The sequence below is a fragment of the Quercus lobata genome, chromosome 3 (genome assembly GCF_001633185.2).
Source record: "Quercus lobata isolate SW786 chromosome 3, ValleyOak3.0 Primary Assembly, whole genome shotgun sequence".
In the NCBI taxonomy this organism is placed as follows: domain Eukaryota; kingdom Viridiplantae; phylum Streptophyta; class Magnoliopsida; order Fagales; family Fagaceae; genus Quercus; species Quercus lobata.
The window spans coordinates 62,697,592-62,769,680 of record NC_044906.1 but is presented as its reverse complement, the minus strand read 5'-3'; the positions used below and the strand labels follow the sequence as shown (position 1 = coordinate 62,769,680).

General features: G+C 36.2%; 4 protein-coding genes and 1 long non-coding RNA gene across 7 annotated transcripts in view; 2 read left to right on the top strand and 3 right to left on the bottom strand.

Annotated features, from left to right (window-relative positions):
- The window catches only part of LOC115981233 (UDP-glycosyltransferase 74B1-like), a 4,841-nt gene extending 3,231 nt beyond the window's left edge, over nucleotides 1-1,610 (top strand). The window contains exons 2-3 of the mRNA XM_031103396.1: nucleotides 1-575; nucleotides 879-1,610. The exon at nucleotides 1-575 is cut by the window's left edge and continues 63 nt beyond it. Of these exons, the coding sequence (XP_030959256.1) occupies nucleotides 1-575; nucleotides 879-1,610 (1,307 nt within the window). The remainder of the gene's footprint in view (nucleotides 576-878) is intronic.
- An 18,073-nt stretch (nucleotides 1,611-19,683) lies between these two features.
- LOC115982105 (septin and tuftelin-interacting protein 1 homolog 1-like) lies at nucleotides 19,684-21,998 on the bottom strand. Its single transcript, XM_031104620.1, has one exon. It carries the CDS (start codon nucleotides 21,905-21,907, stop codon nucleotides 19,895-19,897), a length of 2,013 nt encoding a protein of 670 aa, XP_030960480.1. The 5' UTR covers nucleotides 21,908-21,998; the 3' UTR covers nucleotides 19,684-19,894.
- Nucleotides 21,999-26,757: 4,759 nt separating this feature from the next.
- LOC115981231 lies at nucleotides 26,758-27,402 on the bottom strand. The gene has a single exon (XM_031103394.1). It carries the CDS (start codon nucleotides 27,400-27,402, stop codon nucleotides 26,758-26,760), a length of 645 nt encoding a protein of 214 aa, XP_030959254.1.
- A 5,060-nt stretch (nucleotides 27,403-32,462) lies between these two features.
- On the bottom strand, nucleotides 32,463-38,090 carry LOC115982744 (DEAD-box ATP-dependent RNA helicase 22). Its single transcript, XM_031105447.1, has 8 exons — nucleotides 37,613-38,090; nucleotides 36,756-37,043; nucleotides 36,486-36,599; nucleotides 35,903-36,345; nucleotides 34,272-34,584; nucleotides 33,281-33,433; nucleotides 32,897-32,948; nucleotides 32,463-32,676 (listed from the first exon to the last, which is right to left on the bottom strand). Exons 1-8 carry the CDS (start codon nucleotides 37,979-37,981, stop codon nucleotides 32,627-32,629), a joined length of 1,782 nt encoding a protein of 593 aa, XP_030961307.1. The 5' UTR covers nucleotides 37,982-38,090; the 3' UTR covers nucleotides 32,463-32,626.
- A 26,661-nt stretch (nucleotides 38,091-64,751) lies between these two features.
- LOC115979633 lies at nucleotides 64,752-70,448 on the top strand. Of its 3 annotated transcripts, XR_004089126.1 has the most exons (6): nucleotides 64,752-64,874; nucleotides 64,905-65,121; nucleotides 66,285-66,496; nucleotides 66,588-66,674; nucleotides 67,150-67,204; nucleotides 69,986-70,448. It is a non-coding gene; the product is annotated as an uncharacterized LOC115979633 (long non-coding RNA). The 3 variants fall into 3 exon arrangements; XR_004089124.1 differs by having other exon boundaries at nucleotides 64,752-65,121; XR_004089125.1 differs by having other exon boundaries at nucleotides 64,752-65,121; nucleotides 66,588-66,744.
- Nucleotides 70,449-72,089: the final 1,641 nt, after the last annotated feature.

Below are 72,089 nucleotides of genomic sequence, written 5' to 3'. Positions count from 1 at the left end.
CTCTCCTCCAATTCGCAAAACGTTTATCCTCAAAAGGGGTCAAGGCCACAATAGCTACAACTCGTTATACTCTCAAGTCCATTTGTACAGCAAACGTTGGTGTCGAGCCCATCTCCGATGGGTTTGATGAGAGTGGCTTTGCACAAGCAAAAAACGTGGACTTGTTCCTTAAGTCATTCAAGGCCAATGGCTCAAGAACTCTATCTGAACTCATCCAAAAGTTTCAAGACTCTGGTTCTCCTGTGAGTTGTGTTGTGTATGATTCATTTTTCCCATGGGCTCTTGATGTTGCTAAGCAACATGGCATTTATGGAGCCCCATTCTTTACCAATTCAGCCACTGTATCCCACATATTCTGTCTCATACACCATGGTAAACTTTCGTTCCCATTGAAGCTTGAAACTACACCACTACTCATTCCTGGCCTACCTCCATTGAACTTTCCTGACCTACCAAGTTTTCTTAAGTTGCCAGAAAGTTATCCAGCATACTTGGCAATGAAATTAAGTCAATTTTCCAACTTGGATATGGCTGATTGGATATTTAGTAACACTTTCGAAGAATTAGAAGCCGAGGTATGTGACCAACATCACCATTATCATCTAATTATCATGTTAACTTATAGATATTTTATCATCAATTCATTGTACTTAATCTTCTCACTAGCATAGAAGCAGCATGAAAGAATTTCGTAGCATTCAATAGAATTCTACGGTATATACTTTTTTTTTAATGTACAGAAGTTACTATTGAATATTGTCTAATTTAATTTATATTTTATATTTACCTACCAAAAAAAAATGTGTACCATAAAATGACCACCTTTCTTATTATATACTTACCGTAACAAAAATATTTCGTGTTTTATGTTTGAGTAGGAAGCGAGAAGCATATCAAAGCTCTGGCCAGCAAAGTTGATCGGACCAATGGTCCCAGCGGCTTACTTGGATGGTCGGATTGAAGATGACAAAGGATATGGAGCAAGTCTATGGGAACCTCTTGTTGAGGATTGCATCAAATGGCTAGAAACAAAGCCACCTAAGTCAGTAGTGTATGTCTCTTTTGGAAGCATGGTCTCCTTGACATTAGAACAAATGGAAGAAATTGCATGGGGCTTGAAGGAGAGTGGCTTGCATTTCCTGTGGATTGTAAAAGAATCTGACCAAGATAAATTGCCTGATGGGTTTGTGGACTCGACAAAAGAAATTGGTTTGATTGTGACATGGTGCAACCAACTAGAAATGCTGGAAAACCAAGCCATTGGTTGCTTTGTAACACATTGTGGGTGGAACTCAACACTTGAAGGGTTGAGCCTTGGGGTACCTATGGTGGGAGTGCCAAAGTGGGCTGACCAATTGACCGATGCAAAGTTTGTGGAGGAGATTTGGGGTGTGGGGCTAAGAGCCAAGGAGGATGATAAGGGAGTTGTGAGAAAAGAAGAACTTGTAATGTGTTTGAAGGAAGTGATGGAGGGAAAGAGGAGCCAACAGATTAAGAAGAATGCTAGTAAATGGATGGAGTTGGCTAAGAAAGCAGTCAGTGAAGGAGGGAGCTCTGACAAGCGTATCAATGAATTTGTTCAGCATTTGGTACAAAAGGATAGGCAATGAACTTTTCTAACAGTGTGTTAGTATATATGAGTGAGGAGAATGTGTTTCATACATTTGATAAATGTATCGTCTCTCACAATATGAGAACTCTCATAATATGTAAGGTTCACATACTATAAGAAAACTAATACATATATCAAATGCATAAGATAAATTATTAGTGTTTTGTAGAATATGGCTTGAATTAGGAGTTCGACTCCTTGTTGGATTTGGATAATAAAGGAATTTTATTACTTTTGGGTTACTGTTGCTAAAAATTATTAAGCTTTATTAAAAGTCTTGTCTATCACTTGATTTTAAGTTTTATTTGGAATAGAAGTGATTCTTCTTTTATGCATGGAAAAGAAGTCTAATCTTTCTTGATTTTGGATATGCTAGCTGACTCAAGTCTCCTATATAAGCATAAAGCTATGCGACATATTTGAGAGTGTGTGTGGTGTGAGAAAAAGTGTCTCTCTCTTGTTTGGTTATTTGATATTTGTGAGTTGCAATTTGGAATAGTGAGAGGTGTTTGTAGCCGCTTGGTTTTGGTTCTGCGATTTGGTGATTTACTCTCTCTTGGTGTGTTACAACTTTTGGATTTGATTTGTGGCTTTCTCTTTGGTTTGTGCGAAATTCATATTGGTATTTGGTATTTGTATTTAGTATTTGTGAACCTTTGAATCTTTGGTTTGTATTTGTGAGAGAGTTATTTGGGTGTATTTGGGATTTTGGTTTGTGAGAGTACCTCTACACCAATTTGTATTATCTTAAATTTGTTATAGTGAAATTTGTTTATCGTCACCTATGGATATAAACTATTGCCAAACCACAAAATTCCTGTCTTGATAATTTGAGCTTCCGCTATTTTACAACATTTTTGTCTGAATGGCCATGCGGATTTGTTTTGTTAGGTTCGTTCTATTGGAATGTATTTAAATGGGAATTCTTTTATAAAGTCCTTACTGTTTTAGCTTATGATGAATTACCAATGCCACTCTTTTTTCCTCGTACATATGCTTTAACATTTTCATTTTTGCATAAATGGTTCTCTTTTCTATTTCTGAAAGCATCCAGCCCAGCCACTAATTTTGTTCCCCGGGTGAACATGTCATTTATCATCACTAATCCCTCAAAGAAAGTCACTTAAAAAGTAATTTGAAACAATAAACCATGGTCAAATTTTCCGGTAGTTAGTGACAGCTAATGAGACTAGGAGACAAATTTTCCGGGTAGTTAGTGACAGCTAATGAGACTAGAAGTGTAGAACGTGATACACAACAAGGGGCCGCAACCTATATCTTTCCAAGACTAATCAATCAGCACCAATAAAGGGATATGAGTTTACATTCAGAACTTAGAAAGTGTGTAAATAAGTTTATTTTTACCGACATATTTTGTTTAAAAGATTAGCCGTTTAAATGTACAATTGTACATAATTTTTTTTATTTTTTTATTATTTATTTTTAAGAATCAAAGTTGTTAACTTGGTAGCAAAAATAAATTGATATCCATGAGATCTTAAGTTCGAAACCTCTTGTCAACATCTTGGAGCCTCACCATAGGATTCCTCTCTGTAATAACCTGATGCATGTGGGATGGGGGGACTGCACACACTCGAGAGAATAGTCAGATACGCGAAGAGATTTAGACACCCTCGTTTGTCAAAAAAAAAAAAAAAAAAGATAACTTGACATTTTAAAGTTAAAACTAGAGTATGCATGAGTTGGGTTGGGTCACATTGAGGGGTTTTTTTAATGGAAAAAGTTTAGCCACAAAATTGGTTGTAGTCCAAGGCTACAACCTTATTTAATAAAATAAACATTATTATATATTTTGAAAATCTAACCGTCAAATTGCATGTTCTTTACGCTTCTAATACACATGTCAAATTTTGTATTAATCGGATATTATTTACTATATGATCTATAAGCTTATATTTTATGTTAAATTTTAAACTACAGAAACTTGTAATTTAAACAATTTATTGATTGATGAAGTGCAAATCGTCAGTCTTGTAGGTTCATCCAGATGGAGTCGTATCTTCGTCGGGGTCACTGTGAAACTGGTAAGGTAGCTCCCTTAAGGTGGTCACCAGTGTGGTGCCTGCCACAACGTCTCCGATGCCAAAGTCAGTATAAGAGAACTTTGAAGAAATAACAAAGTATCAGAATAACTAGAAATGTTTTAAGGTGTCTCTGTGTACCTTCTATTGGCTGTATGAGGGCTTTATACCTGCGGCCTTGGTAGCTAGCCATTGTGATTGTTAATGCTTTCTCAAGTAACGCCTCTAGTCCAATAATAGGGCTTTTAAGAGGTTCCCAACGGTCTGTCTGGTGGATTTTGTAACTGCCCTAGTCATTGACTGACTGCATTGAATGACTCCCCTGCCTTCGTCATTGTTGACTGCTTTCCTTGTTGTTCCGGATGGCCTCGTCGAGGGTGCCTCCTTCGTCACTAATGTCATCTTCGTCTATGTGGTGTAATCTCGTCAATCCCATCATTGATGATATAGCTATTGATTTTAAATTTTCTAGAAATTTTGCAAGAATAGGAGATATAATAAAAACATGTAATCCAATAGTGGATTTGTCAAAATTCACATTCAATAAAAAAATATTAAGTAAGGTTGTAGCTTAAGGTTACAGCCAATTTTGTAGCTAAACTTTATCATTTTTTAATCTAATCCACCATGGACACAGTGTAAAAAACACAATCCAACCTAGCCCAACTCACGCAGATCGGGTTGGACTCATGGGTTGATTTTTTTTATAAAAAAAAAATCAAAAGAAATGTATTAGAAATTTAGAATAGAAAATTTATAAGATTACCAACACAAATAACAAATTTACTAATCAAACTTGATCATAGTACCAAATTAACACAAAGTATTTTATTAATACATCAAACCAACACACACACACACACACACACACACACACACACAAAAGCAGATTTATAATCTTATAAATTTTTTGATAGTCACCAAACCAAAAGAGTAAATAATACTAAATATAGGTAGGTCGGGTTAGATTAGGCGTATATTTGAATCTGCTAGCCTGCACCAAACCCAATCCACCATCTCCTAAAAACCAACCCAACCCAGTAGATTAGGTTAGGTCAATTTTGGCAGATCAGCGGATTGATTGCACACCCCTAGTTAAAACTTGGAAATTGTATAGTTTGTCTGATATAAGTAAAAGAACCTGTCTTGCCACAACTAGTGACAAAGAAAATTTTATAAAAATTGTTGAAATGATATGTATAATAAGACTAGTGATTGATCCATGTAAGAGTTATGTTGTACCAATTACAACTTGTTATCTCAACAATAACAATACTTTAGCCCCAAATTTTTTGAGGTCAGCTATAAATCCTCAATAATTTAGTTAGGAACGGTCATATGTATTTTTTCCCTTTATTCTATTCTATTTGAAGTCATTGTCTTTGTTACTTTATTAATTAGGCATGTCCTTTCAACCACTTATGTTAATATTATCTTTAGTCTTCTTCTATCTTTTTTCTTACTGATGTATTAACCATTCTCTTCTAATTGTGACCAAATCATTTTAACCAATTCTCTTTCGTCTTTTCATTAATAAGGGTCACCCCTATCTTCAAGGTGCTTTACTCATCTTGAGTTCTATATTTTCATGTATTTCCATTTATTTATATTAGCATTCTAATTTCAGCTATACTCATTTTATGAATTTTTTGCTTCTTAACAACCCGACATTTAGGACCATAGAGCATAGTTGGTCTTATAGCAATTTAATAAAATTTTACCCTTCACTTGATAGGTATTCTATGATCATGCAATATTCTTGATACGCTTCTCCACTTCATCCACCCTGCTCTTATTCTATGATTCACATTCTCTTTGATCTCTCAATCTTTATGAATTATTAATCCAAGATATTCAAAGCTATCATTCTTATGTATCTCTTGATTATTCAGTAACATGGCCCTTTCATCTTTGTTTCAACATTTACCAAACTTTCATTTCATGTACTCTATTCTAGTCCTAACATAATCAAAAGCCTTTAGATTCTAGAGTATCTCTCCAAATTTCTAACTTAGCATTAACTCTACTTTTAAATTCATCTACTAAAACTATATTATTAGTAAAAAGCATAAACCAAAGTACTTTCTCTTAAATTGAGCCCATCCATCAAAAAGATATAGACATAATGATGATCCTTGATGAGAAGTAATGTCTCCACTAGTTCTCATATTAGTTACAGCTCCATAATACATTTCTTTAATCATTTTAATATAATTTAGATGAACTTCTTTCTTGACATTGACCTCTTTACAGACCTCGATCTTTATATTTTTCCAATAAATGTAAGTAAGAAAACAACTAGCATAGTAGATTATCCTGGCATAAAACCAAATTGATTATTTGATATTGTTGTTTCATGCCTTAATCTATGTTCAATCACTTTCTCAAAGTTTCATAGTGTGGCTCATAAGTTTAATTTCATGGTAATTTATACAGTTTTGAATATCTTTTTTGTTCTTGTAAACAGATATTAAAGTACTTCTCCACCACTTACTAAAATTTTTGTTAATAGTTAAGATCTTATTGAAAAAGCTTGTGAACCAGTGTACATCCTACATCACCTAAGCACTTCCAAACTTCAATGGGGATTTCATTTGGTCCCCAGCTTTTCCCATTTTCATCCTCTTTAATTGTATCCCTTACATCATTCATCCTAATTCTTCAAACAAATTTATAGTTTCTATCCTTCATTGGGTTACCCAAATCACTCCAATCTTTCATATTGCTTTCATAAAAATGTTTGTAAGAAAAACTTTTCCATCTCTTTCACTCTTTGATCTTCATTTTTTTATGCACTGGACACCATTTAAGTTTCTTGCTTTCATTTCCATTGTTTAGCAAGTTTATAAATATTCTTTTCTCCCTCTTTATCTTCAAATTGCAATATAATTTATCATAAGCCTTACATTTAGCCTCTTATTGGACAACATTTTTAAACTCCCTCTTCACCACTTTAATCTAATTGTTGTTTGAACCTCCATATTCCATCACCAAGCCTCCTTAGTCGGCCACCCTCATCCTTCAAATTCTCTAAGTACATCTTTAGCCACTTTTTAAAAACAATTAGCCATTTCATTTCACATGCATTCTCATCCGGGATTCCAAAAAAGTTCTATTTTACAACCTCAAAACTTACTTTATCTATTTTACCATCTCATTTTACAACTCACCCAACATTCATGTTTCTATTTTTATATACAACTCATTAAAATAATATAAACTACAACAACAAATAATATAAAAAAATCATGTTTCTCTCTCTTCTCTTTCATTTCTTTTTCCTCTCTTCACCTTTTTCAATTAAAGTAATAGTATTTTTTTTGTTTTACATCCAAGTGAACAGTTGGTTCTATATATAAGAACCAACTGTTCACAGGTTCTAAAATTTTTTAAGAACTCATACCCGGATGGAGCAACATTTTTGAAATTTTGGATATAAAATAGCAACTGGTGGGTGTTTACACCCCTCCAATACTAGTGCTCATGTTTGTTTAAATTCCACTTTCCATCTTTGATCATTTCATCTTTAAATACATCTTCTTTCTCCCCTTAACCCCACCACTCATTAATCCTTGGGTTTCTTTCTCTTTTTTTGGATGAACTTGGGGTTTCTTTCTCTATTACCTCTCCTTTCCCATCTTTTAATAAAAAATATTGTACCACTCAATATTGAGTGGTTACACCCTCTCCTGGCCATGCCATCTTGGCAAGTAATGAAAAACAATTGTAACTTTTCTGAGTTTAACATTAATTTAATTGAAACATAGCTTTCAGCTTTCTCCTAGTGCTGGAATCCCACTCTTAAATATGATTACAATTTCAATGAATAGATGGATTAGGGAAATTTCAAATCCGTTGACTGAACCCATTTTCCATTATATGGAGTCAGCTACCTAACAAGGCCTAATTTCTTCTAGATGGGCATGCTTGCCAAGTAAATTAACCAATCATGTCCATGAACATCAAAGATTCAAAGGCATATCTAAAAAGCCTCAACCACTCAACCTATAAAAAAGGATCCATCAACACTGAACACTCTATCATGTCTGAAACAGCAAAAGTCCACCACGTGCTGCCCGTGGAACTTGGAATCCTATTCTACAATTGGAAAACTTGAGGTCGACCCATCGAGTGAGCCAAAGCCACAGAGCCCAATTCTGGCATCCCATATTTTGTCCCAATTCCTCGCTCTTAGGGTGAGTTTGGTGGGAGGGGTAGAAAAGTGAGAGAATAGAAAATGATGAGAGGATAGAAAAGATTTCAATTTTTCTCTTTTTTGTTTGATTGGAAGTAAAAAAAGTGAAAGAATGGAAAAAAATGAATTTGTATAAATTTACTTATATACTCTTGTTAAAAAATGATGCCTAATTAAAACAAAAAGATACTAAGCAAGCCCAGGATTTCAAAATATAAAATAATATAAAAAAATAGTAATAAAAAAAGAGGAGTCAACGTTGCCCAGAAAACCATAAGAAAAAATAAAAAGGGCAACTGGACTTTGCTCATTTTACCATCAAACTCTCCCCACTCAGTATTCTCTCCATTTTAGAGAGACAAATTTTGTGTGGACCCGAGTGGAAAATGCCAGGGCCCCACATAAAAGTTTTTTTCCCATTCCAACTAAACAACACACAAATTCATTTTCTCTATTATTTTCTCTCCACAGTTTTCCATCTACTTTATTTCACCTCCAAACAAACACATTCTTAAGAAATCTCACACAATTCCTCAATCTACTTGTGTGAGGAAAAAAATATTCAATAAAAGACTAGCCTAATAAATTCACAAATGAACGATATTAAATGTGGTGTGGTGTGGCTCATATCCATACAATATGATGTTTGTATCAATCACTTTGGCACCTCAATAAATCATAAATTTTGTCTTTTGCATTACCGAGACATTGTGTGCTGTTTCATACACACTGTGTGGGTGTTGTTAAACTACCATATGTGTGTCATTTGATGGTTATTAGTGTGTGTTGTTTCATAACATGACAGCTAATTTTTTCGTAGTTTTACATGAATTAAAGTGTTTCCTAGCCTAGGCATGTCACACCCATCAGTTTCGAATTTGGAGAGTGAAGAAGGCAGATACATACATGAACAAAACATGTCCCATGTTTTATATTGATACCATCTTGCATATGTAAATACAATATAGGAGTGAGAGCCAACAAGACCTTCCATCTCATTCAATATAGCAACTCTGTCGAAGAATTTGTATTGCTAAGCTATGAATGAATGCAAATAACAGAAATATATCTATTTGGGGTTTTCATATATCACTTCTAAATCTACTTTTCTCACACCCAAAATGGCCTCAAAGCTGTGCTCTGTAATTCTCAACATGTTACTTTTCTAAACAATTATCTCCTGACTTAACTTTCATTTAAGCTATCCAACTTCGATGTTCTTACAGAATAAAATTTATAGAATTGCTTTAGTAAACTGATCTTCCAAACTTAGCTTAAAACAATAAATCACACAAGAAAGAGATAGGGAGCTTTCAAGATCAAAGTGATGCAATGTGATGAACTCTCAAAAGAGAGGTAATTTGCAAAGTAGCATGAGTTTGCCGCACTGTATCGTTAGTTAGCAAGAATTGGAAAGAATTTTGGAGAATAACATCTCGAGCCTTTGAGGCTCGAGTTCAGTGAAGAAATCGAGCCTCAAAGTCTCGAGTTATGATTGCTGACATGGAGATATTTTTGCCACATGGAACTCGAGTTCCATAGAAGAAGAAGATGAATTTGAAGAACACGATGAACATCTGAGATTCTAAAGAAATTGAAGACAAAGAGAAGAACCCGCAGAGGAAGAAGAACAGTCCACACAAGAATAGAAAGAATACGATGAAGATTTGAAGAAATTGAAGAAAGAACACAACCCACGGAAGAACACGAAGAGGAAAGGATTCCACGGAAGAAGAACCAAGAAGAACAAAGGAGAAGAAAGGACTAGGTGAACACAGGAAATCAAGTTTTAAATACTCGATTTCTACGTAGATTTTTTTCCATATCAGATTGCCATCACATACATGATACAACTCGAGTTTTAGAAACTCAAATTCCACCATTGAACTTGAGTTTTAGAGTCTCAAGATACTAGTTTGCTACATAGTTTTGTGAACATGACAACTAACTAAAATATTTCAAAAATAATGTTAAATGAAAAAAAAAAAAAAAAAAAAAAAAAAACTCTCAAAAGATAATGTGTTTGAGAGGGGGGGGGGGGACATAGGCTAGGAGTACTCAATTTGAGTTGCTTACAGTTGGCATCAACCAGTGAAACAAAACAAAAAATGTAGGCTTCAGTACCTTGGTTTGCTTGGAGTAGACACCAAGCATTGGAAGAGAATTTAAAAATAAAATTTTATTAATCCATGGTCAAGCGTCTATAAAAGTGAAATTCAATTAGCATAACTACAAAGTATTCCAAGAACCAAGTGTACCACACAGTAAATTAGTTTTCACTAAATTATCAGTCTATGCAAAAGAAATCATCACTTAACAGTTAACAGGCCAGGCCTATGGAAAGGGGTTGGAGTCAGATCTTAACTTCTAGATTCCACTAGACCAACGAATTGGAGATGCATTTACATATCTACTCATGTAACTATGGAAAGACAAGAGGACCTCCATCATTAATCACTGACATAAGAGTTAATGGGTGGTTGCTTGAAGAGATTAAAATGCTACCAAAGATAAAATGACTGGGCAAGTAAAATGGGAACATTTAGCAACAAGAGCGAAGGGAACATTTTTAAATGGGAGTCTGCCTGAAGATGTAGAATGCAACTCTAAGAGCATCCACAGCAGTGGAGTTAAAAATTTAGCTATTTAGCTCGACCAAAAGTTACTTTATCTATTTTACCTACACACATGCTGCAACAGTGGATCTATTTTAGCTTTAAACACAATAAAATAATATAAACATTACAATAAAATAATATATCTACTACAATAGAATAAAATAATATATTCACTACATACAACCATCACAGCCACACACGCAACCACAACCACAACCACCACCACCACCACCATAGCCCACAACAAAGAAAAAAAAAATCAGCCATTCAAATTGACCCAAGGACTGTATAGTGTGAACATTTTTGGACCAAAAATGTAAGGAACACATTCAAATTTAGAGAGAGAGAGAGGTCACTTTGTGATCTGTGTATTAATTAGATATATAAATTCAAAGAGATAAATATTATACCATTTACACTGCTAGGATTCCTTTGTATATATAAAGACAGGCCATGTTTATTTACATACCAAGTTCCTCAAAATCTAGTCATTTTATCCTAGAACACATTCTCTTCAACAATTGACACATCCCTGACTTTGGCCAGATCCGCTAAATCATAAGCTTAAGCTTAAATTTAGTATCATAACAAAACTGTACTTCTCTAGTTATTGGAAATTTCAGAGTATTTGTACCCCAAAAAAAAATGCAAATTTTATTTATGTTTATGCAGATATGATAATTTCCCAGACCAAAGTTAAAGTGTTACCTCTCTTCTTAAGCTTGTTTTGGAAGCTTCTTTTCCTACTAAATGCTGCCTCCCGCAGACATAAGAAAATAACTACTTGCCATTCAAGAAGGTGCAAATATTGGCAACAAATAGATAGGGAACAACATATGGAATTTGCAATCCATCAGTAGCAAACTAAGACTTGCATTCTTGTATGATAAAAAAATCAATGAGAATTGTAATTTTGACTAAGTTGTACATTACTAAGTATCCAACATCACATTAAACACCACTACTTAGGGGGAATAAATAGAATTGCTGGATCATTGTTAGTTGTTTAAAATCCGGGCCTTAGGAGCATAAAATCTGCCTAGTCATCTGAAACACATCTTTGAGTATCAAATTACAAGTTTCAAGAATTACCATACGCTGACCAAGTTCCTCTGCTTGACGAACTGCAGCAACAAGATCCCGTTTGGATTCAATGTATTCAATGTACAGGTTAGTGACACATCCAAACTGACCACTCTAGCAGTGCGTCCACCCTATGAATCTGGGCCTAAGTAGCAAAGTCTGCCTGGAATAGGTAGATAAATTTCAATAGTTCTAAGTCCTCTATCTATTCATAAACCCCCGCAGAAAATGTTGAACAAATAGAAAACACAATTGTAAAAACAACTTGAAGGAAGCATGTTACTTTAAATAGTATAAGAGGTCACATGACGGAAGAGCATGCCAGAGAAAAACGAAAGATCATCTGGAGCTTCCAACTGTAGGATCCCATACTAAGTCTAATCTCACTAATACTAAGAATGTTTTTCATAGTTTCCTCTGGCTACAAAGCGCTCATGGTGATATATTCATTTTTTTTTTTTTTTGTGAGGGGGGGGGTTCAAAAATTTTCTGACATTGAGAAACTTCTAATTTTATTTTCTTGTATTAGTTTTAGAAATCTGTCCATCATATTATTTAATTTTGGATAAGTGTGTCCATTATATTACATCATTTTGTTTTCCTATATAGATTTACTTTAATGGCATGGAGTTAGTAAAGTGACTAGTTGTTTACTCACCACTCCAAGGAGACATCCTTATGGTAACAGTAACAGTGGATCCCAGCTTTCAACAATATATTTGTCACTGCTTCCACAGCCTCAACAGTGTTCGCAAACACCATGGTTTGGAATTCAAGAGTTCTAGATTTAAAACCTTGATTTTCAGCATTAGGTGTTATCGAGAATAGCTATATTCTAAAAGGGGCTATATTCTAAGCAAAGGGGCTGCCATGTTTTCCAAACCAGTTCTTCCACCCAAAAACTACATCCATGACTCCCCCCGAGATCACCCAATGTGCCTCAAACATCGAAGATAATGGGGAAATAGCATAGTGCACTAATAAAGGGGTCCACTGTTTCACCACTGCATTTGTAGATGCAGCTTCACTTAAACCAGTATTATTCCTTTCCTTAAAGAATTATAATGTAGGAATTTTTCCTCATGCTGCAGTCCACACAAAGAAAGCCACGTTTTTTGGAGCCTTAGTACGCCATACACTTTTCCATGGAAAAACCACCCCATTGGAACCTCTTAATGCCTCATTTTTTGACAAATAATCAATTTTATTAGAATATAATGGAATGCACCAAGTACAGAGAACATATACTAGATGTACATCACAACTAAGCTCTAACATTACAGTGACCAATAAAAGCTAATAAGTTTAAAAAATAAAAGAATCCGGATGCTGTCATCCATTCAAACAAGGTTCTGAAAAACTGCAATTTCAGGTCTATAGTAGTCCATTCACACCACTCAAATTTTCTAGCATTTCTTTCTGGCCAAAGGCACCAAACCTCTTAATGCTTCATGGTAAGACCAAACATCAAATTCACCATTGCTTTTATAGTTTTATTATTAAAATAACAGAACAAAATATACCGAAACTCCACAAAGGTAATATTGTGCAAAGCTTAAAAGGATTACTAATTCAAAAAGAACGTGCAGAAGAATATCAAGAGAAATCACATAAAAAAATCTGAGACTGGAGTCTAGAAAAGTACTTGCCATGAGTGGTAGAGCACTGAAAATAGCTGTTTACATTCATTTTACAATCATATACACTCAGGTTACAGTTTCATGAACCAATGTACAAAGTTCATAAAGAGATCAACTTACCTTACAAGGGGGGTCACAGGGGGAGGCTCATTAGGACATGTGAAAGGTTCCCCTGTGACAAAAGGGTGCTTTGAAGCCTGCATACATATAGATTACAAATCATTTGATAAGTAAATAATATATATATAGATTACAAATTATTCTAATTTCACTGCTTGAACTTTATATAAGAGATGACAAAATTCTCACAGTTGAAGCAAACTCAACAAGCCCATCAAGAAATCAATCAAAGCTAATTGTATTTGACTTTCTGTTACGAGTTCATGATAAAAACAGCCGTTGAGGACATCATCTAGAGATGGTAGGAACATCTAGTGAAAATATCGGTGTCTGCCACTTCAGACAGAATAACAGAAGATAACCTTTTATAACATCTTCCTTAGGCAAGTTCTTTCTGTACGGGTAGTTTGTGACATTTGCTTCAAGATTCTTAGGATTGAAATCCTCTTTTCCAATCAATAGCTTTTTCATCTCTCTGAAAAGATATAAGCAACCACAACAATCTGTTGGAACATTTTAATATTAAATAATTAAAATGAGTAAATGTTATAAAATAAATGTAAAGATGTGGAGTGAATATGGAAGATGAAGAGTTGTGAAAAATGTTTAATCCCACATTGAAAAGGAGAGAGACTTTTTTATTCTTTTTAATTGTGGTGATTAATGGGCTAACATGAATTGTCTCAGATATTGGGCTAGATACGTGCGCAAGGGGGAGGTGAAGAGTGGAGGTATCAAAAGCTTTAAGGGAGCCCATTTTAAGAGGTAGAAAGGAAAGGTCCTCTTCTACTTAAGTCTTCTCAAAGTCTCCTACATCCTCACTGACAAGAATCCGTCAAAAGTTCCTACCGATGAGATGAGTGAGGAAGAATATATTCTCCATCAAGAAAAAATAGATAAGTATACAAAAGATGAATATAATTGTCGCTCTTATCTATTGAATTGTCTTGCCGATCATTTCTATGATTATTATGATACAACTTACAATTCTGCTAAGAAAATTTGGAAGGCTTTACAAAGCAAGTATGATACCGAGGAGGCAGGTGCAAAGAAGTATGCTGCTAGTAGATTTTTCCGTTACCAAATGGTGGATGGAAAATCGGTGGTGGATCAAGCACAAGACTTCCAAATGATTGTGGCAGAATTGAGATCCGAAGGCATAAAGATTGGAGACAATTTGGTGGTAGCTGGCATAATTGATAAACTACCACAATCTTGGAGGGAGTTCCAAAAAACTTTGCGGCACAAACAGAAGGAGACATCCTTGGAGACTTTGATCACACGCATCCGTGTGGAGGAGGAGGCTAGAGGACAAGATGCACTCATGACACAAGAGAGCAATGGTAATTCCACCACAAAGGTAAACCTTATTTCATCCAATAATAATATGCCCAAAAATCATTTTCCTAGAAATGTTCAATTGAAGCCTAAAAAAAGAGCCTTTAAAAATAATAATAGACCTCAAGGAAGGGGAAACCCAAATAAAAATTACAATAAGAACCAAGGACCCCCTTCACAAGATCAATTTAATAGATCCTGTTTTGTCTGTGGCAAGAGTGGGCATATTGCTCGATTTTGCAAATTTCGGAAACGTGAATCTGTCCCGCAGGCTAACGTAACCGAAGAGCCTTTAGTGGCTATGATTACAGACATCAATATGGTGCAATATGTTGAAGGGTGGTGGGCAGATTCCGGTGCTAATAGGCACGTCTGCTATGACAAGAATTGGTTCAAATTGTACACTCCTTTTGAAGAAGAAAAAACTGTTATGCTTGGTGACTCTAGTAAAACCAAGGTTCTTGGGAGTGGTGAGGTTGAATTGAAATTCACTTCTGGACGTGTGCTAACATTGAAAGATGTACTTTACACTCCGTCCATGAGGAAGAATTTGATGTCAAGTTTTTTGCTTAACAAGGCTGGCTTCAAGCAAACTATGGAATCTGATAATTATGTAATCACAAGAAAGGGATTATTTGTGGGCAAGGGTTATGCTTGTGATGGAATGTTTAAATTGAATGTTGAGAATAATAAAGCATCTACCAGTTCAGTTTATATGCTTTCTTCTATTAATTTTTGGCATGCTCGTTTGTGTCATATAAATAGTAGATATGTGGGAATCATGAGTAGTTTAGGATCAATTCCAAGACTGTCAAAAGATTTTGAAAAATGTGAAACTTGTAGTCAAGCTAAGATTACAAAAAGGCCTCATAAAAATGTTGTAAGAAATACCGAATTGCTTGAGTTAATTCATTCCGATTTATGTGAATTTGAGGGAATTTTAACTCGTGGAGGAAATAGATATATTATCACTTTTATTGATGATTTCTCAAAATATACAACTATTTATTTGTTGAAAAATAAAAGTGATGCTTTTGAAAAATTTCAAGATTTTTTACAAGAAGTTGAAAATCAATTCGGTAGAAAAATAAAAAGAATAAGAAGTGATAGAGGCCGTGAGTATGAATCAAGTGCATTCAACTCATTTGCTCAGTCTTTGGGAATTATCCATGAAACTACTGCACCATATTCACCTGCTTCTAATGGTGTGGCTGAAAGAAAAAATAGAACTTTAATTGAGTTAACAAATGCCATGTTAATTGAATCTGGTGCACCTTTACATTTTTGGGGTGAAGCTATTTTAACTGCATGTCATGTTTTGAATAGGGTGCCACATAAAAAGTCACACACCACACCTTTTGAGATGTGGAAAGGACATAAGCCAAATTTGGGATATTTGAGAGTATGGGGTTGTCTTGCTTATGTAAGGCTTACTGACCCTAAAATGCCTAAATTAGGTATAAGAGCTACTACCTGTGCTTTTCTTGGTTATGCGATTAATAGTGCAGCCTATAGATTTTTTGATCTTGAAAACAAAATAATTTTTGAATCTGGTGATGCAATTTTTCATGAAGAAAAATTTCCTTTTAAATTGAAAAATAGTGGGGGTGAAGAAAATATTTTGTCACAACCTAGTTCTTCTACTTCACATTTTCAAAATCAAGAAAATTTTGAAATGGAACCTAGAAGGAGTAAAAGAGCTAGAGTTGAAAAGGATTTTGGTCCTGATTATTATGTTTTTAACATTGAGGAAAATCCCAAAAATTTAAAAGAGGCTTTAACATCACCTGATGCCATATTTTGGAAAGAGGCTGTAAATGATGAGATGGAATCTCTAATTTCTAATAGAACTTGGAAATTAGTAGATCTTCCACCGGGTTGTAAGACCATAGGTTGTAAATGGGTCCTTAGAAAAAAGTTGAAACCGGATGGGTCAATAGATAAGTTTAAAGCTAGACTTGTTGCAAAAGGCTTTAAACAAAAAGCTGATCTTGATTTCTTTGATACATTTTCTCCGGTAACAAGAATTACATCTATTAGATTGTTAATTGCCATTGCTGCAATTTTTGATTTGAAAATTCATCAAATGGATGTAAAAACTGCTTTTCTTAATGGGGACCTAGAGGAAGAGATTTATATGGACCAACCCGAAGGCTTTGTAGAGCCTGGCCAAGAAAGCAAGGTATGTAAGCTAACTAAATCCCTATATGGCTTGAAACAAGCACCTAAGCAGTGGCATGAAAAGTTTGATTCCTGCATGATTGAGAATGGTTATAAATCAAATGAATGTGATAAATGTATTTATTCTAAATCATGGAATAATTTACATGTTATTATTAGCCTCTATGTGGATGATATGTTAATTTTTGGCTCAAATATGCATGTTATAAATGAAACAAAAAATATGCTTAAAAGCCATTTTGATATGAAAGATCTTGGTGAGGCTAATTTTATTTTGGGCATGAAAATTACAAAAACATGTGATGGAATATATCTTGATCAATCACATTACGTTGAGAAAATATTGAGAAAATATAATTTTCATGATCACAAAAGTGTAGCTACTCCTTTTGATTCTAGTGTTCATTTATTTCCTGTGAATAATGATAATGAGATTTTTAATCAAAAGGATTATGCTAGTATCATTGGTAGTTTGCGTTATGCTACAGATTGTACTAGACCTGACATTGCATATGCAGTAGGAGTGCTTAGCAGATTTACTAGCAAACCTAGTAAAGATCATTGGCTAGCTATTGAGCGAGTTATGAAATATTTAATTGGTACCAAAAACTATGGCTTATTTTATAAAAAGTACCCTGCTGTGATTGAAGCTTTTAGTGATGCCGATTGGAATACTTTGTCAGGTGATTCTCTCTCTACCACTGGTTATATTTTTACCTTAGGTAGTGGTGCTATTTGTTGGAAATCTAAAAAGCAAACAATAATTGCTAATTCAACAATGGAAGCTGAATTAATAGCATTAGCTTCAGCTAGTGAAGAGGCAAATTGGCTTAGAGATTTGTTATATGAAATTCCCCTTTGGGAAAAGCCAATTCCACCTATATTAATTCATTGTGATAGCACTGCCACAATTGGTAGAGTTAAAAACCGTTACTACAACGGTAAATCCAGACCTATAAGAAGAAAGCACAGTACCGTGCGATCTTATTTGAGTAGTGGCATCATAACTGTGGATTATATTAAATCTAATGATAATCTTGCAGATCCATTTACCAAGGCCTTGGCAAAAGATAGAGTCTGGAATACATCGAGGGGGATGGGACTAAAGTCCATAGAATCATGAGCCATGTATGAGGATACCCAACCCAAGGACCAGAGATCCTGAGAATTGGGTTCAATGGGAAAAACGAATCATATGATGGTCGTAAGAAATGCACTATTTATTTTTTTTTAAATTATTTATTCTGTAAATAATTTTTTAATTGTTCATCCCTATGATGTAAGTGCATTTATCCTGTAATGTGGAGAGGTTGAGTAAAAAACTCTTAATGAAATTTGTAGCTCGTATGAGTGGGGTGTCAGAATTGCAGGAGCACCCTTGACAAATTTCACCTATGTGAGTGTGGGGGTGGGGCCGCTCCCTATGAGATTTGGACTTAATCTCAAATACACCCATGAAACTGGGATCAGCACATGGCCGTAAAGTGCTAGCTATAAAAGTTCATGTCAACACCTGGGTTGTTATGTGTAAGCAGTGATGTTTAATTTCCCTAAAGCAGTCCTAGTTCAAGTCGGAGACCACTACGACTCTGGAGTTGAGATCGCTGTTTTACTAAGTGAAGGTTCAATGCAGAGCACACCTTCATGATGCATAGTGACCCATCTTTGCCTGGTAATCTCTCTTTAACTAAAATTTAATATTAAAATGAGTGGGGGATTGTTGGAACATTTTAATATTAAATAATTAAAATGAGTAAATGTTATAAAATAAATGTAAAGATGTGGAGTGAATATGGAAGATGAAGAGTTGTGAAAAATGTTTAATTCCACATTGAAAAGGAGAGAGACTTTTTTATTCTTTTTAATTGTGGTGATTAATGGGCTAACATGAATTGTCTCAGATATTGGGCTAGATACGTGCGCAAGGGGGAGGTGAAGAGTGGAGGTATCAAAAATGGAAATGAATCAGCCCCTTGGATCCTCCTACTTGACAGTCCATTCAGAATAACTACCATATTCGTTGGTGAGTAAATGGCCCGAATTAATACTCCATTTTTATTATGGACAATGAAGAGCCATTAACCCACTTAATGGACTATCCGTTTGGGCCTATTCATTTTTCAGAAACTCCTCATCTCACCATTAATTGTGTAACTCCAGCCCATCAGATTAATATCCAACAATTAATCTTGTAACACCCATTACATCAGAATAATTGGACCTAATTAATTAGAATAAATTGGGTAGTAATTTCGTAAGGCCCATTGAGCCTATAAATAGACTCATTCAGACCCAATCCAAGTTACTGCAATTCACAATACACACTAAAAAAAATAGAGAGATTATTGGCAAGGAAGGGTGTTCTTTCTGGTAGAGCTTTGGGCTTGAACACTTTGTGCAGAGGTTGTTCTAGCCATACAACACTTGTTGGGCTGTTGTATCCTGGGGGAGACAAGTCAGAGAAGGTCTGCACCGGTTACAAGAGTTAGCCAACCAAGGGCTTGAATCTCCTTAAAGAGAGCGAGTGCCGCGCCTCAGTCCAAATAGTGTTGTGTATTTCCTTTCTTTATATTAATAATATTCAGAAGTACTATTCAGTTTCTCTTTGTATATTATTTCCATTATTATTGTGTTTGCACCAACAAATACCATTCATATCTATCTTATTACGCAATTAACTACTTGGGTTTGAACCATAGGGGAAAAAAACACTCGTTGTGTTTATTATCCAATTTATTCTAAACATCATATACTATAGATGGAACCACTAGTTTGAAGCAAGATTAACATAAATATCATTTTAATTTTTTGATAAAGTAAAAGCAGATTAAACGTTTCTCATATGTGGCTCAAATATTGAGAAATTGTTGATACAAGAGAAAATCAAAATGGAAAACTATGTTAATGTCAATGACAATTAAATTCTCGATATCTATTCTTCTAACAAAAATCCCAGCCATGACAAGCTGAAACAATTAGCACAAGCTAGCCTGTGAATGTATGCCTAATGAATACAATCTAAAAATCAGAAACACTCCTCCATCTCAGCACAGAGCTCAACGTCTCTACGAAAGAGAACTCTGGTGCTTGTCCACTAAGTCTTGAAGGGATACTAGGGACCACCCTTCCTCAATTTGAGCATACACCTTTTGATTTAGAGCATCAATTATCACACTCAAATTACCAAAGGCATAGATCTGGTGACCATCATGCCTCCGGCCTGGTTTAGGCTTGAATAGTAAGCCGTGTTGTTGGGCATGGGCTTCAATAACTTCCTTAACACTCATATCATCCATGCTAAAACTCATGGCAGATTGTTGTGTTACTGCTTTCTGTTGAGCCTCAAATTGCCTTTGCTCTGGTACCCTAAAATAGCCAATGTTTTCTTCCAAACAAGGTTGGACCACCTCCAAACCTTCAACAGCCTGGTTCATCATCTCAAGACCACGATTAAGCTGATACCGGATACTTTCGTTTGCGAGAAGCTCCTTCGGAAGAAGTTCCTTCCATTCCAAATACCAATTTGTTATCTCCTCAAAGTCTGGGCTTGCTTGTAACCAATGATACAAAACCTGTTGCCACTTGGAAAAAAAGAACCTCACCATCATATCAACCATAAGATGACTTGGAATATCAGAGGCCCACTTCATAACCCAATGAAACTCATCAAGCTTCTGATTTGCAGGGTTTAGTTGGAACTCCTGCAGAATAAGCTGCAACTTTGGAACGATAAATCTGCTCATAAGGTGTTCCCAACTCGCTGAATCAAACACAGAATTCCAAGGAGACAAAATAGTATAGGCAGATGCGTCACTTGGGTGCCAAGCAACAAGAAGTTGACTCAACTTGAAACGTATAGTCTCGAAGATACCTTCCAATTTGTGTCCCAAATACCGTAACCACGGGTGCACCCAAAGGTGGATTGGAACAGTTTCGCGTAAAGGTTCCCAACAGCCCACTGCACTATTTAATTTTGGCATGACAATGTAATCCAGTATGTAGTGGAGGACGGAATGGGGTAACAACTTTTGCCAAGAATCCAGGAACCGTAGCATTGGTTCAGGTTCCCTAGCCTGCCAAGTATTGATGACAGAAAGTCTAACAGCTGGTAAAAGAACTTGGGATATCAACTGGGAATAAGGCGAAGCAGTAAACTCTTGATCACTCAGAAGTAGACTCTTCCACAGTGACACAATCTCAAAGCCGTGAAAGGGATTTTGAAGAGGGTCCCAACCCTGGAAAACTCTAATAAACAAAGGCAGAGCATATGAGCAGGCGATGACAGACAAGTTACAGAGCTTATAATCCTCAGCAAATCTACTCTTCAACTGAATGAATAGCTCGGCAAGTGAATCCAATGTCAACTCACCTGTGGATCTGTCTTCATCCAATTGATCCAACACATTCAATATCTCTACCATACTATACAACTGCCGCTTCTGCCTCTCAGAGACGACTAACAATCTATCCTTCTCCTCTTTCAAGTCCTCTTCATTCTCCAACTTCTTCTTCGTCGACCACAACCGCTTCTCCTTCACTCTCTCTACACCCACACGCTCACTGCCCAACAAACCCTTCTTCTTATCTTCTGTCTCGTTGAAATCGTTAAAGCCTATACCCATGTTCCTGGGGCGCAGTTTGGGCTGAATCGGAGTGACAATCCCCTGTGCATTCTTCCCAAGGCCACCGCCTTTGTACCCCATTTTTTGCAACAGTTTCATACCAATCCCTTTGGTGTGCTTCTCAAACTCACCACCAACACTTGCAAAACCAAAACCACCTTCGTCGTCTCTAGCTCTCTTACCCTTAGACTTTTCCTTCTCTCTCATCCTCTTCAAGGCTCCCTCCTTAATCATCTTCCCAAACGCCGTTGGCAAAAAATCCTCCTCCTCCTCAGTAAACCCAAGACCAGCAGAGCCGCCATTGTTATCGATTCTCTGGGTGCCGGTGGAGATGAAGTTCATCGGTTTGGTTTTCTTGTAAATATCTCCATCTAAGCGACACCTTTTGGATACTCCAAATGAGTAATCGTTGTCGTCGTCGTCGATCCATTGGGCGAACTTCTCTATCAACTCCATCTTACAAACACTGAATACAACAATATAACAAAATCTAAAGATGCTACTATTAATTTATAGAATGGAAAGTCGGAAAGTCGGTTACTTTGTAGTCGGTTATCCATTCCGACTAATCTCTATCTGGCTGTGGGTTTGGCATTCACAAATTATTTTACTCTCATTTTTATTATTATTATTATTATTATTATTATTTTGAAAATGAACTCAATTTCAATTAACCAACAGAGAAACAGAGTCCTCATACAAAGCTCTTTGAGCTGGCAGAGGGGTTTCCTCCAGCCATATGCATTCATCGCTAATTTGTCTAGCATAACGGGCAAGAGAATGGGCCACCCCATTTGCAGAACGGCTAATGCAATTGAACTCCACAAAGCGCAGCCTAGCAGCCAAGTAGCGAACATCATCGTAAATGTTTCCCAGTCTTGACCAATCCGGCTGGGCAGAAACAATAGACCGCACCACGTTTGAGTTATCACCTTCCACAACTAAGTCAGCGAAGCCGGCATCAATTGCAAACTCCAAGGCTCGCCAGCAAGCTAAAACCTCTACCTCTTCACTATCCATAACAGCAGGACCCCTTGACGCCAACGTTGCCATCACCTGACCATCCCCGTTCCGGATCACCACTCCAACACCAATAGCAGGCAACTCGTTGAAAACTGCAGCATCATAGTTCATCTTATATGTCAAGCCTAAGGGAGGTTGCCACTTCTGGGATGGACCACTTGACACATGGGGCATGGGAGAAACCAGCTGAGTCCGAGCCCCCAGATACTCATCTAAAAGACTGCTGGCATGTCCAACTAGAGCACCAGGTTTCTGCAAAATTCCCCCATGCACAACTCGGTTACGACGATTCCACAGAAGCCAGCAAAGCACCAACGAGAATTCAAGCACATCCGGAGGCAGCTTATGCAAAAAATCCTCCACCAAATTGAACACAAAAGCTTGGACAGTCAGCCCCTTCTGCAGCAAACGATTGGAGCAGCCAGCCCACACATCTTGGGCTGCTGCACACTCCCACAAAGCATGGAGAATTGTTTCAGGAGCTTGGTTGCAAACAGGGCAGAGGTCAAAATCAATGATTCGTCGCTGCCTAAGCTTATCATAAGTTGGGAGAATATCGTGGCAGGCTCGCCACACAAAAACTTTGATCTTAGTTGGGATGTGAAGCCCCCAAACCTTCGCCCAAACGTCACTGCCAACCCTTGGGTTAGACCCCTCACCCATTTGTTTTGACTCCCTAGCCAACAACCTTGCTATATAGTAACCAGACCGCACCGAGTACCGCCCATTTTTGTTATGCAGCCAGACCAACACATCTGAAGCATATCTTCTGCTCGGGGGAATTCGATAAATTGCTTCAGCATCGTATTTGCTAAAAGCCCCGTCAATGATAGAATGGTCCCATTGGAAGTTATTCCAATCAATTAGCTCCGCCACATACCATTCTTCCCCTACTTCATTCGATGGAGCCAGGATTTTATTTGTTGGGTGGTGAGGCAGCCACTTATTAGTTAACACCCGGATAGAAGAGCCCGAACCAACACGCCAACAACACCCCTTTCTCAAAATAGATTGCACAGCAATTAAGCTTTTCCAAACGAAGGAGCTATTAGGATGATCAACCGCCTCCAAGAAGGTGCACCGGGGGAAATATTTTGTTTTAAAACATCGATAAAGAAGAGAGTCATGGTTGGTCAACAATCTCCACCCTTGCTTTGCCAGCATGGCTAAGTTGAAACTTCAGATGTCTCTGAAACCCAAACCTCCCTCCTTCTTTAACTGGACGAGAGACTCCCAACTCTTCCAGTGTATCTTTTTTTCATCCCCACTTTGACCCCACCAGAACCTAGCACACATCATGTTCAATTCGTTACAGAGTTTCACTGGCAGTAGAAAAACTCCCATCGTGTATGTAGGGATTGATTGGGCCACCGCTTTTATTAGGACTTCCTTCCCCGCTTTGAATAGTAACTTCCCCTTCCACCCTTGGATCTTCTTCCACACCCTCTCCTTAAGAAAAGCAAAAGCATGATATTTTGACCGGCCAATCAGAGTGGGTAAGCCCAGATAGGATTCGAATTTGTCCACTTCCTTCACCTTCAACACACTCTTTATCCAGTCCCTATGCCCCCTTGAAGTATTGCTGCTGAAAAAGATTGAGGATTTTTCCAAGTTTATACATTGACCGGAAGCCGCAGCATACAAGTTTAAAACATCCGAGACCACTTGCACTTCCTCCTGTTTAGCTTGACAAAACACAAGAGAATCATCAGCAAAAAGCAAATGGGATATAGATGGAGCAGACCGACAAATGGGCACTCCATGAAGCCAGCCCACTACCTCTTCCCTAGTCAACAGGGATGAAAAAGCCTCAGCACAAATCAAAAATAAATAAGGGGAAAGCGGGTCTCCTTGGCGGAGTCCCCTAGTAGGTCTGAAATTACCATAAGCCTTACCATTGAGGCGGACGGAAAAGGACGGGGTAGTTACACAACCCATGATCCGGTCAATCCACCCATCCGAAAAACCCAACTTGTTCAACATTCCTTCCAAAAACGACCATTCAACCCTGTCGCACGCCTTACTTATATCCAATTTTAATGCAATAGCCCCTTTCTTGCCCTTTTTCCGACCATGCATAGCATGCAAAGTTTCATAGGCCACAAGAACGTTATCAGTTATTAATCGACCCGGCACAAAAACGCTCTGAGAGGGAGAGATTAATTGAGGCAAGATCAACTTTAATCTATTAGCCAACACTTTAGAAATTATTTTATATATAACATTGCACAAACTAATAGGTCTAAAGTCGGACATTTTTTCTGGGTACTTTACTTTAGGAATGAGAACAATATGGGTATAATTTAATTCAGGCATCATAAAACCAAAGTTCAGAAAATCTAACACAGCATTAGTTACATCATAGCCTACAATATGCCAAAATTTTTGATAGAAGAGAGCATTCATACCGTCCGGTCCAGGAGCTTTAGTCGGGCCCATCTGAAATAGCGCCGTCTTCACCTCATCGGCACTAAACTCTCCTGATAAAATATTTAGCATATTAGGAGACATCTTGTGATTAACTGCATTAAGACATTCCTCCACTCTATGACTTTCCCCAGCCGAAAACAAATTTTCAAAATATTGGACTGCCACCCCAGCCACATCCTCAATCCTATCAACCCACACCCCCTCAGAATTTTTTATCCCCTGTATGAAATTTCTACGACATCGTTGCGAGGCCTTAGAGTGAAAAAATTTTGTGTTTTTGTCCCCAGACTTCAACCAAGCCAGCCGGGACCGTTGAGCCCAATAAAGCTCTTGCTTAAGCAAAAGATCATCGAGCTGTTTACTGGCTGCCAAAAACTCAAACCTGGTCACTTCGTTTTGAACGCCATTATGAAGCCTTTCAAGCACTTTTTTCAATCTTTTTATTTCCGCCACCTCAGGCTTTGTCCTCGACGACCCCCACGCATCTAAAACAGCCCCACAGTGAGTAATTTTAGCACTAACAGTGGCCATAGGAGAACCGGCCCCACCCATCTGAGCCCACGCTTCATCAACCACATTTCCACAATCCTCCTCTAAAAGCCACCGTTCTTCAAATTTAAAGCCTCTAGCTATTCTACCATGGAAATTATTATCCGTTCCTGTCTGTAAAATTAGCGGCATATGATCCGAAGCATGTGAAAAAATATGAGACACACAGCTTACCGGAAACATATCACGCCACTCCTTGTTTGCGACTGCTCTATCAAGCCTTTCTCTAGTATTTGCTGCACCAGGCCGTTTGTTATTCCAAGTGAATTTATAACCACAAAAACCCAAGTCAATCAAATTACACTCTTCCAAGGCAGCCCCAAACTCTTCCATCTGTTTAACCGATGGTGGGTGGGTGCTAAGTTTTTCAGAAGCGTGTAAGAACGCGTTAAAATCACCAACACAACACCACGGGCCATCAACAAAAGAAGAAATGTGTCTTAAAAGTGCCCATGACTTACGTTTTTTATTTGCTTCCGGCCAGCCATAAAACCCCGTTAAAAACCATTGGAAGCCATTATCCTCCACTACTTTTGCTAGAACATGATTATCAGTGTAATTTATCACCTCTAGCCTAGTCTCTTCTTTCCAAACTAATGCTAACCCACCACCAGAATCAGGTTTTTTAACGATCAATTTATTTGGATAAGCTAACTCTCTACAATGATGCATAAACCTTTCTTTGTCAAGTCTAGTTTCCATAAGAAAGCAAACAGTGGGAGCTTGATCCCTCACCATATCATGAAGGCTTCGAACTGTCCAAAGGTTCCCAAGCCCTTGGAAATTCCAACTTAAAAACCTCATTGCGCTCGGCAGAGGTGTTCTGACACCCCCGCCGCTTCAGTTGAATGTGGAGCAATATCAGTTTTTAATTTCTTACCTGTTTGCTCTTCCGGACTATCACCTCCCGCCTGCTGCTGTGTTGTGTTCATTCGTTTGCCCAGAGTTAGCTTTGCATTCTCCTTTAAGTTCTCCATAGGCCCATAATCCATGCGGGCTCGCCTGGTCCATGTCCGTTGCTTCTCAACTCCTTGAGACTTATTTTTCCCACTTTCATCTATAGGCCCATCTGATGCTTTCAGCCTATCCAAGTCTGGCCCAACCAAACCATCCGACGTGTTCTTCTCCATCACATCTTTGTTCGTACTCTGCACTGCCTGATTCACAGGATACGCCAGCGATACTTCCGGACCAGACCCCTGATTCACGTTAGCCTCATTAAAGCGCATATCTCCTTCATCCCTGATCTCTGACTCATCCCTGCTGCCATCGTTTGCCATCCCAAACAACTCATTCTGATGTTGCTACATTGTTCTCCTCTCAGTGTTCCCTATGTCATCTGCCTCACGACCTTGGTCTCGCCGATTTGGAGACCGACCACAACTCCCTGAGGCCTTCAGCCATTCCCCATACTGGCAAGGAACTTCTCTACCTCCCTTTGTTATCGCGAAGTGTGGAGCACAATGCTTGAGGTCGTGGCCAAGCAAACCACAGTGATGGCAAAACAGAGCAAGCCTTTCGTACCTAAATGAAACCCATGTCCTCTGTCCATTTGATCCAGCAACAAACACCCCTCTCCGAAGCGGTTTTGATATAGGCAGCGCCGCCTTTACTCTCATAAACATGCCTGGAGTATCATGTTTCAGCCTCTTCTCCACTTCTTCAACAACTCCCAACCGACTCCCTATTTCCTTTGCTACTTTTGGAGAGACCATGTCAAACGGGGCTCCCCAGATTTGCACCCAAAATGACGCAGACTCAAACTTGACATTGCTAGCGGTCATCCCAACTCTCCATCGAACTAGTAATAGAGCTTGGTTATCGAAAGTCCACGACCCATTCTTCAAAACCCTTTCCAAATCAAATTCAATCGGAAACTTGAACTGAAAAAGGTTTGCTCCGACATCCACAACCTGTACTTTATTTTCCAATCCCCACGCCCTCTTCATTGTGCTTAGAGCAGCTCTTTTATTAAAGGGTTTGCAGGTGAGGAACTTACCGATTAAACTTAGGACACATCTCTATTGCACTCTACTCTACTGAACATTTTAATACTATTTATAAGTTTCATTTTACTATTTTAGTTAGTTTTAATTTTATCTACAATAATTTAAAAAAAAAAATCAGTTTTAAATACCTAACATATTCTAATACACTTTCTCCTATCCTATTTCGTAACGGTTACTAAATATTATAATTGGGTCATAAGAAAAGCCATCGTCCTAATAAAGCCCAAAAAAATCTTGTATCTCATCTCATTATACTATTTCGGCAAAGCCCACAGTTGGCCCTATTAGCCGAGCCCATTAATACATACACTTCATCCCAAGTTGCAATTTGTTAGGAAAATGGGAGATCTATTATCTTTTTTTTTTTTCTTTTTTTTTTTTCTTTTTTTTTTCTTTTTTTTTTTTTTTGCTTTCAAAACTTCTAAACCTAGGGCATGGGATTTCAAGTAAACTGCTTACAATTATTTCAATATTTTCATGTTAATGAAGATGCAAGGAGATTAATTCTTGGGAAAATGCTAGATCTACTAACTTTTTTTTTTTTATTTACAAATTGCTAATATAGTGAGTAGTTATTAGTAAGTATATAAATGATATTAGTGATGCGCTTAAATGAGAACTAGTAAAAATTAGTCACAATAATAATTTGTAAAAAATGTGGTAAAATAGTTTGTGGCTTGGTTGTAGTATAACTAGCATTACTCTATTTTTTAACCATGCATGCAGAAGATTTAAAAAGAAAACTGAAAGTACATAAGTAAAGAAAAGAAAGGAATGTTTTAACAAACAAATGCATTGAAATAAGATTGAGATATAATGTTTAATTGCAAAAGATTTTTTTTTTTCACTAAATAAAAAAATGGGTCTTTAGGGTTGATTTATCGACCCTTGTAGGTTCTATCAACTGTAAGAGTGAAAAAACATACACCCATAACAAAGTTATATGTGTCACCTGTTAGGTGATGATGATAATTGTTTGCAACACTGTTCATGGCTTCCTTAATGGAATGTGTAAAGTGAAAACCATATAGCTTGAGTTTGGGCTTTTTTCTAGACTAGAGACTATATTGCTTGATTGACGTTGTGGCCCACTCACTATGACTTGCACTCCCACCCAACTGTGCCTATGGCTACTCCGCATGATTTTACTTACAACTGTGGATTTTGTTGTAAGTTTGGTTCAGCTTTTTAAATTTTGATACTATTTTTTTTTTTTTAATGACAATTTCAAAAAGCATGGTTATGAAACTAGGCTTTTTTTTTCTTTTTTTCTTTTTTTTAAACTGGGCGCCTAGTAAAAACTGATAAAAAGTATATATATATATATATATATATAAGAGTTTATTTCATACTTAGTACCAACTTCTTAATAATAATACTAATAATAATAAATATATTATTGGTATTATCTATATCTATATATATATATATATAATAATAGATAAAGTATAGAGAAAATCTGATTAAATTTCAAATTGGAATTCAATTAGAGTCTAATTTTGCGCCATGTGTCTCACTTAATCTAAATTTTAGAATTTTGTGCATAGTGAGTTAATTTAGTATAAAAATTGAATTTCAATTAGAGTTTAATTTTGCGCCACGTGTCCCATCTAATCTAAAATTTTAAATTTTTGTGCCAAATTAGTTAATTTAGTGTAGAAAACAATGAGTCTAATATAATAAACCATAAAAAAATATAATCATATAACTAAAAAAATTCAAATTTATAACTCATCTATATATATATATATATATATTGATAGGTAAAGTTTAGAGAAAATTGAATTAGAATTTGAAATTATAATCCAATTTTGCGTCATATGTCCAAATTTATGTGAGAATTACACCATAATTATCTACTTAAACTTGTGTCATGTGTCTACTTAAGTTTTTTAATTTTTGTGTCAAGTGAGTTAATGAGTACAAAATAATAATAATCTAATATTAATGAACTATAAAATAAATAAATAAAACTCATATATACTCAATAAAAATCACCACATATTTCTCAAAAAATAAATAAAATAAAAATCACCACATAACAAAAATCACCACACGTTCTATCTTATTAAAAATTAGAAAAAAATGATCATATATAGTATTAAATTTAGGTAATAATTTTAATATGTGACTAATCATGTTTACTTTAAAAATATAATTTGACTAGTTATCTATATTTTATGATAAAAAATTTTGTTTAATTTTAAATATATCTATATGTATGCATGAATGCATGTATTACATACTTTAAAAAAAAAATGACTAATTATTTATATTTTTATAATAAAAAATTTGGTTAATTTTAAATGCATCCATGCGTTTACATGGAGTTAGATGCTAGTATATATAATAATAGGTGAAGCTGAGAGAAACTCAAATTAGAATTCTAAATTAGAGTTTCAATTTTGCACCATGTGTCCTAAATTATTTATTCTTAAAGAGTTTTATATCTTAATTTTAGAATCAAATGTAGGACCACATCATAAATATTCATTCAAGTGAGTTATTAAATACAAAAATCAAAGAATCTAGAATAAATGAATCATAAAAAAAAAGTGCTTCACAATAATAATAATAATAATAATAATAATAATAATAATAATAAATATGGACAATTTACATTTTATACCTAATAATATCCTTACAAATTTTTTTAAAGAGTTAATAAAATATAAAAATGACTATCAATAATATTTAAATTATATATATAGGAATTATATTATGCATCTTATTGTATATCTTTAGGTGTATCCATGCATATGCATAGAGTTATAAGTTAGTTTTAATAATGTTTGTGTTAGTTTTTTTTGTGTCATAATTATTTGTTATTACTATTAATAACTTCTTATCAATATTAATTAAATCTCAAAAAATTTCAACGAGCATAAAATGATAATGCAAAAAGATGACAAAATACATACCAATAATTCAAGTTTAAATTGTACTGGTACATGATATTATAAAAAAAAAATTAAAATAAAAAGACAACTGCTAATTATTATCCCCAAATGGAATTAGCAATGAAATCCCGAGGAACCACCATCTCAGGGTCTGTTAAAGATCTCATGTTGTTTGCTTCACTATTATGTTGTCTAATAGGAATTAAATCTTGATTGATACCTCTGAAGCCCCTATCATCCTATCATTTAGTCTAACAAAATTATGAAGAGCTATGGAAAAGATGGCATGTTTCTGATAATTCTCCATTTATTCTTTCACACACTAAAAGTATGCTCAATCACAAGTGGTTTTTGGTACCTGGTGGTTATTGCTTGGTGTCCTGTTGATCAAAAACTCTACCTTAAAAAGGTTTTTCTTAGATTAGATATATAAGACATAAAAAAAATTAGAAAAAAATAGAGAGAAGAAGAAAAAGAGGAAGAATCAAATCTGCAGCAGCACAGAGGAGAGGAACCTAGCAGTAGAGCTCCTACAAATTAGAGTTTGAGATCTAGTTTTGGGCTGCACAGTGCATAATTTGTTTTTAGAATAGAAGGGTTAAAATTGGGTTTTCGAGAAAAAAACTATGGGGAATTTGGAAAATGGATGCACCTTCCCAACAATAATTTTTGTTTTGCATTTGTTGCGTTTTGCAACTGTAGCTCTTGTGGTGCCACATGAAAACGTAGGATTCCTTTGTATTGGAAAATGCACATTTTGATAGTGCGTTTGCAATAATTTACCAAACACACGATTTGAGTTTTGGGATCCTTTCTCCTTTTTTTTTTTCTTTTTTTTATTTATTTATAATTTGCAATCCATTTCTAAAAGAAGGAAGAACAAAGGGGATAATCACCCTTACAAGTTGCCAATAAAGGTGTTTTGGGATCCTTAAAGTGAAACCAAATGAGCACCAAGTTAGTGTAACCATTGTATTGTTTAAAAACTGTCCAAAAGATCTCAAGAGTTATTGCAATTAACTCAAAATGACTTAATTCATTATTGTATTAACAAATTGACTCGTTTTGACATGAATAAATTTAATTGATATAAATAAATATTATTTAATTTCTAACATGAATTTGAATTTTATATATTTATACATTTTTCATTGAAATTTTAAAGTCTAGAACCCTTTTTAAGTTTTAACCAAAAATTAAAAAAAAAAATTCTTATTTCCTTTTATTTTTGTTAGTTTTTATATTTCTAAATTTGAATGCATCAAGATCATTAAGATTTTTTAAGATACTTCATCATATAGAGTTCTTTAAATCTTGATATTTCATCATATAGAGTTCTTTAAATCTTGACCTTTTATTTTTATAATATGATTCAAATTCTCCCAAATCATATAGAGTTCATTTTTTTTATTCATTTGATGGTTATAATGGGAGAGGAGATTTGAATCTTGGATGTCTTCCTTGGATAACATCAAAGTTCAATGTTAGTAGGTTTTACAAAAATAACATTAAAAAAAATTTAAAAAAAATTAAAAAAAATAAAAAAATAAAAAGGAAGGAAAGAGAACCTAGGCCTCAGTACCTGTGCTTGCTTGGAGTAGACACCAAGCATTGGAAATAAGAATCAAATCCCTCTAATTGCTCAATCAGTCAACATCAATTAGGTCCAACAGAATCATTTAGCATAACTACAAAGTATTCCAAGAATCAAGTGTACCACACAGTGAATTAGTTTCCACTAAATTATCAACCTGTGCATAAGAATATTAAGAAATCATCACTTAACTGGCCTAGGGCACGGGTTTGAGTTAGATCTTAACTTCTAGATTCTACTAGGCCTATGAACCGGAGATGCATATCTACTCATGTAACTATGGAAAGACAAAGCGGGCCTCCATTAATGCAGGTTGCTTGAAGATATTAGAATGCAACCTAAGATATATGATTGAGGCAGTAAAATGGGTACAATTAGTGACATCATTGAAAGGAACATTTTTAAGTGGGAGTTGCTTGAAGATGTAGAATGCAACTCTCATAACTGACTCTAGGACTATGAAAAGTGAACATTTTTGGCCCAAGAAAGAAAGGAACACATTCAGCTTTGGAGAGAGAGATATCACCTTGTGGCCTATGTATTAATTAGATAATATCTAATTCAAAGAGATCAGTAGAATATCATTTACATTGATAGGATTCGTTTGAATAAATAAAGACAAGTTATGCTTCCTTACATACCAAGTTCCTCACAATCTAATCATTTTATGCTAGAACACACTCTCTTCCACAATTGACAAGTCTCTGACTTTCGTCAAACCTGCCAAATCGTAAGTATAAGCTCAAATTTAGTATCATAACAAAACTGTACTTCTCTAGTTATTATATTTTTTCAGATTATTTATACCCAAATATAAGATGCAACTTTTTATTCTACTACAAATTTTGATGTGAGAGTGCATCCTTTAATATGTTTAAGTATATGCACTTCATGTTTATGTGGATATGATACTTTTGCCAAATCATAGTGAAAACCTTACCTTTCTTCTTAAGCTTGTTTCGGAAGCTTCTTTTCCTGCTAAATGCCGTCTCCTGCAGACATACGAAAATAACCAGTCATCATTCATGAAGGTGCAAATATTGGCAACAAAATAATAGGGAACCACATATGGAATTTACAATACATCAGTAGGAAACTAAAACTTGCATTCATGTATGATAAAAAATCAATGAGAATTGTAACTTCCACCAAATTGTACATTCCTAAGTATCCAGCATCCCATTAAACAACACTACTTTAGGGGGAAGAAATAGAATTGCAGAATCATTGTTTGTTCTTCAAAATCTGGGCCTAAGTAGCATAAAATCTGCCCATTCACAGAAAACGCATCTTTCAGAATCAAATTACAAGTTTCAAGAATTACCACAGGCTGACCAAGTTCCTCTGCTTGACGAACTGCAGCAACCAGATCCCGGTTGGATTCAGAGTACAGGCTAGTGACAATTCCAAACTGACCAGCTCTACCACTGCGACCAACCCTATGCAAAAAATCTACCGCAGAAGTAGCAAAGTCTGCCTGGAATAGACAGATAATTTCAAGAGTTAAGTCCTCTATCAATTCATATACACCCCAAAAAATGTTGAACAAACAGAACAAAATTAGAAAAACAATTTGAAGGAAGCATGCCAGTTATAATGGTAAAAGAGGTCTCATGACAGAAGAGCATGTAAGAGAAAAATGAAAGATCATCTAGAGTGTCCATCTGTAGGGTCCCATACTAAGGCTATGATCATCTCACTACCAATAACAAGGTTTTTCATTTTCCTCTGGCTCTGACTACAAAGCACTCATTGTGATATATATATAAATATATATTGGACCTTGTTTGAATTTATAGGAAGTCTACAGTTTAGTGTCTTTTACCATTTTTATATAATGTAAAAATATTTTCCCTTTCTCTTTTTTTTCAAAAATTCTCTGACATTGAGAAACTTCTAATTTTAAGTTCTTGTATTAGTTCTGGAAATCTGTCCATCAAAATTTTTTTTTCCAACATTTTACAATAATATAATTTTGTTTTCCTATTTAGATTTACTCTAATGGCATGGAGTTAGTAAAGTGACACTAGTTGTTTAGTGACCACTCATTAAAAAAATTAATGTTTATCAATTTCCACTCTAATGTTTCAGAATCAGTAAACACACTCATAGCTGCTTAAGTGCTTAGTGCTTACTCTCATGATTTAAACAGTTCTTTTGATGTCTGTCATTTACATTCTCTCATTACTTACTGTTATGAAACCTAGCATTAGTACTTATCAAAAAAAAAATAGCATTAGCAGGGCTTTCTGTCCTGTGAAAGGAGAACCAGATACACGATGGAGGAATAGCTAATTTCATAAAAAGAGATGCACCTGAATAACATGTGAGACATTTGGTATGTCAACACCACGTGCGGCAGCATCAGTGCACACAAGAATACCACCTTTCTCTTTGAGATCAGTCAAGCTCTGGGAACGTTCCTCCAAGGAGACATCCTTATGGTAACGGTAACAGTGAATGTTAGCTTTCAACAGTATATTTGCCACTGCGTCTGCAGCCTCAACAGTGTTTGCAAACACCATAGTTCGGCATTCAGTAGCTTTAGATTTAAAACCCTGTTTCACAGCATTTATGAGTTCATCCACCTGAGTCTCAGTTGTAACTTCAATCCACCTCTGCTTCAATCTGAAATGGAATTGAATCAATAATCACCAGCTCTCATGCATTTTCACATGCATCATAACACCAAAGAGGCTATTTAGCATAATTTTTTTTTTTTTAAATGAAGAAGAGCCTTTCCAGGGCAGGGCTACTTTGTGCACCCACCCCAGTCGAGTAAACCCCAGATACAAGACCCCACCCATAAGAATACATATTAAATAAAAGAATGGCTTTTTATATAGCATTACATCTTTAACCAATTATGTATATACTTTTGAGTTCATTAAGTCTTTACTAGAAAACAAGACCACGCTGTTTGGCTAGAACTGGAAAATAAAAAGAAAAATTTCACCATAAATCACTGGAGTTGCATCTCTTTTTTTTTCCCACCTGAAGTACTATTAGAGGGTAAATTCCCTCCTCATGACTCCTCCCAATCTTAATCGACACTAATTTCCATGAGCTAAGCATATGATAATGGCTGCACACCTATGGGGCTCCACCCAACAAGCATGCAAGGCCTCACCTATTCTACACTAATGATTGGCAATGCAATCAAGCTATTGTTAAAGCATTTGCCAATGAGTTGGCTAAGGATCTCTTGAAGTGGAAGAAGTCATAATTTTGACCCACACAGTTCAGGAGAGATGGGAATGTATCACAAATTTCATATATATGCCCTGCCTATTCCTCTCAATTCTATTATCCAATATTCCCTAATTAGTTACACACAGAAAAATTAATAATGCTCATCTACAGAATACTTCAATGTACCAAGCAAGGGATTAAACTGCCTGAAATGGTCCAAAATTTATAATCTAAACTCATGCCCACTGATAGCATTTAGGCATCAACAATGTGAATCAAAAGGATCACCATGGAAATATAGATGTAGACATATATGCATACATATATGAACATAGTGCATGGAGCAAACATCTCCAACCATGTGTATGATTTCATCATTTCATGTGCTATGGCACCATAATATAACTTTTTTGCATGGTTGTAAACAGTCTTATAGTGGGCTAAATGTAAGTGACCAAACTGGCATTTAGCAATTGTTGTTAAGATAAGTCATTAGATCACCATACACTTACTCTTTATAAGAAGAGTCCTACATGGTACATACTAAAGTTAATATATATATTGCATTGTGATACCAAAATTTTCCCATTGAGCCACCAGTAAACCTAATCTTTTTGCTATAGGTCACCATGTGTTACTAGTATATATTAATTTAAAATTAAAAAGACACACTAATGCTTCAAAAGCAGATGACTAGCAAAGGGAAAAAGAATATCAAGAGAAAATAGTAGGCAACCAGAAATAGATGGGGCACCTGGGGTTGTGACAATGGAGGTAGTTTCCACTGACCCAATTGGCATTTGGAAACATCTGTTTCAACACTTGCCCAGCAGTTTTCTTTCCATTTACTGGAAGGGTGGCTGCAACAAAAACGTACTGTTTACTGCGCTCATAAGTTTTTCTCACTCTCCTCCAGTCTTTTCTTTTATTAGACCCAGCTTCAACTTCCTCTGCTAAGTCATCAACATGAACATCCTCATAATTTTCCTCCCCTTCTGATATGATGTCAGTTTGTAGGTCCTCCTTATCATCTAAAGTAAAGTGTGATGAAGGTTCAGACTCCAATTCCACTGGCAACTCAGATACAGATTCTTTTGATCTAGACAATAGCTTTTCATCAAAGCGGAGCATGTTCAATAGACGAATAACTTTATTCTGGAAGCCCCCACTAAGAAGCATATCTGCTTCATCTAACACCTGCAAGTTATAGCAAATAGATATGCTACTTATAAATTATGTGATCTCTCCTATGTTATCATTCTGGGCAGCCAGATCAGATTTGGAATTACTGATATAACCAACATATTTACACATAGTTAGTTACACAAAAAACATACCACATATTTTACACCACGCATAAACTCCAAACAACGGCGTTTGTCTGGGTCAATATTATTAAGGAGAGCAGCTGGTGTCGACACAAGAATATCAGGCTTATGAACTGGCCATCCCTGCAGTCAAAGTTCCTTACATGTGAGAACCAAAAATCTTAAAATGTCTATGGACATAACCCCCAAAGAAAATTGAACCAAATCCCTTCAACTAACACACTATGTAAAGGCTTAGTAGCCCATATCCATCACAAGAATAATTTGCAAATAAAGTACCTGCCCACCACAGACAGCTGCAACTCTAAGAAGCGGTTTACCATCATCGCCACAAAGACCATTTGCCATCCGCACCACTTGCTCACACAGCAGCACATTTGGGCAAAGAACAAGAAAAATCCTTTGGGATTGGATTGATTCTTGATCAGAAACAGTATTTACAGAATCATCATGTGCAGAGCAGAGCCTATTGATCAGGGGAATCAAATATCCATGTGTTTTACCACTACCAGTCTCTGCAGCCACAACCACATCCTTTCCCGAAAGTATAGCCGGTATACAAGCAGCCTATATTTCAAATAGAAATATCTTAATAACAACCCTCACTAAACTCATAAAAAAATAAATGCACAAGGATTTGGATTTCAATCTTTAGTTTTAAATGACTTGAATAAAGTATGAAATGATAGGATTGTCTTTATTAATGAAATTTATGAAGGAATTTGAGCATTATCAATGTGTGGATTTGAAATGACTAAGTGTAAAATGTCATTTCATATTCATAATATCAAGTGTTTTTCTTTAGCAAAATCTCAAAACCTTACATCATCACGTTTTGTTAAATTTATATCAATCAATTTATACTACTGAAAACCAAGTGGAACCTAAGAATTACAAAGAGAGATCCAAAACAAAGCCTTTAACAAGTCTAGTATAGAAATTTTCGCTTATTAAACACCGTATTGGTCAAAGTTTTCATCTTTTCCCCTCAAAAAATAAAACCCACAATTCTAAATTCGTTTTTTTTTCCCTCTTTGCCTTGCATTTCTCCGAAAACAATCAAAAACAAAACATTGACATTCCTGCTATAATTCAAAAAATGAGTGAACAAGGCCAGGGTGAGTGTGTGAGGGTACCTGAACCAGAGAGGGCCTATCGATGCCGGCACTATAGAGAGCCCGAGAGAGCTTATCGGACACCCCGAGGGATGCCCACGACACGTCTTCATCGGAGAAAAACGTGTCAGTTCCCTTCCTTTCCGCGGCAGCGGTGGCACTCGCAAAAGGTCTAGCTTGTCTTTGGCGAGGTGGGTTCAGGCAAAAGAAGCTGACCCTGGGCAAAGAAAATGAAGGGCATGAAGGAAGTAATGGCGGTAGTGCTGAAGGTGAAGGTGAAGGGTTACAGAGAAGAAGAGAGTATGAGTGTTTGAAATGGGAAAAGAATTTAGTAGGAGGAGGTGAGAGTTTGTGGAGGTAAAGCAGTGAAGCTGAGCGATTGAGAAGCATCTGGGTTTTCTATTATTTTGTGGGATTGGAATGGAGTTTTGAGAATTGTAGAATGTAGGGGAAGGGATATGGGGTTTTAGTTTAGGGTTTAAGCATAAACAGTAAACCCTTGCCATTGTCTTTGTCGATTACTCTACTTTGAAAGTTTGACTGATAAAAAATTAAAATAAATAATAAAAGTTTTTTTTTAGGAATAAATAATAAAAGTTAAAAATACTATCTTGTTACCTAACTTTTACTAAAAATTTGTTTCTCATCTCTAAACTTTAAAAAGTTCCTCTTTGATCTCTAAACAATTGAAAATATCTTATTTTCCTCTAAACTATTTTTAAAAAAAAATTACTTTTTATCTTTAAATTTTATCAAAAGTTTGTTTTTCATCTCTAAACTATTAAAAATATTTTACCTTCCATCTTTAAATTTTACCAAAAGTTTTTTTTTTTCATTTCTAAACTATTGAAAAAAGTTTTTTTTATCCCTATTTTGTGTCTAATTTTTTTTTTATAAAAAAAATGTGGGGCCCGGCCCAGAAATAATGGGTTATTCCAAATTCAGGCCCGTCCGAGGAGCGTCCTGTCCGAAGAGAAACCACGTATGAAACATTACTCAAACCCATAAACACCAGGGAAACATGTCCGAGGAGTAACTCCTCCTCGGACATCACGAAGCCTAGACGAGGAACTCTCCCCAGCCACTTCAGTTCATCCTCCCAACATATAAAATGAATAAAATCCAAAATATCCCATGGAGAGCTACCACCACATTAATTGCGCCCCAACCACCCTCTTGGCCGCATTAATGAGGAAATAACCCTTGAACAGTACCGCCTTGGCCTCTGCAACTCACATGGGGAGAGATGAAGGCGTCTGATGGGACAGCCACTCAAGTAGGTGCTTAGATAGTCAACAAGTGTAGGGTTGAGATGAGAGAAGGGAACTATATAATGTAGTGGAGTCCCGTAGAGAAGGGGACGAAAATTTCTGTATGAGGAACTAAAGAAACAAACTTATACGTGAGAGATCCATTCTGGTGTTTTTATTTTTTGTAACAATGCTTTCCATGTATCAAACCGAACAGACTCACTGAGACCAAGTTCTTTGACCCATCCTCTACAAATATTTATTGTGGGTTGCGCTTTGGGCCAGGGCCTGATCAATCGAATTTGGGCCAGGAAAATCGTGCAACTACAAAAAACTATTTATAACATGTAAGGAAAAAAAAAAACTTTTTAAAGGAAAATATATTTTCTCTCCCTTGACATTTCATTGACCAAATTTTATTAAATTTAATATTAAAAATGTTGTGTGTAAGGACACGATTCTCTGGCAGCCCAATAAGGATGTTGGGCTCGCGCATGAAAGATCCCTCACAATATGATTTGTAGAGAGTGGGCTTAAAAAGCTAGTCGTTGGTCACGGGGCGATGTCCGATCCTGGTTTTAGTGGAATTCAGGTAGAAAAAGGAGTTGGGCCTGAGCATTTAAGCCCTAAGACGTCGCACCCTATGGGATGGGACTCCTCGGAATTGATCCGAGGACCATTGAGGCCTAACCCCGGTTATCCAACGACAGACTTTCTTCAGTGAAGTCCGGTGTTGTTGAGAGGTTCTCCCCCTTATGATCCTTCTCTTTCTCAGGGCAGGCTGGGCCTCTTTTAGATTTGCTTACTTTCTTCTTTTATACTCCTCTGCGTTAATTGTCCTTCGTCCACGTGTAGGGTCAATCTTTGCAAGACGGATACTTGTCCCATCCGTCTAATCCCAGAATTGTTGGGGATGGTTGATAAGGCTGCAGAGTACAGCTCTGTCATGTGTTAGGTCTTATCTGGAAGGGTAGTAAGGGTAACTTCTCCAAGATATTTTGGATCTCTTTACAAATTCGTCCCTATACCAGTTTTACCCCTTAATTCCGATGGGGTTCTGGATCTGCCGAGGACTAAGCTGTCCTCGGCTGCTTTCCAAAGTTGTTTTGTGTTCGGTAATGTAGAGCTTGGGCCACAGCTCTCCTCGGATTGGGCCTTCGAATTTTCCAGGAGCGATTGGGTTTGGTCCTTAAATTATTGGGCCCCACAATAGCCCCTCAAAACCCTTCTATCCGACTTCCGGGTTGGGAAGGAGGGTTTTGGCGAACCCGGGCCTGTAACGTGGCTTACTTGGTTCAATCCCGCATTTATGTGAGCGGTTTTCCACCTGTCCAGGAAGTTAGCCGGTTTTCAAGGGATTCCTTTTAATCCGCTCGCGATCTATTCCTGCCACTTGGCTGTCCCAGACGCGCCCTTAATGAATCCCCTTTACGAGGCTCATTTATGTCCGGCGGCTCATCTGATAAGGTGGAGAAATGGAACGGACGCCTCTTTTTTCTTCGGATTCCTTTAGGAAGCTTGAATGCATTTAATACCCTCCGTTCTGCCCTTCCTATAAGAAGGCAAACAGGAGGCCATCACTTTCGTGCAGACTCCTCTCTTTCCTTCTGAAATTTGAAACCCGTAGCCTTCTCTAGCGCCTACTTAGCCCGTTTATTATACACCATATCAGTATATTCCCATCATAACGAGCGATGAAAGTACCATGCCCCTCCTCAAAACACCATGTTCCGATAAAGCTTGAAATGGCTCGATCGGGGCAAGGATGGCGCAGACTTAAGATCTGTCCCGCCTCTCTTTCAGCCAAAATCCGAAGCAGGGGCTCGTCATGTCGAATTCTCGGCGTGGCTGAGTCGAGAACACCCAATACCAGCACCACTCGGCTCCTCACGAGCGTACCTAACACGGCACCAGTGTGTTAGGAGTCAGGGCTGAGGCAGGGGCGAAGTGCTTCTGCTTCTCCCCTTCTTTGTTCACTGGTGCTTTCCTCCGCCTTCCTCTTATAGTCTTCCCAGCACCAGTTCCGCCCTGGTGCTGTCCTTTTCCCTCTTTTGCTCCTCTCTTTGTCTTTTCATTTCTCCCACTCTTCTTCTCCTCCTTCCCTTACTCATGTCCTCCATCTTCTTCATTGATTTCTTCCTTACTATTTCCTTCTTTTTCGTTCTTTTTTTTTTTTTTTGAAGTGAGTTCTTCTCTTAGTATGAGTAGCAATGAGGCAGAGATCGGAGGGACCTTGAAGACAAGTTTAAAAAGGCGCTTGACCGTTTGCTTATCTGTACTGTGGATGTTAGTACTGCTTCGGCAGCCCCTCTTTTGTATAGGCTGGTTGAAGCCTCTTTTTGTACATTGTAATAATTTTTCATATTAATAAAACTTGTTTCTATTTCACTTTGCATGTTCTGTCTCTTTGTTTTTTATAAATTTGTAAGCGCCGCTCGGCACAATCATATAGCATCTAAATCAATGACGACTAAGACCAAAATACTTAATAATAAAAAGACGTTGCCATAATCTTAATAGAAGTGCTTGGCATAATAAGGCAGACCAATAAAAAGTAATACTTACCACCTTGGCTTGGGTCGAGGACCATGCAAGGCCTTGGTTATGTCCAGAACTTGTAATAATAATAATTTTTGTACTTGGTTTCCCCATAGGCTTGAGTCCGAGGACCATACAAGGCCTTGGTTCTGTCCAGAACTTGTAATAATAATAATTTTTGTACTTGGTTTCCATAGGCTTGAGTTACAAGACCTTGGTTCTGTCAGAACTTGTAATAATAATAATTTTTGTACTTGGAAGGCTTGAGTCCGAGGACATACAAGACTTGGTTCTGTCAGAACTTGTAATAATAATTTTTGTACTTGGTTTCCCCATAGGCTTGAGTCCGAGGACCATACAAGGCCTTGGTTCTGTCCAGAACTTGTAATAATAATAAATTTTTGTACTTGGTTTCCCCATAGGCTTGAGTCCGAGGACCATACAAGGCCTTGGTTCTCTCCAAAACTTGTAATAATAATAATTTTCTGTACTTGGTTTCCCCATAGGCTTGAGTCCGAGGACCATACAAGGCCTTGGTTCTGTCCAGAACTTTATGCCCTCCCTTTTTCTCTTTGCACCTGTCTTTCCTCAGGTGTCTCATAAGTTACCAAGCAGGAAGTTGTCCTCAGTAACGGTTATTCCTTGGTGTGGGCCATAGTCCATGGGCTTCCATGCAGAACGGGCCTGGGCCGCGAATTTATTAGGCCCACAGATTTAGAGGCATTTCCGTAGTCTTTGGTCACGCAGTACTTTTTGGCGTCCCAGTATCCGAGGTGCGCCTTCACGAGGCTCCTTTAATCTCAGGGTTGCAGACGGCATTGGAAATCGAGACGGAGACATTTTGTCTGTAGCGTTCCTTGGGACGCTGCGTGAATTAAATGCCATCACCTCATCTTTTGCATAAATAGGAGAGAAGGTTGCTTTACTTTCACACGAATTCTTCAGTCTCCTCTCTTAGTACATCATGTTTGAGGCGAGGATTGGGGCAAAGGAGCTCTCTCTACCACGAAAGCGTCGTGTCCTCCCGCGACTCCAGATAGTGAGATGCGGGCCAAGGAGGCGTAGACTCAAGAGGATATTTCAGTTCGAGAGAGGGGAAAGGATGTTTCTCCCTCTTTTAGTCAAAATCCGAAACAGGTTCTGGTCATGCCAGATTTTTGGTATGCCCGAAGACGGAATTTCCGCCATCAGCACCGTCTGCCTTGTAGCAGGCAAATTTCTGCGGGGGCTTCCCAACTTCCGGCTCCCTGCATCTTTTCTGTAGATGGTGTTAGATTGAGGTCAGGTTCTTTGGCTGCCTGAGTTATGGGTATGTAGAAGCGTCGAGGAGTAGTTTCCTTAGACGACATCTTGGAACAGTAGCCAACCTCTCCTCTGAGATATCTCCTCGGCATCATCGTTATTCTTTTGTACTTTTCTTTTGCTTACGCAGTTAACTCTAATGTAAGCTGGTTTCAGCTTTTATTGTACACTGTACTGTTCTTTTGTCTTAATAAAAGATGTGTTTATTTCTTTATACATATTTTTTTTGCAACAACCACTTTGGGTCTGAATATTAAGTCAAAACATGCCTTTAACAATATTCTGGACGGAAGAACACTTTAATACAAACCCCTATTAGTTTAAACTCGCAAATATTATCAAGTATAACAATGGTAATCCTCAATAGATTGAATTCATGGAACTAACCGAGATAGCTGCTGAGCGCTGCGTGATGCACGCTAGATGAATATCCGAGAGAGCAGCCGAGCAGCGATGGACTTGGTTCGTGCCCTTGGGATAACATACTGTGCCGTATCGTATCAACCCCTTTGGCACTGGGGATCTGAGGGTAGACCGGGGAACCCGTGCAATTAAAGATTGATCCAACTGTTAACGAGAAGTTCTCTTCGGATGGATTTTGAGGTTTATATGCCATAGTAGTTTCTTCCTTCTTTTTTTTTTTTTTTTTTTTTTTTTTTTTTTTTTTTTTATGTACTTGGTTTCCCCATAGGCTTGAGTCCGAGGACCATGCAAGGCCTTGGTTTGTCCAAAACTGTAAGATTTTTTTATGTACTTGGTTTCCCCATAGGCTTGAGTCCGAGGACCATGCAAGGCCTTGGTTCTGTCCAAAACTTATAAGATTTCTTTTTTGTACTTGGTTTCCCCAATAGGCTTGAGTCCGAGGACCATGCAAGGCCTTGGTTCTGTCTAAAACTTGTAATATTTTCTTTTGTACTTGGTTTCCCCATAGGCTTGAGTCCGAGGACCATGCAAGGCCTTGGTTCTGTCCAAAACTTATGAGCTTTTTTTATGTACTTGGTTTCCCCATAGGCTTGAGTCCGAGGACCATGCAAGGGCTTGGTTCTGTCCAACTTGTAAGATTTCTTTTATGTATTGGTTTCCCCATAGGCTTGAGTGAGGACCATGCAAGGCCTTGGTTCTGTCCAAACTTGTAAGATTTCTTTATGTACTTGGTTTCCCCATAGGCTTGAGTCGTGGACCATGCAAGCTTGGTTCTGTCCAAAACTTGTAAGATTTCTTTTATGTACTCTGTTTCCCCATAGGCTTGAGTCCGAGACCATGCAAGGCCTTGGTTCTGTCCAAAACTTGTAAAGATTTCTTTTATGTACTTTGGTTTCCCCATAGGCTTGAGTCCGAGGACCATGCAAGGCCTTGGTTCTGTCCAAAACTTATGATTTTTCTTTTTTGTACTTGGTTTCCCCATAGGCTTGAGTCCGAGGACATGCAAGGCCTTGGTTCTGTCCAAAACTTGTGAGATTTCTTTATGTACTTGGTTTCCCCATAGGCTTGAGTCCGAGGACCAGCAGGCTTTGGTTTGTCCAAAGATTTCTTTTTGTACTTGGTTTCCCCATAGCTTGAGTCCGAGGACCATGCAAGGCCTTGGTTCTGTCCAAAAGATTTTTTTATGTACTTGGTCCCCATAGGCTTGAGGACATGCAATGTCCAAAACTTGTAAGATTTCTTTTATGTACTTGGCATAGGCTTGAGTCCGAGACCATGCAAGGCCTTGGTTCTGTCCAAAACTTGTAAGATTTCTTTTATGTACTTGGTTTCCCCATAGGCTTGAGTCCGAGGACCATGCAAGGCCTTGGTTCTGTCCAAAACTTGTAAGATTTCTTTTATGTACTTGGTTTCCCCATAGGCTTGAGTCCGTGGACCATGCAAGGCCTTGGTTCTGTCCAAAACTTGTAAGATTTCTTTTATTTGTTTTATTTTTCAACCACCAGCCCCTTCACCAAGGCGGGGACAGTTGGCCTGAGGCCGGAAGCCCCTAGAGACGCCCGCGCCCTTAGCACTGCGAGGCGTAGCCCCTAGCAGAAGCTTACGTCGGAGCAACAACTACATGTCGCCGGAGACGGGGGAAATCCCAGAAATTTCTGCTTGCTAGAGAGCTGACTCCACCGCCACCTGCGCCAACGCGCAAGCTTTCCTACAGACGGCGCCAATTGTAAGGACACGATTCTCTGGCGGCCCAATAAGGATGTTGGGCTCGCGCATGAAAGATCCCTCACAATATGATTTGTAGAGAGTGGGCTTAAAAAGCTAGCCGTTGGTCACGGGGCGATGTCCGATCCTGGTTTTAGTGGAATTCAGGTAGAAAAAGGAGTTGGGCCTGAGCATTTAAGCCCTAAGACGTCGCACCCTATGGGATGGGACTCCTCGGAATTGATCCGAGGACCATTAAGGCCTAACCCCGGTTATCCAACGACGGACTTTCTTCAGTGAAGTCCGGTGTTGTTGAGAGGTTCTCCCCCCTATGATCCTTCTCTTTCTCAGGGCAGGCTGGGCCTCTTTTAGATTTGCTTACTTTCTTCTTTATACTCCTCTGCGTTAATTGTCCTTCGTCCACGTGTAGGGTCAATCTTTGCAAGACGGATACTTGTCCCATCCGTCTAATCCCAGAATTGTTGGGGATGGTTGATAAGGCTGCAGAGTACGGCTCTGTCATGTGTTAGGTCTTATCTGGAAGGGTAGTAAGGGTAACTTCTCCAAGATATTTTGGATCTCTTTACAAATTCGTCCCTATACCAGTTTTACCCCTTAATTCCGATGGGGTTCTGGATCTGCCGAGGACTAAGCTGTCCTCGGCTGCTTTCCAAAGTTGTTTTGTGTTCGGTAATGTAGAGCTTGGGCCACAGCTCTCCTCGGATTGGGCCTTCGAATTTTCCAGGAGCGATTGGGTTTGGTCCTTAAATTATTGGGCCCCACATTGTGTATTAACCTATCATTTGCTTAAGGGTAGGTTTCCAAAATTATCTTATTTCATAATTAAAATTTAATATTTTTAATTTTTAATTAAAGTGTATTTTAAAATATTAAGTGTGAATTTTGCTTATTAATTTTTTCTTTTTTCAATGGGCTATGGAAAGATTTGTTATTGCATGTGTTTTGGTGCTTAATAAATTTTGCATTTTTATTCTAAGTTTATACGTTACTATTTTTACTAACCATGGTTAAATATTTGCAAAGGGATTCTTATAAAAATTTAGAATATTTCTTTATTAATATAAACAAAAGAGGGAGGGGGAAGTGTTATTTTCTTCAAACCTCAAGGGAGGGAAGTGTTTTTGCTCTTCAAGTTTGGGGTGAAATGTCATTTTCCCAAATCTCAAGGGAGAAGAGTGTAGTTACCCCAAATTATTATTATTATCTATATATATATATAAAACCGAAGCTTTTGGAGCTCCCACAATTTTCCACATCATCATTTTAATTTATAAAAAAATTTAATTTTTTAAACTAAATAGTAAATACTATAGGAAACCTTTGACAAACCCGACTATAGCCCATAGGTTTTCTGTCAAACACGAAAACAAATCTCTTCCGGAAAAATATTGAAAACCCTAAACACCCTCCCCAACTTTCTTCTCTCTTTCCCACCCATGACATAGCCACCGTTGTTCGTTGCCGTCACTATCAGCCACCATAGCCATCAAGTTTGTATCTTTGCCACTTTCTCTGTTTAACTTCAACCTGATAGTTTTAGAAAAACCCCAATATATTTGGTAAATCCTTCAATCCATGGCCCTCTAAATCTAAATACTAACACACAAAAAACCGCAGATAATACATTCTAAATCATCCTAGATCATTATTTAAAAAATAAAAAAACAAACAAACAAATTAAACTATATTACTGTGCCTGTGCTGTGCACTCGCACCACCAGTTGCTCACCACATGTCGTCCTCTCAACTCCAGCTCCAGTCCAAGCCAGCACCATTGGTATATATCTCTCTCGTGCTTTGTTTAGTTACTGTTAAGTGGTTTACTGCTTTTGTTGTCTTTCTTTTGACTTTTGAGAAACTGTGTGCTGTATAAACTTACTGCTCTACTTCAACAATTTAAGTTCCTTGACTTCTAAACGTGTGGCTGTCTATTGATTTCATTAAAAAAATAAAAATAAAACTTGTGGCTGTCAAGTTTAAAGTTTTACCGTGGTTTTTTTTTTTTTGAAAACTTCAGACTATGTACTAACTGAATGCAGGGAACTTGCTAATATGATAGCAAGACAAACTCCAAATTTTGTGTTGTAAGCTCTTTGTCTAGTTTCAAAAAAAAAGTTTAAAGTTTTACCGTGTTTTTTTTTTTTTTTAAGTTTTACCATGTTGTTGAGAGAAAGAATGTTATATATAATCTAATATAGTATATAATAGGCTATAATAAATATGTATCTATAAAATAGTTAATGTATTTATACAAGGGTATGACTTTTGAGATAAATACAAACAATTACTTAATAATAATTTGATTATTCACACTTTTTTTTTCTTTTTAAATGAGCTGTATACATGAAAACCATTCACAATTTGTGCATATTCTTTATAAAAACAAATGTTCAAGTTTCAAAAGCTATTGTCAATCATCTTTTCAAAATGCTAAAAATGTATTTGTTGAACCCCTAGAAAGCCTAATGTTTGGCTTTACATCAAATTTGTTTCAGTAAACAGTAGATTTAGCAATAGTGTTTATTGAAACTATTGATAGTGTATGATTTGCAAAATAAATTAGAGCAAAAAATGGATTTGCGTAGTGAGGCTGTTGTATGTTTTTTTTTTTTGCTAAATTGAATTTGAATTTTAGCCTTGAGCCAAGTAAACATACAAAGGTTGCAATCCTCTTTGCAAATAGTTTCCTCATTGTCTTTAATGTTGCTTTAGTTTCCAACGTTACACTTTTAACGTAACATTACACATTCTTTTTCTTTCTTAATCTTTTTTTCTTTTAAATTCTTGGTGGGCAAATCAGCCTCTCACTAATTTTTTTTGTTTTTTTTAACGTGAGATTGGTTAATTATAATTTTATTTAACTATCCCGTGCATCGCACGGGTTAGTGACTAGTTATTATTATTATTGTTAAGTCCGAGAGAGAGGGAGACTATCTAGTTCCAGAACAATCTATCCCCTTTGTTCGATGTTGTTGTATTTGAAAGGGAATAGTTCTTAGCCAAAAAAAAAGGAATAGTTGAATTATAATTTTATACACGCACGCGAGAGAAATCGTTTAAAGTTACTAACTTTATTTCATAATATATATATATATATATCAAAAAAAAAGTTACTAGCCAAAACTCAAAAAGGTGGGCCCCACTGAAATGTAAAGTTGTTTGATAGTTTTTGAGTTAGAGTCATGGAATATGAGTTCAGCATTTAAGATGTTCCCAGAATTTGAGTTATGAGTTATGAGTGTGTGGGGCTCCACCAATTTGTCATAATTTTGGAGTTAAGGAGTGAGACATGCAACTGAGATCTGGAACCAAATAAAAAGTAGAGAGAGTTTTGAGTCATAGTAGAGATAGAGATGTGAGATATGGGATTTGGGTTTGAGTGATGAGAAACGAGCGATGGGTTTTGAGTTTTGAGTTAAAAGCAAACCAAACACCCTCCAAGTTTTGCCATGTTTTCATTACCTAATTCTCAATTTTCATAACTCAATTCCCAAATTTTGTAGGCCCCACCTCATTTCAGTTTATTTGGCTTAGTTTCCTAACTCAATACTCAAAAAATTGAGTTTAAGTTGTGGAAATTGAGAACAAATTTTTATTGTTTACAAGTTATGAGTTACCATGTCATTTTTGTAAATTTAATCACATGTATGGGGCCTAGCTTATGCCTTCTCTCATCAAGTGAGCCTACATTTATTAGGAACTTACCAAATTAATCTCTTTTTCTTTCTTTCTTCTTCTTTCTTCCTTTTATTCTTTGCAAACGCTCATCACAAGAGTTACATCATTTTTTAAATTATAAATTGCCACTAGATTTAATGATGAAAGCTTATCGAATTTGTCAACTGCCTCCAGATTTAATGTTACCAATTACGTGACAATCCCTTGTTAAAAGTGATGGTAATGGGAAGCCATACTTACAATAATTTCAAAATTAAAAAAGAGTTAAATTTTGAAATAGAGAATGTGATAACACAGTGAAAGTCATGGATGGCTAATAAGGATGGTGCGCCATATGGTACAAGTAATTGTCCAAGTCTCACGTATAAGTAGTGAGTACATTCAAAACAAATGACACTTTCTCAATCTAATTACTCTTACTTTCTTCAACGTTATTATCTCTACTTTAGGGTATTTTGTAATCCTTTTAGGTGTTGATGTAACTAAGCAGTCTTGTTTCTATATCAATTATCATAGTTGATTTATTGTGTTTGAATGTATTGATGATAATGGTTCTATTTAGTTACACCCGTAATACATAACCCCCCTTCTAATAGCATTTAACAGTGTTCTACGGGAGAGCTTATTCACTGCTTGCTCAAGCGAAATTATCATGTCCAGAATTTTGAATTTTGCTTGAGGGAGGGGGGGACGTATTCCATATTTTAACCCTACTTTATGAACTGATATAAACTACTTGTTGAAAGACTTTTAGAAGTATGATAAATGATTGTACAAGAGCTAAACCTATCTAATTTTGTTCATTTTCTTAAGCCTAAACAAAGAAATGATACTTTTTTATTATAATAATAATAATAAATAAATAAATAAAAATAAAAACCACGTATCCTTAAGACCTAAACTTCTCTTAAAATTGCAAAAAAAATCTTTTCCACTAAGTTTAGCACAACAAATATTTAAAAAGGTTTCATGAAAGGATTCATATAGAAGAAGTCCAGGGGTTCTAAAGTTGTTATAACATCAATGAATTGGTTGTTGGGTCAATAGAAACTAATGATAAAGGTTTTGTGAGTAGCCAATAAAATGGCTCTTTTATAGTGAATTTCCTTATCATCATAGTGGTTTTCCCATAGAAAGGATTCTTCCTATGTTTTCTACCTTGTTACGAAATCTTGTATTGTGTTTTTACTGCTCTATTATTAATATTGCTTTAGTTTTTTTTTTTTTTAAAGGAACTGTTATTGCTTTAGTTTTTTTTTTTTTTTTTTTTTTTTTTTTGAGAAATGTTATTGCTTTAGATTTGGTATATGATAATTGTGGTTAATATATCTGCTTGTATTTGGAAGTCATACTTAAACTTGTTAATTAATTGTTTATTCCGTGGTATAAATTACTTTGGATCTAAATAGAAACTTTTTCAATTAGTATCATTGCAATTAAAACACAAATGGACCTTATCCAACCCTTGGTCCATGAATGATGCGAAGTTATGGAAGATCTCATTGTCCAGCAACTTATGGAAACTGCAAATTGCAGTCAAGCCCAAAACTAGGATGGACCAAGTCCGACAATGAATTCACCAAACCCTTTGCCAAAATGAATTGGACTGGGCTAACAGTCCTTGATCAACAAACACGGGCTCTAAGATCAGAACCTAAAACCTCAAAAAGATTGACTCATGGTAATCATTTTTGACACTAAAGAAAATCATACTATTAAGTATTAATTACTGATTATATGGTAAAATGATACTTTTCTTCCTCTAATTACTGAGAAGGACGAACACTTCAATCCAATAGTTACATTCATACCTTATCTTGAAATACTTGTTTTGCATTCAATATATATTATAAATTATAACATAACTTGCATTTGAGTTGGGTTGTCCATGGATTGGGTCATCGGATTTAGGCTAAAACTCTTAAATCTCACATTGATGCACACCCTTGGATTTGGACTGAAACTTTTATATATCACACACCCATACATCTATATTTTGTTAGACATTTTTTTTTATAAGTAAAGAAAATTTTATTCAAAAAAAAAAGGAGTTACCCAAGTATATTGGAAATATACAGGAAGTGACCAAAACAATCTGATAATTACAAGCATTCATCAAAACATGGACCAAAAAAATAGAATGACTTCCTATGATAGACATACAATCTGATAATGTTTTTAAAAAAGAAAAGTTTTAAGTCGTCTATAGTCCTTTCAGAAATCTTCAAAACACTGGTTGTTTTTCTCCCGTCAAATGCACCACATCAAACAATGAGAGACAATCTATTCTTTTCACTCATGTCAAATATTTATTTCAATCAACAAATGTTATTTTATGCTAAATTTCGGTTTGTCCTTGTTTCCATTGCTTTGTGAGAATGGTGTTCTGATTGCTTTGTATATTTTGGATTTGATTATTTTGAAGCTTTTGACAAATGGGTTGTAATTTGTTTTGTATGTAGATTCACCTTTAGAAAAATAACTTTGGGAAAACTCATTGTTACAATGCAATATTGTTCATTATTCAAGTAATTGGATTTTTTTTTTATAAGTCTAGCAATATTTTTGTTTGTACTTAGTGTTTTTGGGTTTGACGATTTTCAAGATGTTGACAAATGGGTTGTTTTGTGGTCACCTTGTGGAAGTAGCTCTCTCCAAAAAGAAGAAATCATTCTTAGAAATCCCATATTGTTCTTTCTTTTTGTTGGAAGTGGGTTTTTCTTTTTAAACTGAATTATATTTATCTTTGGAATATATGAATGAAGCACCCATCATTATGTATAGTCAAGGTTATTAGGATCGAGATCCTACACAGAATTGGTGAGAGGGTTCAAGGATCAGATTGTAAGATCGGCATGAGGATCATAAGATCCTACTTTCCGATTAAGAAAAATATTAAAAAATACCCATAATTATAATTCATAATATATATTAAAGAAACATTGAAAAAATGTAAATTTTGACACAAATTAGTGGAATTACTAAGAAAGTACCAAATTACAAATCACTACAAGAAAAAATTCTTATTGCAACGAAATTTTTTGTTGCAATAAATTTCAAAATGTTGCAATCTATTGCAATGAAAAAAAAATTGTTGCCAATTGTTGCAGTAAAGTCTGTGGCACTATTGCAACAAAAATTTCATTGCAATAGAGTTTTGTTGCAATAAAGTCACTCAATTACGCATAAATGTATTTATTTACTAAATCTATGTCCTAGCTATTGATGGGGCTCTAAGGAGATACACATCTATGAATACTTTAAACACAATTTTTCACAACACTTTTTAAACCACATTTTTCAAATAATTTTGAATAACAATACTTAAATGCTACCAACAAGCCCTAAAACTTAAGCAAACAGGCCCTAAAACTTAAGTTGATACCTCACCAACCGAAAATCTGATAACCCAATCCACAGAAAGCCCAACCCAAATGCAAGTCTTATTATATACAAATATATTCAAGTCCCATTTTCTGCCTTAAAGAATCTGACAAAGAAATCCCCAAAAGAAATTGAAGAGCAAAAAAAGGAAATTGAAAGAGCAACTCGATGAGGAATTCAAATTTGATTGTATGCTTAATTTTTTTTGTTCTTTTCTTTTCTGTTAATTATTCTTTGCTTCTACTGTATTAATTTTTGCTTCTTGTTCATTTCTTTTTAGGTTCTTGACATTCTATTGAGATTAGGTTCCAGTTTCGTACATAATCCCAAGACTTTAGGTTCTCGCATTGCAAAGCCTATACCAAATGCAAAAACAGCAACAGCAATTGCAATTCCTAAACCAAACTCAGTCACAAAAACAGCAACACCAACAAAAGCTTACATGTTAAAAGGTAACTTTTCTTTTATTATTTTTACATATTTTGAAAATGTAATAGATTGGATTGCATGTTCTTAACTAATTCTTTCATTAGTAATTTCTCTTCTAATATGTCCAGCTTCTTTGAGTGAATTGCCTTCCTTTTGAGATGTTGGGAAGTTCTTCCTAGATTCAAGAACTTTAAAATTGGAATATTGCCACAAACACCTAGAAATGCACCGAGTATTTCACACCCACTCACAAGTATTCCCCTCTCCTGGGCAACACCACAATACAAAAGGCACTGAGTGTGAAATATTTGGCAATTTTTTGGTGTCTCTAGCAATTTCTTTAAAGTTGACGTGTCATCAATGTCAAGCTGATTGCCTGACTGTATTCCTATATTTCAGATGAAACTCATGATGACATATAGTCTATCTAATATGAAGTAGGGTGTTTATTCTTCACAACGGTGTTTATTTATGACTCTATTCTTTCCTTGTTGAGCATAATTGGCCCAATGATGATTTAATCTAATTTATGTTATTTGTTTCTAGCAGACTTACTCTTGCACATGCGCACACACATGTATATATACTTGGGATCTAGATTCAAGCGTGCTGCTTTAGTTAAAAAATTTGTACTACATTTTATACTTGGAGAGAGTATAATAGGAAAAAGGTTCCATGTTATTTGTAAGGGTATCACATCTCACAAAGATAGGAAAACTTGTGGTACGCATGTTATATTATACTATACTATACTTTCTCCCAAAAAAAAAAAAAAATACTATACTATACTATATTATATTAGTTTGTAGATGCTAACCTATATTATATTAGTTTGTAGGGTAGTTAGCATTTTATTAATATAATATCAAGTAAAGGCTACTTTATCATGATGTTGGTATGTTTGAATATGTGTTAAAAAGTTCAATCCCTCCCCAACGACACCAAAAAAACCGGGTTGAACTTCTAACAACCTGCCCACTTTTCAGAATTTCTCATTTTGTAGGTACTCCAATTTATTTGGAGGAGGCGGTTAGAAAACCCGACTTTACAAGTTCTTTTAACCTATTTGTTAATGGGCTCTGAGGTGGTGTCCCCCTCTTTTTATTTTTGAATAAGTGATATAATTTCTTCGAAAAAAGAAAACAATTGAATTCACTAATTTAATAGTTGTGAAACTGTACTAAACTCCTAAATTACCACAATTGAATTCATGTCTTGCATATTATAAACTGACATAATATACAATCCAAATAAGCAAATGTTCAACCCCAATGTATATGGATTCCTCATACAAAAAGCTCATAGTAAGTGGGAACACATAACAAAGTACAAAATTTCATTCAATCATGACGAGTTTAAATCATCTTACATCTTATCTCGAAACTAGTGTTGTTCTTAGGGAACAAAACGAGTTACTTGTTTATTCTGATTTCTCCTAGAAAAATGCAATAGAGTTTGTTCAAAAAAGTTCTTTGTTGGAAGGAGAGGTCATTATTGCTTGGGCCAAATGTCTATTTAGTAATGACCCACCTATTAAATACTTCAAAATTTAGAGTGATGCTAAAAGTATTGTTAATTTTTTAATTGATGAAGATGGTTGCAATGATGTTAATCTAATAGATTTCAAAAGAAATTTTGTTCTTCCTCACAATTTAAAGGTTATATGGATAAATAGGGAACTCAATGGAATTGCACATAACCTTGCACAATATGCTTTTGCACGTGAAATACTGGGAAATCTTAATCGTAACATGGAGATTGCCTTTGAAACAACGAGGAGGGAAGAAGTGTTATTTTAAAAGTGGTTTTTCCACTTGTTTGATCGTAACTATATTAGAGGATTTTAGGAGGAGACTGCTTAAGGTCAAATGTGGAAGTAGCAGTAACAACAATTCTGACACAGAAACTTGGCCAATGTTACTTGATGGCTTTAACTCCAACGTAAGAACTATTAACAATTAAATGAACCATAAGTTTATATGTTTGCTATTTTAAAAAAAATATATATATATTTATTGATGGATATAGTTTCTTATTTTTATTTCTATTTTAATTTTTTTTTTGCAAATTTAAGTTAGGCCATAACTGACAAAGTAATAAGTTCATTTGTACTACGATTTTGCAATGTTGAATTATCTGGCCCATGGTATGAAATGGAAGGTGTGCCACTTTTTACAATAGTGTTATAGTGAAAATTTAAAATTACATGTTTTTAAAATATTTTCATATTGATAGTGTTGTCATATAATACAATAACATATTCAATGTTAGAAGAGTTATGAGTCATTCTCAACAAAATACATTAATACATGATTCTCAAAAAAAAAAAAAAAAATTAGTACATAGTAAATAACTATGTATATTGATATTATTTTTTTATATTATAAATGTTTTAGTTTTCAACTATTTAAGCTTATTGAGTTGTTCCAGACACTTCCAAGGTTCTATCCTATGGTAAGTTTTCTTCCTCATAATACTATGTTCTTTTTGTTTTTACTTGAGATCATAATGTTCTTTTAATGAAATGTAATGTTAAGAACTTGTATATCTACATAATGTTCTTAACCATAATATTAATTTTTTGTTGCATGTTATCTAGTTTGATTTAAGAATATAATGTTCTTAACCATAATATTATTATTATTATTATTTTTGCATGTTATCTAGGTTGATTTAAGAAATCAATCGAAGAAGGTGATTGAAGTATCTATATAATTAATTTCTTCTTATTTTAATTTCATCAGTATTTTGTTCACATGGTGAAAGAGGTATGTATATAATTAATTTCTTTTATAGGAATTAGGAATACATCTACACAACTACCTAGAGCCGGAGAAGGAAGAAAGAATGAAAGCTCTTTACCAAACACGTTAACACATCATTGACTACAAGAATGTGGGTTTTAAATTTTTTTTTTTTATTATTTATAATTATACACATGTTTTTTATTATGATTTTGTTTTTATTTTTTTTATTTTTAAATTTAGGGCAAGCTTGTCTTACTAACGAAGTATGATGTGCTTTACAAACTGGGAAGCACAAGTGCACTATTTCGGTCAACGCACCCGTGTTGAACTCGGCGAGACGCGTTGTGTGGCCTAGACGCAACTGTACATGTGTCCCCTGACCATTTTTTTTCCCCGACGTAGCCTAATACAGTCCGAAATAGTACCCGGTATGACTTGATATGTGTCGATATACTTATGAAAAAAAGTTAATTATATGAAAAAGAAGACTTCTGACTTGAGAGCTAGGAAGTACGGGCGTGGATTCGGGTTCGGGTGCAATGCGACTACACGACAATTTTTGAAAACGTAGGACACGAGTGTGGCAGGACACATTTATTAATTAATTACTAAATATATTTTTATTTATATTTTCTATATATTGCTCAGCATTTTTTTAATTAATTATTTTCTATATATTTTATTAATTATTAAATCAAACCGTATCGGACTGCATTAGTAAAAAAAATTGTTAGGGGATACGTGTACAACCGCACGACGTGTTCGATCAAATCTGGTGTGGTTATATTGACAAAAATGGCGCACCCATGCTTCCTTGCATATGAGTGAACATGTCCTTGCACAATTTTAACAATAGTTTGAAAAATATAATATCAACCCACATATACAATAAAGATACTAAATTCAAAATCCTCTCAATTTAACTAAGTAAAAAAATACTGTCAACAACCCAGGTGACTTTACTAGCAACAGATTGTTTGGCCTTCTTTACCTGCAAATAAGAAAAAAAATAATGTCAATAACATCAAACAATTAAACCATGTCAAGGGCCTTATTATTGCCTTATTTTTGAGCTATAGATACTTGCTGGTTCATGACCCTGCACAATCAATTTCATCTATGACTAATAGCTTAGAAGTTAGCACATATATAAGCTTAAATCGGATCATGATTCCACCTTTGTCTTGTCTGGCTACATCCTCAAATGAAACCCATTCCTCACAGGTGTGGCAAGATACGTTCATTAATTAATTATTAGATATATTTTTATTTTTATTTTCTATATATTGCTAAACATCTTTTTCTTCATATAATGGTAAATATATTTATCAATTTAAGAGCAATGGTAGAAAATAAAGTGAATACATAACCATTACATGATGTTCATAAATTAGAATACAATATCGAAAGTTTGAAACTAAAACTAAATAAAAGATAAGTTTGAAATTAATGTTTTTTTAATAAGTATTTCGGCCCATATTGGGTCCTATTTCGAACCGTATCGGGGCCACATAGGTAAAAAAAAAAAATTCATTAGGGGATGCGAGTGCAACCACATCCAAGCCGCATTACGCATCCCACAAAGTTCGACGCGAGTGCGCCAACGAAGATGGCGCACCCGTGCTTCCTTGCTTGAGAGAGAGACTGAGAGATAAATGTGATAAACAAACTTTAAAAATTGAAACAACAACAATTCACATGTGAAAAGTTTTATTAACCATTGGAAAGTGAGTTGAAAGGAAATTAAGAAACTTCCAGGAAGTTCCTGGTTATAAATAACACAATTGCTTCACTTCCTTTTAGTATAACTCTTCAATTCATTTGTTTTTTATTCAGCACTTCACTTTAGGCATTTTTCAAAAAAAAAAAAAAAAAAAACACTTCACTTTAGGATATTGATTTAATTTGAAAAAATTACTTTGAAACTTAATTACTCTTCAGATGTATTTCTCTCACAGTAATGGTGCCAATAATAATAACGCTCACATGTATTTCTCTCACAATAATGATGCCAATAATAATAATGTAACATTTATATATGTAAGGACGCGTTTCGTGGCGGACCGTAACAGTGTCGGGTTCGCACGTGAAAAGGCCCCTAACAATATCATTTGTAGAGCGTGGGTTTGGAAGGCTAGGCCTTGGTTGATAGGCGGTGAGTTTTTCGCGGTGTTCGTACCAGTTTAAGTTTTCCTACACCTCTGGAGTCTTTCTCCTGGAGGTGGGCTGGGAGGCTCAGGTTTCTGGCCATTTTTCCCAACCCCCTCTATAGATTACTTACTCTTCCTTTTATACTAGCTCGCGTCCACTGTCCTTCGTCCACGCGTAGGGTTAAACTATCCAAGGTTGATACTTGTCCTATCAGTCCATACTCAAAGTCGTTAGGGATGGTTGTAAAAGCCAAAGAATACGGCTCTGTCGGGTTCAGAACATTAAATGATAATAACAGCAGCTTTCCCCGGATATTTTAGATCTTTTTTCCGAGTTTCAGTTTTATACCATTTTTACCCTTCTTTACGAGGGGGAACTTTGGGTCTGCCGAGGACTGAGCTACCCTCGGCGGTACCCAAAGTCTATTTTGTTGAACTTGGGCCATAATCCTCCTCGGCTTGGCCCATAAATCATTTACGCCCTACATTAGCCCCTCAAAACCCGGCTGTCCAACCTCTGGGCTGGACAGGGGGGTTTTTGTGACGCCAAAATTCTTCCTGTGGCCCAATCCATTCGGCCTATTAAACACGCTGGCGGTTCCTCATATGCCCAAGAGATTCACCGGTCTACGAGATAGTTTTTAATTTCGCGCTTGAGGCGTTCTTATCGCTTGGGGTATCCAAAACGAGCTTTGAATAATCACTATTTACGAGACTACTTTAATTCGACGGTTTATTTTGATGGGGTGGAGAAGTGGAACCGGCGTGTTTGGGTTTGCTGATTCCTTTGGAGATCTGAACCTATTAAATGCCCCCCGCTCCGCCCTCTGTATAAGTAGAACAGGAGGAGGTTATTGTTTTTACCAAAAATCCCTTTTCATCCCCCTGCGACTCTGGAATACTTAGCCTCCCTTAGGATTCGGTTTACTCGCTGGTTTATACACTTAATCGTAAAATACTTTACCATAACAATAAGGGATGCAAAAGCCCCACCCCTCCCAAAAACGCCACGTTCCGATAAAGTTTATCATGACTCGATCGGGACAAGGATGGCGAAGACTCAAAATCAACCTCATCCTTCTTTAAGTCAAAATCCGAAGTAGGGACTCGTCACATCAAACTTTCGACGTGACTGAGTCGAGAACACCCAAGATCGTCACCATCCGGCTCCTCACGAGCGTACCTAATATGGCACCGGTGTGTTAGGAGTCAGGGCTGAGGCAGGGGCTAAGTGCTTCTGCTTCTCCCTCTTTTGCTCCTTGGTGCCCTCCCCCTCCCTCTTCTTATTGTCTTCCCAGCACCAGTTCCGCCCTGATGCTGTTTCTTTTCTATCTTTTGTTCCTCTCTTTGTCTCTTCATCTCTCTCTCCTCTTCTCCTCCTTCTTTACTCATGTCCTCCATTTTCTTTATTCATCCCCTTCATCTTCGTCATTGATTTCTTCCTTACTATTTCCTTCTTCTTCATTCATTTTCTTTTTTAAAGTGAGTCCCTCTCTTAGTATGAGCAGCAATGAGGCAGAGATTGGAGAAACTTTGAAGACGAGTTTAAAAGACGCTTGACAGTTTACTTTTTTGTACTACAGATGTAATGGTTGCTTAGGCAGTTTACATTTTGTATAGGCTCGTTTGAGCCCCTTTTTGTATGTTGTAATGATTTTTTATATTAATAAAAATTGTTGTCTACCTTATTTCGCATGTTATGTCTCTATGTTTTCATAAATTTGCAAGCGCTGCTCGGCACAATAATGTAGCATCTAAATCAATGACGACTAAGACCAAAATATTTGATAATAAAATGATGTCGCCATAGCTTTAATAGAAGCGCTTGGCACAATAAGGCCGACCCGTAAAAAAAAAAATAGTACTTACCCGGAACTAGCCGAGGAGAAAACCGAAGGCTTGATGCCGTGTGAGAAATAACCATCCGAGGACATATCCCCTGCCAAATGAATAGCCCTCTTATACGACTAAATGCTGAGGCGTTCCGCCACCTTCCTTACACCCTTATTGGCCTTAACCTTCTATGGTGTTTAAGCCGTGGACGAAGTGACTTGACGTTTTTATCAAGTAACCCATCTTACTAAGTTCGAACCTTTTCTTATCTAAGTGTTCGGTTTCTCCATTGGCTTGGGTCCGAGGACCATACACGGCCTTGGTACCGTCCGACACTTGTAACTTTTATTTTTTGTACTTGGTTCCCCCATAGGCTTGAGTCCGAGGACCATGCAATGCCTTGGTTTCGTCCATGGGCCCCTGTGCTGAACCGGGCTTGGGCCGCGAATCTATTGGGCCCACAAATTAGGGGGTATTTTCATAATTTTAGGTCACACGGTATTTTTCGGGCGTCCCGGTGTTCGAGGTGCTCCTTCTCGAGACTCCTTTATCTTCAGGGCTGCAGACGATATTGGAAGTCGTGCCAAATACGTTTTGTCTGTAGCGTTCCTTGAGACGCTGCGTGAATTAAATGCCACCACCTTATCTTTTAACATAAATAGGAGAGAAAGTTGCTCTATCCACACACAAATCCTTCAGGTTCCTCCCTTAGTTCATCATGCTTGAGGCAGGGCTTGGGAAAAAGGAGCTCCCTCCGCCACAAAGGCGTCATGCCCCCTCGAGGCTCAGAGTAGGGAGGTACGGGCCAAGGAGGTGCAAGTTCAAGGGAGCATTCCATTTCGTCATAGGGGAGAGGGTCTTTTTCCCTCTTTTAGTCAAAATCCGAAGCAGGTTCTGGTCGTGCCAGTTTTCCGGTATGTCCAAAGAAGGAATTTCCACCATCAGCACTGTCTGCCTTGTAGCAGGCAAATTTTTGTGGGGGCTTCCCAACCTCAAGCTCCTAGCACCTTTTCTGTAGATGGTGTTAGCCTGAGGTCAGGTTCTTTTGCTGCCTGAGTTATGGGCATGCAGAAGTGTCGAGGAATAGTTTCCTTAGACAATAACTTGGCGCAGTAGCCAACCTCTCCTCTGAGCTGTCCCCATGGCCTTATCTCAACTCGCTTGTATTTTCCTTTACTTATGTAGTCAGCTTTAATGTAAGCTTGTTTCAGCTTTTCATTGTACACTGTATAGTTCCTTTGTCTTAATAAAATATGTGTCTATTTCTCCATACATATCTTCCTTCTCCGTAACAACTACTTTATGCATGAATATTAAATGCAAGCTTGCCCTTAAGGATATTCCAGGCAGAAAAAATGCTTTAACACAGGTTCCTTCTAATTTAAACTCACAAATATTATCAAGTATAACAATGGTAACTTTCAATAAATTAAATTCCTGGAACTAACCGGGATAAGCGCTGAGTATTACGCGATGCATGCTAGATCGATGTTCGAGAACGATAATCTCTAAATAATTCGTCTGAAAGGGTAGCTAAGTAGCGAGGGACCTTGGTTGTGCTTTTGGGGTAATATGTTGCGCCGTATCGCATCAACCCCTTTGATACTGGGGATCCGAGGGTAGACCGAGGAATCCGCGCAATCAAGGTATTAACCCGTCTGCTAACGCGGAATTCTCTTCGGAGGGATTTCGAGGTTTACGGGCCATAGTTTTTTTCTTTAAATAGTTGGTTCCTCGTACAAGTAGTTGGTTTCCCCATAGGCTTAAGTCCGAGGACTATGCAATGCCTTGGTTCTGTCCAAAACTTAGTTTTCATTACATCCAGGTAGTTGGTTTCCCCTGAGGCTTGGGTCCGAGGACCATGCAATGCCTTGGTTCTGTCCAAAACCTAGTTTTCATTACATCCAGGTAGTTGGTTTCCCCTGAGGCTTGGGTCCGAGGACCATGCAATGCCTTGGTTCTGTCCAAAACCTAGTTTTCATTGCATCCAGGTAGTTGGTTTCCCCTGAGGCTTGGGTCCTCGGACCATGCAATGCCTTGGTTCTGTCAAAAACCTAGTTTTCCACATCCAGGTAGTTGGTTTCCCCTGAGGCTTGGGTCCGAGGACCATGCAATGCCTTGGTTCTGTCCAAAACCTAGTTTTCCACATCCAGGTAGTTGGTTTCCCCTGAGGCTTGGGTCCGAGGACCATGCAATGCCTTGGTTCTGTCCAAAACCTAGTTTTTGCAAGTTGCCTTGGCCTTTCTGTCCAAAACCTAGTTTTCCACATCCAGGTAGTACATCCAGGTAGGTGGTTTCCCCTGAGGCTTGGGTTCGAGGACCATGCAATGCCTTGGTTCTGTCCAAAACTTAGTTTTCTCCTTGTGCGGGATCTTGGCCTTAGGGGAGTTAGCTCCTCAGCCAAGCCCCTAGAGTTTATCCATACGGTTAACGTTACAAGGTACCTAGTTTACTCTTTACATGGGACCTTGGCTTTAAGGGAGTTGGCTCCTCAACCAAGCCCCTAATCAAGAAACGTAGTTCCTAACAGAACTTTATACTAGAACTCTATAACCAACGGCTAGATATATCGAAGAAACTCTATCGACCCACTTCCTATACCAACACACAAGCCCTTCCCACAGACGGCGCCAATTGTAAGGACGCGTTTCGTGGCGGACCGTGACAGTGTCGGGTTCGCACGTGAAAAGGCCCCTAACAATATCATTTGTAGAGCATGGGTTTGGAAGGCTAGGCCTTGGTTGATAGGCGGTGGGTTTTTCGCGGTGTTCGTACTAGTTTAAGTTTTCCTACACCCCTGGAGTCTTTCTCCTGGAGGTGGGCTGGGAGGCTCAGGTTTCTGGCCATTTTTCCCAACCCCCCCTATAGATTACTTACTCTTCCTTTTATACTAGCTCGCGTCCACTGTCCTTCGTCCACGCGTAGGGTTAAACTATCCAAGGTTGATACTTGTCCCATCAGTCCATACTCAAAGTCGTTAGGGATGGTTGTAAAAGCCAAAGAATACGGCTCTGTCGGGTTCAGAACATTAAATGATAATAACAGCAGCTTTCCCCGGATATTTTAGATCTTTTTTCCGAGTTTCAGTTTTATACCATTTTTACCCTTCTTTACGAGGGGGAACTTTGGGTCTGCCGAGGACTGAACTACCCTCGGCGGTACCCAAAGTCTATTTTGTTGAACTTGGGCCATAATCCTCCTCGGCTTGGCCCATAAATCATTTACGCCTACAATATATATATATATATATATATATATATATATATATATATATATATCAATATAATAATTTTAGTTGATTTCTTGATTGAAAAAAAATATGTTGAGTTTCTTTCTTTCTTTGATAACTAAAAAATATGTTGATTGCTTATTTAGTTATCATGTTTACCATTATATGGAAATAAAAAAAATCTTAGCAACATATAGAAAATAAAATAAAAATATATTTAATAATTAATTAGTAAACGTATCCTACCACACCCATGCTCTACTTTAAAAAAAAAAATTTGTATCACTGTACCGAACCTGAACTCGAATCCGCACTGTGCTTCCTAGGTTATAAATTTGATGAGGTAGGTTATTTGTTGTTTTCCTCTATTTCTATTTCTATTTGTTGTTATTTTATATATTTTCTCTTTTTTTTTTTTGAATTAATTTGTTTACCTTGTGAAACTGTTTTTGTTTTTTATGCAATATGGGAAGTATTTGTTTCAAGACCTACCGAAGCAAAGAAGATTTAGGGTCCATTTAAGAACAATTTATTTAGCTGAAACAAAAAACTTTTTGCTAAAAATATTGTGGGTAAAGCTAAAAACTAGTTGAATTGTACAATGGAACCCATGAACTGTACAATAGAACCCATGAATAGTATCAAAAAATGCAATGAGACCTATAAATAGTAACAAAAATAAGCTAAATAGTAGCAAAAAATAAGAAAAAATAGTAAAAAAAGGCTGCCTTTTTAGCCAATACTAAACGCAACCTTAATGTCTTAAAGTAGCTTTTAATTTTTTTAATAGTATATAAGCTTTTCACTATCAGCAAATTACTGATATTGTTGAGGATGCACCTCTCCTCCAAAAGTATCTTTCATTTGTTGTGTAGATGACAAAAGATATGAACAAGAAGGGGGACCAAAAAGAAGAAATTGAAGAGCCCCATAGTGGGATAGGTAGAGGCTTTGACGATTCTTATTACTGGGGAGTTGCAAAGAAAAAAGGAAGAGTGATTGAAGTTCTGAATTAACCTGTATTTCCTCTTTTTTCTTTTTGTTTTGTGTGTGGAATTTCAGACAAGTTAGTTTGGATTCTGTTTTAAAACAACTGGTTGTCAAAAGTTTTCCTATAGTTCTTTGTATAAAACACTCAATAAATACATGGTCAGGGCTGGCTTAACTATAGATGCAACTGATGTAATTACCTAAGGTCCCCAAATAAAAAAAATAAAAAAATATTTATCTATATATTTTAATTACAATTTTTTTTAATCGTTTTAATTACAATTTGATATAGAAAATCTAATGTTTAGTAAGTATTTGGTTCCAAGAACACTAAAGCCAAGACTGTGAAGTAGTTGCATGTTTTTTGGGACTGTTTGCTTTTCAAGCTTTATGTCAATTGGGCAACAAAAACTCCAATCCTCTAATACAACCTTAACTAAAAGATAAATGCTATAAATTTGTAAAGTCATTATAAAATGTGATAAAATTTATGCTTTTATTTAACAAAATTAATGCATTTCTGAACCTCTAAGAACAACTTTTCACAGTTAGATTTTATACAAACTCCTTTGTGATCCTAACACATTATGCCATTAAGAAAAAAAAGTTTAAGATGTTATAAAACTATAGATTTACTATTTAAAATGATGTTATACCCTTTTTTTTTTTATAGTTTCAATAAAATGTTAATCTATTACGTCCGTTACACGATGATTGTTTTTTATCATTAAACCTAAACTTTAAAAGAATGAAAGAAAGATTATATTTAATAGAACAAAAAGATGGATTAAATTTATTTTCTAATAGTTTTCCCGTGCATCGCACAGGTTAACGACTAGTTTGTATTATAGTGATACTAATTTATTGTACTTTTTTTTTTGCGAAAGTAATTTATTGTGCTTAGTTATGCAAATAGATGAAAATACTCCGATTAATGTACTTAATTATTTAAAAAGGCTAGATTCTATTCCAAATGCATATATTGCTTATAAAATATCACTACATTTGCATTTGAAGAAAACAGTTTTTCAAAACTAAAATTAATAAAATTTTATTTAAGGTTTACTATGTTACAAGAAAGATTACATGGATTAGGCATATTATCAATTGAAAAAAAAAATGTTAGGGGAACTTATAAAAAAAAAACTTAACTAATAATTTTGAATCTCAAAAATAATGAAAAAATAGATTTTAAATAAAAAATAAAAAATCAATAAATATTATTTAATTAATATTTAAATATAAAAAAAAAAAGGCCGCTTACAAATTTTGCCTAACGCCCAAGTTGTTGGGCCGGCCCTGCAAATGGTTACTGTCTACCCTTACACACCTGGGCTGGACTGGACTTTATATTGAAAACCCAGTTTTTGTTTTAAGGACCCAAGGGAAGAAGATGGGTTTTCAAGCAATGGGGCAGAGTGGGTTTCTTTCTGGTCAAAAACGTGCAGAAAATGCCATTGTTAGTGAAAGGAGGGTATTTTCTGTGAGACTTGGCAAATTTAGAAGTGGAGTTGGAGTTGTAGCGGAGAAAGGAGTGGGAGTGGGAGAGAGTAGTAGTTTGGATGCATGAAGAGCTGCAAGTTGCTCTATGTGCCAATAGAGTTGGTGGTAGTATGAGAATTGTGAAAGGGAGAGGTGGACAAAATGGGACTTCCATCATTGATGGGGATGGTGAGGGGAAGAAGATTAACATTAGAAGTAAAGGTGTAGTTTTTCTGTTTCTAAGATCTGGCAATGGTCCAAGTAGAGTAAATTCACAAAGTTCTGCAGAAACCCATATGGGTGGTACTGGTACATCTTCTCTTACTGTGGGTTTGCCATGGTCTGATAGATTATAGGGTTCATCATGAAGGTATTCAATGTGCTTTGTACTTTTTTTGCATTTTGTCAAATTGCCAATGGATTCATTTCTCAATAGCTTTTTCTCTCAGCTTTTTCCTTTTCTTCTTTTCTTATTAATGAATGATTAATTCCTTACCTAAATGCTAACTTACGTGAATGGTGCTCATTTTTTTGAACTTTATGGCAAATGTCTCTTGCATGTTATGTTTTCAGTAAAATTCCTTACTCCGTACATCTACAATTTGATGCTTTCCTCTTCCTTATTACTTTTTATTTTTGGGACAAAACTAAGGAATATTGGGTATCCAATTCTATTCATAGACATTGTTGCAGTAACGATCGACTAACAATGTTTCCCCTTTTAATAACAATTAGATATAATACAGCCATGTGTTTGAATATAATTGGAAAAACTATTGGAATACGACATTTTCAAGTGTAAAAAAAAAAAGCATTTAGGTTATTCTGTCAAGATGCGATCGTAGTAGCTTCTCTATTTGTTGATAAATCAATGTATGGGGTTTCAAGCAATAAGAGATAGTAATCCTTAATCAAGTAGGTTTCAATTAACTCAACTGGTAAAGTTTTTGATCCTTCACTAAAGAACTTGTGTTTGAATACTACCCTACCTTCTTACAAATAAAATGAATTCCATAGTTGAATTAATGTCACTTTATCATTGAGAAGTGGTAAAGTGACAAAATTTAGAAGCTATGCATATGAAGCCCCTAAGATCATCAGCATCCAGTGCTGCAAAATGCTTTTAATCCATTTTAGCTTTTATTGTAACACCAGATCCACAAATAGATTCCAACATCTATTTGAGAAGTGTTATGAAGTGACAAACTCAGAAGCTATGTATATGAAGCCCCTAAGATCATTAGCATCCGGTAATGCAAAATGCCTTTAATCCATTTTAGCTATTATTGTTACACCAAATCCACAAATTGAGTCCCACATCTGGTGAAGCATATTGCAAAATTTTTTGCACCATGCTGCAATGAATATGTAAGATAATTTTTTTTTTCTCTCTATTGCCACCAAAAAGTACAATAACATGGTTTTATTTTATTATTTTATGCGTATGAAATATAGTATTATTTTAATGAGAATGAGATGTAGGGCGTGTTGTCAAAGTTGTTATAAAATAGCAGTACATTGTGATCCCTGCAGGGACTGCTTTGAGGTTTTCATATGCCTAAACCCGCAATATTCTATGCCAATCACAATACATGCCCTTTTGGAACTCTGGAGTAATATTGCTTCTCAACTTTCTTCAGGTAGAAGTTTTATTACGTGTGTGCATAAGTCTGCTTGATTCGCCCTTGACAACAACCTTTTCTACTGTTATTATATTGCACTGGATCTCAAGGACAACCAAGCAGGTATATATGTCATTACCGTGTAAATTTACATGTATAATTTTGTATCAAGTGTTAAAAGTAAAAACTAACTGTAAACTGTGTTTGTTTGCAGCTTCAAGGTTATGATATCAAGGAATTGCTGCAAGCAACCTGATAGGGATTTTCATTGCTTCTGGAGCTTGTTCAGGCTACCTTCTAGGTTTATTAACCATGGAACCATACACGCTGCCTTTATTACTACTTTCATAATCTATCACTTCATAATTGGTGTGAGTGAACCGAGTGATTCTTTGTCCTCAATTCTGTCAAAAAGCATAGAAAGCAATGTCCTTTTTTTTCTTTTTTTGCTTTTGTAGTTTCGATTATTCCCTCTAATCTTATACAAGTTAGTTCCTTTTCTATGTGAAAAAGTTTTATATAACATGCATTTACATGGGTAAGCATCCTTTCCATCTCGCACCCTTTCCGTCTCTCTCACTGTCACTCCTCTGCCATGGCTCACACAGTCAGCTACTCTCTCTCTCTTTCTTAGCCGATTTATAGGGTTTTTTTTTTTCCCTCTCCTCTCATTCTACTCTTCCCTCAGTCTCACCCTAGCAGATTTCTTTTCTTTTTATTTATGACATCACCTGACTAAGTCAGAATTACTGATAAAATATCTAATCTTATTGTAGGGATTTTCATGTGTTGTGAGTCTCATCAAGTACAGAATTCGGTTCCCTTCTTCAGGTAAACCCACTGTTCAGAATACAGATCATTGGCGGCTGGAATTCCCAGCCCAAAATTTTCAGAAAGTATAAGTTTTCCTAAAACTATGATTCTAACAATACAAAGCAATCAGTAGTATGGCTTTTCATAGCAGCATTAGAAAAGAAGTCTCAATAGTTCATTTAATAATAGTAGTAAAAGTTGTAAAACTTGCTAGGTTGTCAACTTTCGAGCTGACTGCAGCAAAATTGACGGTAGTAGTAATGGTCTGGGACTTATTGAGTAGTCTATCGATTATCATCAGATGCAGTTTACAGTAACTATTTAGCCATTATAAATAGTTAGTAAGGATTTAAGACTAATTGTAAGCAAAAGAGTTCAAGTGCATCTTTTGTGAAGGAAAGGGAACTAAAGTAGTTAGAGGGAGGCCTAAAATAACACTAGTAGCCATAATAATGGGTTGGAGGGTGACTGAATGAGCCAGTGAGGTCATGAGTACAAGACCTATTGGGTGGGTGGGTGGGTGTAGTTTATCAATTAAAAAGAAAAGAAAAAAACGAACACTAGAGATGTAGTATAAAAGGAGATGTTAATAAAGGAGGTGACAAAGAATTTATTTTATATAGGATAGAATAGTGGAAAAAGAATACAACCGAATGACCCTGATTAGTCAATTAAGGATCTATAGCTGATCCCATAGTTTTGGATGAGGGCTTTGTTGTTGTTGTTGTTTTGTCAAGGGAATGGTGGTTGTGGTATTTCGTGGAATTAGAGATGGTGGTGATGGTTATTATTTCTGATTGCAAAATATCAAGCACAAGTAGAACTTTTGAGTCTACTGATGATAAAGCGATTGCTTAAACTTAAAATCTAGTATTAGTAGTAGTACTGTAGTAGTAGTTATTAAAGAATGAAATTTATAATAGTTAGTGTTGGAAAAGGACTAATTTGTCTCATGTTCATGGACATCTACTGATAGTGAAACCAATAATACTAGTCTAGCAGCTGCAGTTATTACCATTTTAGTATATGGAATAGTAATACCTTGTTTCTGGGGCTGCCAAAGTTGAACCTGATCAAGATTTGAAAGTTTATACAATTATTTAAGCTCTAGAGAGTACTACTATTCTTAACAGAAAGAACATTGTGGGGAAGGGGGATGAATCATTAATCATGTGATCGGTTTTTATTTCTAAAAATGCAAGCTTGTTACTTATTTACCATAATGCTAAGAATGTACACCGCAGTTAAAAAAGAGACCATAAAAAGAAAAAGGGGGAAGAGGGGGGGGTGTTTGGGGGGCAAATAATAGAAGTTGGAAAAATGATTCTGAAAATAGGGAAAGACTATCTATGCAAAATGGAACTTAACTAAGAACTCATAGTGACTTGGATGAAGTAAACTAAAATAGTTTCCAACTTGCTTTCCTTAGCAAGCATCTTAAGACAAATTATAACTTCATTGCAAATTCTGTCAAAAGAAGTTTATCAGAGAGCTGGGGTTCGAGGGATACTCCAGTAGTTCCAGCACCTCTTGTAGTGCATTGGAATTGGGGTTTGAACCCCACCAGCCCCCTCCCCCCTATTTTACCTGTATATCAGAGAGCTGCTGCATAATCAGGATGCATATTACGTTATTGAATCCAAAATATTTAATACAAGATTTAGGTAAACTTAGCCAATGGATGAGCATGAGCCCAACAGAGAGTAGAAAAAATGAAAAAGAAAATCATTGAGGTTGCTTGTTTTTACACAGGACTACAAATTCTGTTGACACATCATAAATAAGAACTCCAGATTTTTAACCTTGACCAAAATTCTAAGTGCTGAATTACATTTTGAATTATTTTATGCGTCAAAATTTGATGGAAACTTGAAGTTATATTACCATATTGTAAAGCAAGAGAGTGTAAGAGGTTCTACTCTCAACATTACACTGAATATAAAACAAACTTTGTTACTCCTATTATAATCCTTTCAGAGAATTTTGGAGCTAGCTTGTGTGCTTTTTATGTCTCTTCTTCTATATTTCTGTATCCTATTGTGGTCATAACTCTTTACCTTTTTTTTATTATGTTCCTTTACTGTTGTCTAAAAACAAATCAAGCAAATACTACAGATGGCAGAAATGCTTAGAATTAAGTTTAAATGGAAAAATGGGTTTAGAGGGATATCCCAGTGGTTCCAGCACCTCTAGTGGATCTGGGTACTGGGGTTTGAACCCTACTGGCCCTTTTTACCTAGCCAAAAAAAATATGTTCAGAAGGAAAAATATCATGGCAGAAACTTAAAATTTTTTATATCTGAGCAACTCCCAAAATGCTCTAAGTACTTAAAAAGGCACCATCACTTCTATAGAACTATTCATCTTAGACTCTTAGTGTGATATCCTGTATAGGTGATGCACATGCGAAAAAGCTCAGTTAAGCCAAGCGAGGTCCTAGATGTTGCCTTGAGTTTATTAGTCTACTGCAAAACAACTTAAAATTGCAGGAATGATCAGTTGTTTACATTTAGCTAAAAGCTTAAATGAACCCTCTTCGTGGAGAACACTCTTTTCACATTAGTGATTAATAAATGAAAAAAAAAATGTCAAACTCAATAAATGTGTCATATGAATTTACTAGTGCAGGCGCTGCCCCTTCCAAGTATTAATTATTCCCTTTGCTTTCACAATGAGGGGCTAGAGAACTGAAGAAGCTAAAAGAAAAAGATCAATTACAGCTACCCTTACGATTTATTTCTATATATTTTGTCTGTCAAAATTTGATATATTATTCCATTATATATATATTTTTTTCAGGTAGATGAGTGGGCATGGTTCAGAGTCCACTCAAATCTGAGCAATAGGAGCAAAAGGAATTGGGCTAAACCTTGGCTAATGCTCCAGCATGATCATAAAAAATGGGCCTCCAGAAATGATACATTAAAGGACATTGCTTCTTAATCATGTGAAATTTTACAGATCAGGGTCCCAAACAAGGCCAGTATCTTGGAAAATACTGACTTCTACCGTAATGCTTTGAAGGCCAGGTTTATAAGAATAAGCATATGGTCACAGGGAAACTTTATTGCAAATCAAGTTTACTAACAGCTAGTGTATTGTTGTTGCCAATCACCAAACTATCCACTGAGGTAGACTACTCTTCATTGTTAAAAGGAAACCATTACTAACACACTATGTGACCAATACACATATCAAAACCTATAACATTTGCTGATGATTATGATTATTTACATTTTTTTTTTCTCTTTGAAATGCGAAATTCATGCCTTGCCTCTTCAGCACTTTTCTCCACAGTATCAAATCTTTTTCCTCTCAAAAGAAAGCTCCATTTTAAAACTTGGACTGATATCATTCTCAACTTCAGCTACTGAAGCAGTATGCACAGCAACAACATTTTCTATCATTGATTCTGCTTCAATCCATGCAAGTTACCCACTTAATATGTCAGAAGCCTCACTAGTTGCAAGGGCAATAGAAGCCTGGGACTTTGTAACCTATCCCAAAAAACAAGGCATATTAATTATGAAAACAAAGATAAAACGTTTACAAGTAATTGCGAGGGATTAGAACTCACCAAATGTAACAGTTATGAACTTATAATTCATTGTTCTCCATCAGATATGCCAGCTGCAAGTGTAGGATACGCATCTGGTTATATCTTAACAATGTTTATAAAACCAGAAATTTTGTACAGCTTCTGTCCATGGGCACAAAGTCAATTTGGTTGGCAAGTAATTATTGTTGCCATTGTCAACCAGTGAATATCCAAAGATAAAGAAGGCCCAAGCAGCCTCAGTTTGAAAGTAAAATGATCCCTGAATTAAAAATCAATAAGCTGGCCATGAAATTGAAAGTAACATTAAAAAAAAAAAAAAAGGAATTTAAATATAAGAATGCCTAGAGCAACAATCTCATATAACAACAACACCCAGATTCAAAAGCTCATTAAAAAAAAAAAAAACAAAAAAAAAAAAATCAAATCAAATCATTGAAAAGCACCTATTCATATCAAGTTATCAACAACCATTGAAGATTCCAGTAAATCATCAAGCCCAAAACTATTTATTGTCTACTTGGTATCAAAACAAAAATAATTCCAAAAATACATCAAAATGCACAAACATCCATAACCATTGCATCCCAGAAGTATTTCAAAGTTCACATTTTTCATTCTTAACTCAATTCGCATTCAAGCAATTGCAAATTATTTGAAAAACAAAAAATAATTTAAAGTCAATCTTGGCCATGAAGCAAAAGGATATGATTTTTGTACCCTTTATTTGAATTCTCTTTAGCAAAAGGATATGATTTTTGTACCCTTTATTTGAATTCTCTTTTTTCCTTCTAGGTTTTTTATTATTATTTTTTTTTAATCTTCCGCAATGGTTAACGTAACGTGAGACATAGGTATGTGTGTGCTGCATGTAGGTTCATGATCTTTTTTCTTTTTTTTTGGCCTCCATCTGGATACCGATAAAAAATAAAAATTATTTCATTATTTAACTTATTTTTGCTATTATTCATGGGTTCCACTGCACTTTTTGGTACTATTCACGGCCCCACTATATTATTTCAACTAACTTTTAGTTTTCAGTTTCAACAAAATAAACACCAAACAGTTTCAATTTCAATCCAATAGTTACATTCATACCTTATCATGAAATACTTATTTAGCATTCAATATACATTATAAATTATAACATAACTTGCATTTGAGTTGGGTTGTCCATGGATTGGGTCATCGGATTTGGGCTAAAACTCTTAAATCTCACATTGACGCACACCCTTGAATTAGGACTAAAACTTTTATATATCATACACCCGTATGTCTATATTTTGTTAGACTTTTTTTTTTTGATAAGTAAAGAAAATTTTATTCAAAATCATAAAATGGAGTTAC

Bases quoted from the DNA above. Each gene is read 5' to 3' on its own strand.
- LOC115982105 (XM_031104620.1), bottom strand. From the start codon at position 21,907: ATGGAGTTGATAGAGAAGTTCGCCCAATGGATCGACGACGACGACAAC.
- LOC115981231 (XM_031103394.1), bottom strand. From the start codon at position 27,402: ATGAAGAGGGCGTGGGGATTGGAAAATAAAGTACAGGTTGTGGATGTC.
- LOC115982744 (XM_031105447.1), bottom strand. From the start codon at position 37,981: ATGCTTCTCAATCGCTCAGCTTCACTGCTTTACCTCCACAAACTCTCA. The intron at 34,585-35,902 runs GTGCCCCATCTA...ATTCCATTTCAG, and splicing joins CTCCATTGTCACAACCCCAG to ATTGAAGCAGAGGTGGATTG. The intron at 32,677-32,896 runs GTAAGGTTTTCA...ACGATTTGGCAG, and splicing joins AAACAAGCTTAAGAAGAAAG to GTTTGACGAAAGTCAGAGAC.